The following is a 58,522-nucleotide window of genomic DNA, read 5'->3' on the forward strand; positions in this document are numbered from 1 at the left end:
AAGGACAAAACTTTTTCAGAACTCGCTGGAGAGCAGTACTACTATAGTGGTGGGAGTCTACGTGAGTTTTGTAAGACGCGTGATGAACTTCAATCCCAAGTCGTAGATGATTGTGCAGCAGTAGAGAATGACCAAGCATTCCAACTGATATACAATTATGGCGGTGATAAAGCCAAAAGCCAAATGGACCGACTTCGGCGTCACTGCATTGACGACTGCACCAACGAAGAGCACTATATGCGACGTATTCACTGGAGACTTACTGTCGATTCAGGGTATGCGCTGAGACGTTTGGGAAAGAACATAAGCATGGCCAAACAGCTAGAGATCTACACGTATGCAAGATCTATTGGTGCCGGCTTCCATGGCGTCGCATTCGAACTGTTGCTTCACAGTGCCGTTCAATATCGCAAGTCCGTTGTTTTGAAGATGCGGGAGGGTTCGGTATACGAAAAAATCGAAATTCGAGTGCCTCACATTGCTTGCGGGGGCGAAACTGAGAAAGAGTGCCTCGCCTGCTTGATCACGCTGGAGAAAGACACTTATTGGCACCCCGACTACCCGTTTTTCTATTTTATCGACGCAGTGACCACGTGCGAAGCATTCAGAAGTGGAATCGAAGGCTCCGAGACAGTCGTGGCTTACATTCAAGTGACGATTTCAAGCGATTTTTTTTCAAGAAAACAAGGTTGACCGACCTGAACAAAAAGCTGGATCAAAACAAATCACTAAAGGACATGAAACGCGTATTTGTGGTAGTTTACCCTGACTCCACTGTGTGCGAAAGCCTTGAACTCCATGATGCGCCAAACTCGGACACATTTTTAACGATGGTTGGCTGCTTCGACCCAAAACTGCTGGAGCTGAAGCGATGAAATGGATGTGGAGCATTGAAACTTGACCGACACTAACCCTTGCATGTGCCCTTTTGCAGTCTTTCGGTTGATTTTTTAACTTCGAAAATTCTTATAGCTCAATAAAAATGTAGCTGGCCGATATTATCCTTTATAAGAAGTACCACATACTGTACTACATAGTGTCGCGGTCTTCCTGTAATCGGGGTCGTGAGTATCTTGGGGCCGACGTAGGAGGTAGTAGTATTAGTGACACTACTGTGATAGTAATGTAAAAGTTGATGTATTCTTATGTTGCTTGTTAGAAGGAAATCCACGACTTACTTCCTCATTTCACCATGCTAAGAGTTTTTAGAGCTTCTTACCTTTTAGCAGATCCCTCGTGCGTGGCAGTCCAGCTCCAATTCCCGCCACGACCAGCTGCTCCACGACTTCACACTTGGAACGTCACTGTCTTGGCCGCAGGTCCCGCTTGCTTGGACGTGGTCCTGAGAGTCTGGAGTGTGTAGACCTTCTGCAGGCAGTCAGCCAGCGTCGTCAATCCACCATCTAACTGTACACCGTGACACTTGCCGTTCTGATTCTTCTTAACTGTACCGCGGACTATCTTGCCCGCCTTTCTGACCTTCTTATCGTTTTCTGCTTGCTGATCCAGCTTCCTCCGAGCAATCACGTCACTTTTCTTCTCGTTGAACAACTTGATCCACTCACCTTGAACTTCTTCCCAATTGTTTACCGCATAGTTGTAGATGGCTTCCAAACGAGAAGTAATCAGCTCGACGGTAGAAGACTCCGGGATTAGCCAGTAGCGGAGATTTTTGGTCGCCTCTGGATACCCTGTCGATTCGTGGAAGCGAGAGCAGGTATACAGGACTTTCATCTGAGAGCTCGGAGCTTTTGCTCTGCGCGCCAACTCGAACAGCATTCGACTCTTCCCGAAGCCCGAGCTTTGAGCGACCGTCACGTACATAGCCCTGAATGGCTTAGAGTCATAAACTTTCCAGCAACGCCAGAGGTAGTCGGCAAACTTTACGTGCGCATCGCCGTGGTATTGGGTCTTGGAAAATGCGAGCTTAAGTCGTTGCATGAGCCCTTGAGACAAAACTGGAGGAGAATCCAAGTCCTTTTCCCCAAACTCATCTATCCAGGCATTCACCGCAGCTGCCGCTATACTATCCGCAACATCTATGACGATTTCCCTTGGGTAGACAAAGAGTATTGCTCCGTATAACCCTGCGAAAACGATGTCCTTCTTCTCTTGAAGTTCTTTCGGAGTAGCCTACTTCGCAAAATCGCGCGGATAGGCGACGACCAAAATTTCCTCACCGGCCTGCAGTTTGTTGATTACACCTTTTTCTGACAAGAAAGTGTAGATGAAATTCTTCATGAACGCGGCCACGGCGTCGGGGTTTAACTGGTTCGTAAACGCAGCATAACGAACAGCAATGTAAGCACACGGGGTAAGGGGCCGGAGGTTTCAGCAGCGCGCGTACCCGTGGCGAATTTATAGGGCCGCTTTCGGCGCTCTTCATCGGGACGTCAAGGCTCGACATCTGAGCTCCGCGACAGAAAACGAAAACTGAAAGATCTAGTGATGGACCTCTTGATTGACAGGCAGCTCACAGCAAAAATCTAGTCAAATTGATCATATCGTACACATCGGTCCAAATGATAGTTTTAAGCGCCGGCACACGTGCTGTTACTGCCTGTTGGCATGCTCTGGTGCAACTACGGCTACAGCTGCGTAGCCGACAGCCTATTCCGCCTCGTTGTGGTCAACGCTTTCGCCGTCTGCACAAGTCTCAATTTCTCCGACATTGACGTGCGCTGGGGATCCACAGAGCACCGGATCTACGTGCGCCGGCTCTGGGTCGGTGCTGTCACGGCCATGCTAGCCATCAAACCGAGCCGTTTTCGGGGTGGATGGTGCCACCTACAAGCACCCGGCTGAGGTCGCAGCCACGCTCGGCTCCGTGTGCGTCATCTGCAGCGTCTGCCTGTCCGACCATGGGCAAGTTCCTACCGAATCTGACTTCCCTGACGCCACTGGTGGCTCCGTCACGCAAAGGGGTAGCCTGGCTACCCCTTTGCGTGACGGGGTCTGAATAAAAAAATTTAGTATCACTAAAATCAGTTTTATGAAATATAAAAACGGACTACTGCAACCTTCTTAAAAATATGAATATAATATTGCTCCAATATTTCCAGTATAATTTACAAAAGTAGGCTCATAGAAACTTTAGATGCCTTGCGAAGTCTCAGCACCGTATCTTGATGTCTGTATTGCCCATACTAGCTCTTAGTTATGAATCTGATAGCCAATCATTATCTCAGAGTCCACAAACAAGCAGCTTGCAATGATCAACGGAGGTGTTCTTTCAGCTGCAGAAGCTGCAGCGGTCAAGTGATTCGAGATCTGAACAAGAGGAAGACATGCAAGGAAGATTACGCGACGCATATTCTTTGTGCTGGTCCAAGCAAGCGCGCTAATCATGGAGGAGACAGTGGTGATATTATCTACAGCGAGTTGTTGAAGCAGCTATTATCCCGGCCACCAAACCTTGGACAAACTTTGGTCCAAAAAAGGTAACCCTTCCCTTCACAAAACCCATAACGATAGTTAGATATAAGGGGTAAAATCGGGCGTAGATTCCGATTTTGAGGTCTATTTTTGCGTATCTGCAACCATTGATCTCCCAATCGGCCGTTTAAAAAAGGCTCTATATCTTGCAGAATTGTTTGCAATTGTGGGCTTGGCACGTACTAACATGCATGCATATTCATTGGCAGAGCCGGGATAACAGGTGGGGATTTTCAGAACCGGATGGACAAATTCCAAATATTACCGCAATTTGACGATTGTTAGAAAATTATAAACTTGTTAAAAAGAACCCGTCAAAAGAATATCTAGAGTGTAAAGAACATACAACAGGTCACCCGTTCATATTCCTAATCGGCTACAGCTTCATTGTCATCGACGGCGTCATCCTCTTCCGTGTCCTCGTTGCTGCCCTCTGGTTCCGATGCAATTTCGCATTCATCACCTTGCTGCAGATATTTTGTCTCGTATTTCTGTGCGTGTGTGTATGCATTTACCCACGTATCTGACGTGAGCGATGCAAAACCTTCGTAGATTTTACAGCGTAGCTCAGGCATCAACCCACGATAAATTGGCGACATGGTGCAGGTTACAAAAAGTCTCGTCGAGATAAACCTCGGGGCGCACTGGAAAATTGCGTCTGTTCAGGTTTCAAACTTTTTTTTCTCAAATATTGCGCCCTGAACGCAACATTTGCCGTCGTTTCTGCCATAATATTGCGAGACCTTCCTTTTATAAATCGCATTCCCATCCTCCTAAGCACGCGACGTAGTGAGCGCACTGATACCACAATATTGTGCTCTTCTTTAAGACGCTGTGCTAACTGTGGTGCTGCAACAGGTTTTCCGCTCTTGTTCATTCTTGACACCGACTCACGCACATGCTTTCTCCATGTTTCGGAGGCCTCCCAGATGGTTTTGGACCTTCCATCTGTCATAATTAATTTGTCGACCACTGAAATGATAAATATCAATAATAACTGAAATGATATGAAGTACAGCCTACCGAGGTGAAATTCTTGTCGTGGTGCTGCTCCCAGTGCGCCCATATAGCTGAAATGGTGCCCGTAGCAAAGCCTAAACACTCTTTGACATGATAACGAACTCCTCCTTTCCATAGATGCGGTGCAGAGGCCTTCTTTTGGCGGAGGAACTCGTAGGTCTTCACAACCAAGTACTTCTCAGCAGCAGTCAATTTCTTACCGGCGACCATTTGAAAAGTAGTGAACATTATTAGATGCTGTGAAGTTCTTACGAGAATAAATAGACACCAAGCTATCTATTAAGGGGACACACAACGAAATCGGCTCTACGGTTGCGGAGTTACATTCCTCTAATTTAAGATAAAATATATTACCATTTTTGTCCAAGCCTTTTTGGCCGGGATAATACCCCCAACATCAAATGCATGCGAGCGATTATTCTCGCAGTGCAAGCTGGTGCTTACACCTTAGCAGACATGCATGTTGCCTGCCAATTTTGAGCTGATTATGTTTTGCATGCAAACAGGGATTTATTGGATGTGAAGAGGTTAGCTTCAGCTGGAAGTGACGGAGAGCTGTAGGCAATACTGCAATACTTACTGCAGTTTTTTTTATTGGTAATTGTGGAATTTCCCTTTTTATTATTGCGCGGACCCACCGTCAATTCCGTGTAATACTGTATTGGAGAACCTCTGGGTAGCCAGACCATTGTTGCCGGCTGACTACGGATCGAAGAGCGTATTAAATAGAGGTGGATGCCGCATGAGGAAGAGCGGATAACTGGCTGAAACGTTTCGTGTATGCTAGACTTTTTGACATGTTACCGAGCTTTGTATTGAATTTGCTCCTTCGCGTTTGCCTCCGTGTTTCAAGTAAAACATATTATATTTCGAGATCAGCATGGGCATCTGTCGGCTACAGCTGAAGAGCTGGTTTTCGAAGCACGAGGAATGGGGCTTAACCCAGATGTACACTATCCAGAGGAAAGGGAGCTCTGCCACCAACCACAACGGACAGACGTCCTCGCAACCGCAGTCGACACGCGGGGCCCTTCCGTAGCTTTAGCAAAGTAGTCATTTCCGATTTTACTTCGTCGAAAACACCCACCACTCCACACCCGCAACACGAGCACAAGCGCTCGAGGGTTCTATTAATACCAGCTTACGATTTGCATCCCCAAGAAACATGTCGACGTGCTGAAGAAAAATTTGCAAATACATACCCCACCTACCTCAAGTTTAAGTGATCACGCAGACCGATCGACCGCGTCAACAGGAAGCTCATCATCATCACTACAGCCGCATCCAGTCCGTAATGCAATTGTGAGAAGGTAAAGTGGAAGGCCAAATCATCTGTCGGCGCTGTGCAAGACGGACGTCATCCATCTCTTGTCCAGCACCCAGGAGAAGATCCTCGGTAACATCACTGTGCTCATCAATGTCGCTCTGTACGCGTCGTCTCTCGAGATAATGAAGCTCGTGCTACAGACTAAATTGGTGGCTTCGCTTTTTGCCACAATGTACTTCGTGAACCTCGTGAGCAGATTCATCTACGGTATCTTGGTCGACGACACTTTCGTTAGGCGTGCCCCTCAGTATCATCCAAGTGGCGCTGTGTATCGAATTCCGTAACACTGGACGTGTCGTGGAAGTGCACGACGTTGTCGTCATGGCGACCCGGTGGCGGTCGTGGGTATCCCCGTTAGTGTAGTCAAGTCGCCAGTCTACGAGGCCGAGCAGTCTCCAGTCTGAAGTAAGGAGGGTACTGCAGGCATCACCGATTATGATTGGTATCTAACGCTCTAATCCAAGACTCGAGGATTAAGAGTCATGTCCTTTTTGAGCGCTATCGCCATACACATTGCCGTCCCCGACACAGATAAAAGGATGTCTTCATCATCTCGTCTACTGCTTTAGGCATGTGGCTGTTGTGCGAAAAGTTGTCTCACACGATGCAAAGAGCTCGTTGTTGTCCTCGCTCGTGGGGCCTGGCAAGTACAAAAAGTCCATCGGTCAACCACCTAAATATATTGATTGACGAACATTTAACGGCACTCCAATATGCTTTAAAAGTAAAGCAAAGCCATTGAGCTCGAGGGACGTGAAATAATCAGCGCGTAGATGGCACCATTGACGAAGTGCAACACTGTCGTGTCCTTGGACTCGCGTGCCATGTTACAAATATCGGTGTGTGGTTATTGTGACCAACTCGGAGGTGGTTACACTCTCACGATGCAAAGAGCGCAACAGCAACGGTTGTTGTCTTTCCTGGTACAGTTCGATCCAAAAGAGCACGTATTGATTGACGAGCTTAACGCCAATAAAACCTGCTGTTAGTTTAAATATAAAGCAAAAAAAGCATCACTTTTTGCCCCTGCCACGTTTGGCAGCCCTCTTTTTACCTCCCGAGTGACTCCTCTTCTTCTTCGCCTTTTTATCTTGATCTTTCAGATCGTGACCGGGAATACAGGCAAGCCCACGGCGCGCCGTCTGTCTTAGCTCACAATCCGCCGTTGCTAGAGCCCCCTCTATTGTGTTGGTCTTAGTACATACACAAATGACACGACGACGCTCCAGATCGCCGTCTACAAGTGCCATGGGATCCCATTGAGACGCCACAATACTCGCGAGACATTGAGCCACATCTTCCTTTAAGAAGGGGTACGTCTCCCAACCCAGCGAGCGAAAATAAAGCGTGTAAACGTCCGTATCTTCTCCTCGCGCTTCTGGTGTGCTGCTGTCCTTCGTCAACGCCGTGGAAGAGATGAACCGGAAAGAATCGTTCAGCGACTCAGGACCGGAAGTTTCTTCTTTGCTCAGATTCATGCATATACGAATAACATCGCTAACAGGCGTCTCGCTCAAGGGGTTTTCATTCACCGTGCGTTTCTCGAGTGCTGGCTTCACTGCAGGTTTCTTAGGTGCTGGACCCTCCTCAGGTTTCTTGCCTTTCGGATGCGGACTTTCAAACACGAACCCAGGAGACAGCTTCTTTGATGCTGCTTGGGAGAAACCATCGTCTTTTGGGAAACGGCTTTTCACTTGGATGAGCACGAATGACACTCGCTCCTTCTCGCCACCTTTGTTCCAAAATACTGGAATCATCAGATCTGCTCCAAGCTGGTTGCGCGGGAAAATACCCGCAGCCCGACGTCCCAGCAAATACCACAGCGTATCTTCATTCGGTTCAGCTTGCAGCTGTATGAAGTGAGTGAACCCCATGCGCCAGTCCTTCCACTCTGACTTCCACTCGTTAAACGTTTCTATGTTTCCAGGGAGCATTCCCTCGATATAAACTTCAATTTCATCGCACCCCATCACATTCAAAAACGACTCCACCGACACGAATTGGCCATGTGACTTGCTTCGATCCCCCATCACACACTTGTCCATCGCGAGAAGGAGCACAATGCGAGCGACCATTTCACCAATCCCACCTGTCTCCAGTGCTTCGTCCAGGATCAACTTCTTCAGCTGCGGAAGAATATACTTGGACAAGCCGTCCTCCAGGAAATGCCACACGCTAATCGCACCCAACGCAAGCACCGGGTCCGACGCGTAGCTACTCAAGTAGCCCTCTCTCTCGAATTTCACGTAGGCGAGGACAGCCATGAAATCCGCGACTACCTGCGACGCCAACGTCGACGTTGAGTACGGACGTACACCCAGTCGACAGAGCATCGACGCAACACCAAACATGGTCTTCTCGCTGTATGAGGCTTCTTGTTTAAAATCGTTTCCCAGCAGCAGCTTATTTGCTGCTTCGGTGACTAGAACCCCAGAGGAAGCTTGTGATAATCCATCTCGATCGGTGAAAGTGCTCCACCACATTGGACGACCCATGCGCAGCAACGCATTCCAAGCATCGTCCTCGCTCCCGGTCACAATCGCCTTGTACGCAGCTATTTCAGCCTTCAGCTCTGCCTCCTCACTTAGAGTCTCCACCTGTCCACCTCCGGTCATGTCATCATCATCGGACTTTCTTCCCTCCCTTTGATTACTCTCATTTAATTTCAGATAATACTCCCGCCAGTGGGTATCCATAGTGTGAGTCAGCACAAAAGGAGGAAACGTCGCATCACCAGTGCTGTTTGTGTAATTTCGAGAGGACGGATCGGACGCAAACGACGGCCTTACCTCCGACTCGGAGTCCGAGATCTTTGGGCTCGTATCTACAAACACCCCGAAAATGCCTCCTTCTGCTCCGATTCTGTTGTTGACCAAAGCAAGCGCTCGTCGTAATAGACGGAAATCATTGACTTTGACTGTTAGCGCGCCTGGGTCCGCCTTCTCATTAAGTAGGGACCTTGCTTCGTCAACCACCAACACCACCATCTTGCCGTCCTGATTCTTCTTTACTGAACCGCGGACTATCTTGCCCGCCTTTCTGACCTTCTTATCGTTTTCTGCTTGCTGGTCCAGCTTCCTCCGAACAATCACGTCACTTTTCTTCTCGTTGAACAACTTGATCCACTCACGTTGAACTTCTTCCCAATTCTTTACCGCATAGTTGTAGATGGCTTCCAAACGAGAAGTAATCTGCTCGACGGTAGAAGACTCTGGGATTAGCCAGTAGCGGAGATTTTTGGTCGCCTCTGGATACCCTGTCGATTCGTGGAAGCGAGAGCAGGTATACAGGACTTTCATCTGAGAGCTCGGAGCTTTTGCTCTGCGCGCCAGCTCGAACAGCATTCGACTCTTCCCGAAGCCTGAGCTTTGAACGACCGTCACGTACAGGGCCCTGAAGATCTCAGAGTCATAAACCTCCCAGCAACGCCAGAGATAGTCTGCAAACTTTACGTGCGCATTGCCGTGGTATTCTGTCTCGAAAAACGTGAGCTTGAGCTGTTGCATGAGCCCTTGGGACAAAACTGGGGGAGAATTCAAGTCCTTTTCTCCAAACTTATCTATCCAGGCATTCACCGCAGCAGCCGCTACACTCCTCGCAAGGTCTTCGCTTATAGTATCCATTCCGTAGACAAAGGGGGTTATTCCGCGTAAAAATCCGCAAACGTTGTCCTTCTTTTGCTGAAGTTCCCTCGGAGTAGCAAATATTTCAAAATTACGCGCATACGTGACCACTTTCTTCTCCAAAACTTCCTCACCGGCCTGCAGTTTGTTGATTACACCTTTTTCTGACAAGAAAGTGTAGATGAAATTGTTCATGAACGCGGCCACCGCGTCGGTATTCAACTGGTTCGTAAACGCAGCAAAACGTACAGCAATGTAAGCACGCGGGGTAAGGGGCAGGAGGTTCTACAGCACGTACCTGTGGTGGCCTTTCGGGGTCGTTTTCGGACATCTGACAGAAAATGAAAACTGACAAAAGTCGCCTATCCTACTTACCGTCATCCGAGAAATCTGATCCCTGTCGTATATTATACTGTTCTCTGTATATTTTTATTCAGTGGTTGTGACACATGAATGACGCATAAGGTTACAGTATAAGCTGCTATAATGTATCCTGTATCGGGTGAGTGTTGACCCAGTGGTAAAAGGCACTAGACTAGGGAAAAAAGGGTAATAATAGAATAGATTTCAAGAATTCCCGAAAATGAAGAGATTGCAGCGAGTGGTTGTGGTGGATTGATTGGTGGGACGTAACGGGGATGTTGTATGGTTTGTGTGCCACCTTACTAATGTTGATCGTATGTACAGATGTCTTGGTGAATTTTCAGGCAAGAAGGCAAGGTGAAACCGCTTGGTCGACCTCAAGGCTGCACGCTTCGAGCATCCAAGTCACAATTGAATCGGAGCTGAGACGCCTGGGCGACCGCGTTGTCGCGCTCGAGAAGCTGGCTCATGCCACTTCGTCGTCCTCGTGGCATCGAGACTAGATGCTACGACATGCCCAATACAAAGTCAAACTTATCGTCCAACTTCAGGACGATTAGAGCTTCTGCAATCACCCGGTGTTTGTACGAGAAGCGCACGTGTACTAAGCTCTTCGCCGCCCTTACGGTGGCACCTGTTGCCAGCCGTACCTCCAAAACACTTCGGGGGACTTTCCAGTCAAATAAAGTTGTTTGAGGCGCCTGAGTCAGGCATAGCACGAAGAGAGCCTGCTCTCTTCGTGCTTTGCTTTTAGGATAAAAAGATTTGGCCCGTCATCTTGCTTCTTGCAGCGAGACTCCCTCTCGCTAGGGGCTGCAGTCCTCCGTGTCGCATGTCCGTTGTGGACACGTGCAACTGCAATATCAGTAGGGCGTCGCGCCTACTAATTCAGCACGTTTTGTATTGTACGCGGGTTACCCAATACGCTGTTGGCGTCCAACACCGGAAGCGTACACAGTTTCCGAGAGTACCCAAGTACTCTCGAAGAGAAAGGTCGTCTCTGACCCATTCTTCAAGCCCTTCTTGAACGTGTCGACTTTGGTCGCCTCGTCGATCGGGTTGGTCACGATGTTCGAGACCAAGTACCGTGCGCGTTGGGCGTAAGCATGGACGTCATGCTTACCTTGCTGCAGGTCGAGAAATTGTGCTCTCGACCGGAACTCATTCTGAGGGGCTCAAAGGCTTGTCTGAGCTCCTCCTTAAACATCGCATACATTCAAAAGCACGTATGATCGGTGAGACGGTGGCCATGCACCCAGCGCCTTGCTCGTCCGCCAAGGCATGACATGGCGGATGCAACCTTCGACGGCTCATCAGTGATATGAGCCGCTATGGCAGGGTCGACTTCGACAGGCATCGGAGAAGAGGCTCGCCCTCTTTCCCCACGTAATTGTTCACGTGCAGTTTAAACGACTGAACGCGCTGTGTCGTCCCGGACAACACTTGCACAGTGGCAGCATGGCGCTGCTCGCTCACAATGAATCCCGAGCAACACCGTCTTGCTCTATCGGCGACAGCGTACGTAGCATTGTCGCTACGGGCTGCCTCTCCAATGACGGTTGACAGTCTTTGGAGAGCTTCCTGCTCTGAATCCGCCAGATGGGGACATTGTGCACGCACAAGATACGTGACGGAAGTACTTGGGCTGCGCATGGACGGATTATCGTCCATGGGTTGGTCCTCCGCCTTGTGTTCGTATTCGATACGAACTCACTAGCTAGCCGGGCGTTGGACGGACAACAAAGGGCTACCAGGTGTAATGGGCCTACTGAAAGCCCACTACTTCGGCTTACACGTTAGCGCACCTGTATGAGCAAGCATAAGCTTCGTTCACTTAGACTAACTATAGTTTCGCCCAAAGTGTAGATTTACTTAAATAGGAAATCAAAGCTTATTTCCGGTATGAAAATAAAACTGCTTATTTGTTTGTTTGGGCTTGCCTCCTAATTTTATACTCTAAATTAAAGGTATTTATCAACGAATGGTTGACATAATCCTCTTATTCTAATTGGTTAAGGATATTGACTTTCAACCATGAATGCCTTGAATTCATGCAGCCCAACAGTCTGCCAAATGTATCTCTTGGCGTATCTCACATTAAGGTTAAAAACCTATTTCGTAACCAAATGGATAAGTGTAGCCTCTTGCGCGTAGCCCCGTTACAGACTCAACCGTCCACCTCGCTCCAGGAGACGGAGACGCAACACCGAACATGCCCTCGCCTTCCACGTGGACCGTTCGTGCCTCGTACCCTTCAGTCTCGGAATCAGCTCGGTGCGGCGAGGCAAGTGCCTTGCCATCTCTCTGGTGTTCTACTGTCTGAGACCTCTACTGCGTGTCGCCGCCAGCATCTCTCTCAGCACACATTTCTTCTTCCTCATCGAGAATCTCCACGTGCTCCGTTTCTAATAATGAAGCTCATATCACTACCCTTTCACTGGCTCCAAGTCTTCCACCGAACCACCCATGAGCGCTTATCTTTTTGTCACTTCTTTCTCCTTCTCCCTTGGCCCTCCGCTGCCAAGGCTTCTTTCCACACTTGTACTCCTACGATATTCGGCTAGCCAATACCCGGCTTCTCCATTAAACTGTCGCGGGCTTTCTCTAATCGGGGTCGTGTAGCTTGGGCCGACGTAGGAGGTAGTAGTAGTAGCGACGCTCAAAAGTAATACAAACGCTGATATACCCTTGTGTTCTTTGCTTGAAGGAAAATCCACGACTGAACTTCTCACTCAACCTCGCAGAGAGTGAATAGCTCCTACACGTTCTGCAGATCCCTCGGAGATGGTGGTCCAGCGCGAATTCCCGACGCAACCAGTTGCTTGCCGATCCCCTTATACAAGAAACGTCACTGATTTGGAAGGTTCTACTGGCTTGGGCGTGGTGTGGAGAGTCTGGAGCGAATATACTTTCTGCAGGTAGTCAGCCAGCATAGTGTGCCCACCTTCTGACTGTACACTGTGACAGAATGCCTGTGTTTAGCTTTCAGCAAAATGCCGTACTCTGTCAGGCCCTGCAGGTCAGATTTAATATTAAAATATAACTTAAGATATACCACTGATACCACCCTGCCAGAGCAGCTAACATTCTGCAGTCTAATGTTGTGGGGCTTAGTCCAGTTATCGCCGGAGGCCCCCGACAATTTCTTGATAAAAAGTCCATCTCTAGTAACGCTGAAGCAAATAGCGGAAATACATTTTTCCGATAAATCGAAAGCCGACGTTTTGGCGTAAAATGCTAGGGTTTACTTTCGAAAGCTCAGGAATCCTTTCTGGGTCCTACCAATCTGATATTTTACCCTTAAAGCTTTCTTTAGGACACTTAAGTACAGTAACTAAACGTATTTGACCAGAGATTGACAGTACCTTCACATGATAATTTAGTAGCAGTAGAACTACCGTTGTAGCCATTTCATTAAAACCGCTACTACTACAGCTGTCATTATCCGTATGATGTCCTCCTTACTACTGGTTTGTGGATCCAATGAATAACGTCGATTTGGGGCTGTTAGCTTTGACTATACATCGTCTTCCAGCCTACGCTCTTGCTGTTTACGTCACCTTCAGCTCGCGTCTTCTCCTATGCATGTCTTAAAATATGCTGCATTTATTAGCATGCCTCCTTAATTACTGCTCTACTATCTCAGCAGCTCTCCGAGCTCCGTACAGCAGTGCCCTAAGCTTCGTGGTGTGCGCTATTCAGTGTTCGCGCTTTCGAAAGTGGAGATATAGCACCCTGGTCGTGGCCTACAGAAATGACCTGCGCTATTTGACTAATGTTTTGTAAGGTACGTTAAATTTCCGCTATACCTGGCGGGGTGACGCTTGTGATGCATCTTCGGACGTATATACTGCAACCGCCTAGGCTCACACCTACCGGCTTAAACCTCGCGGTTTAAAGGCATTGCCGGCTATAAATAGTTTCGCTGCTCCTGAATAGGGAACGGACAGGGGTTCAGTCGCCCTCGTTGCCGAAATTTTACTGAAACTATAGTAATATTAGCTCTGGCAATAGTCCGTCAAGGTATTTCTGTAATAATAGTAGCCATCGAGCTCTATCAATTTCTGAGTGTTCATTCTTCCTTTTCCGTATGAACCGCCGATGTCGAGCCTTGATGTCCCGATGGAGTAAAAGATTACCAAGACCGTATCTTATTATTCCATGCTAATGTATTCAAATGAGCAAACACCTGCTTTAAACACTCTATTTTTTTACAGTAAACGATGCAAGCCCACGAACCCGCCACCTTAATGACAGAAAGGCACCTTCACAAAAGTTGCTTTGAAAACTCATAAGTAGACATGCGTAACATGGAAAAGTTCTTGGTGCCACACAAAGAAGCATTGTGGCGCAGTAAGCATTTGGATGGCATAATAGATTCTGGGTCTGCTGTATCATGTTCACTAAGTGTTCGAGGACAGAGTTCTCGTGGGAGGCCTAGGGGAAGATATATTATCGACTCGGAGTCGTCTTCGACTGGACGGTGCATGTTCCTGAGGAGTAACATGGCCACTGTCACAGGGATTGAGTCAATCATGGTCGTGCCGAGAGCGTTTCTCCAGTCCCAGTTCCGGAGTCCCGACAAGAAATACTAGTATGTTAATGCCGAAAGCGTCCCCAAAAGCCCACCACAGGTACGCGTGCTGCTAATCCTCCTGCTCTGACCCCCTGTGCTTAGATTGCTGCACGCTTTGCTGCCGTTTACAAATCAGTTGGATCCCGACGCGGAGGTCGCTTTTTATGAGCGATTTCATCTTCACTTTTTTGTTGAAGGAGACGGATGTATCAAGAAACTCAAGACTTCGTTTTGGGAATTTAAAGAACGTGAAAAATTAATTGAATTTTATGAAAGAGTTATAAGTGCACTTATGCATGCAGCTTATTTTAGTCCAGGGGGGGGGTAATCAAGGTTTACCTAAAGGATTATTGAATGACAACAAATCTTCGGAACGGGCTGATATTTTAAGTACCAAGGCCTTTTACCGCCAAGTCGGTTGCTATTTATATGGAAGCCATCTAGAACCACGCATAAACAACTGGGCGGATGTTCAAGGTGAGTGGAGTAAGTTGCTCAGCGAGATAAACGACTGGGCGGATGTTTAAGGTGAGTGGATTAAGTTATTCAACGAGATAAAACTGATAAAGTTGTTCGGAGAAAACTGGGCGAACGTGACGGGAAGGTCGTCAAAATGCAAATGGATATGGCCGTCAAATTCGGAGACTTCGACAGCCCTGAACAGTTTACTCTTCTCGACATGAAACCCTACGATTTGATCCTAGGTGTGCCCTGGCTCGAGGAACACGCGATTTGAATCGGCTGGCGAGGCAAGGCAATCGGTGCCAGCCGCCCTGCGAGGTCCGACAGAACATTAGTGAGCCATTACCCACCTCTGTCAGGACCCGGGGCTCCCGCAAGGGTTGGCAGGGTACCGAGCCATCCAGTATATGCTTGGGGTCATCGACGTATATGACGACTCCGAGAACGCTTCGATGGTGGCGGCGCAAGGCGGCGTTGGCCAGGCTGTGTTGTTAAACAACATGACCGGAAGCGTACTGTACAGTGCGCTGGATTTGGTAGACGGATACTACCAGAACCTGATCCGCGAGAGCGACATCCCGCTCACCTCGGTGAGTACTCCGAGCGGATTGCTTTGGGGGTGGCTATTCATGTCACAAGATTTGGCTAACGCCCCAGCGACATTCATCCGCTTGGTGCAGCAGCTGTTCAGGCCATTCAGCGCCTTCGTACAAACGTACTTCGACGCCATATTCGTCCATAGCCGTTCCGAGGGAGGCAAGACGGTCATAGAGGTGCATTTGGGTCACCTCCATCAAGTGCTGAGCGCGATACGAGCGAACAAACTCTACGTCAACATCGACAAGTGCGTCTTCGCGTCACTAGAGATCAAGGCTCTCGGTTGCTGCGTCAGCAACGTGGTCGTTCGAGCTGACAAAGACAGGTCTAGGCCTTTGCAGCATGGCCCACTCCCCGATTCCAGAAGGATATTCGAAAGTGGTTGGTTTGGCCAACCACCTTCACAAACACAGCGCAGGGTACGCGGGCCTCGCTAAGCCTTCGTCGAGCCTCCTTCAGAAGTACGCTAACTGGCGCTGGGAGCAAGAGCGCCAGGATAACTTTGTCAGCATCAAGGCCAGCCTCCAAGAGGCTCCTGTCCTGGTCTTGCCGGACGAGACAAAGCCGTTCAGCGTCGTCTGCGATGCCGCCGACTATGCAATCGGCTGTGCATTGCTGCAGGCCGATGCGGCTCGACACGAACGAGTCCTCTCGTTTCAGTCCTGGCAGCTCAATGCCGCCGAACGGAACTACCCTGTCCACGACAAGGAGCACCTGGCAATGAAGAATGCCCTTGTGAAGTTTCGGGTCCACCTTCTGGGCTCACGGCCCTTCGTGATCTACACAGACCACGTGTCCTTGAGGACGGCAACTAACTCGCCTCACCTCTCCCAAGGAATGGCGAGGTGGCTGTCCTTCTTCGCGGAATACAACTTCCGCGTCGAATACAAGCCGGGCAAGCTCAACGTGCTTGCGGACGCCCTCTCTCGGCGTCCTGACCAGGAGTTGGCCCACATCACGCGGGTGACAACGGATCTATATGATCGGATACGCATGGCGTATCGAGACGATGAGGCTGTCGCGCATATCGTCAGGTTCCTTATGGCAGGAACGGGCGCAAAGTCCGACTGGCTTTCGTCGCGACAGCGCTCCCGGCTCCACCGATATGAGCTGAAGGATGAACTCCTCTATTACCGGGTGGAGTCCAACGAACCTTCACGGGTGGTCGTACCCAACGACGAGGGTCTGAAGCTCGACATTCTCGCAGATGTTCACAATGGATCAGCCGCACACAGACAGCCAGACGGAGCGTGTCAATGGAGTGATCGAGTACACTCTGCGCAGTGTGTGCACGGAAGCCCACGTACGTGGTAGACGCAGCTTCCAGTTGCTGCGTTTGCGTTTATTAACGCGGTGCACGCGTCCGCGGGGCTCACGCCGTTCTACTTGAAGAATTCCGTCACCCCAGAGTGTCTCTCAATCTTCGAGGAGACACTGCGTCCTCTGTTTTTAGTGGGGGATGCGCTGAAAGCTCTTTCCTCCCATGCCTCAGACGTACATCCAATTGCACTGCTAAAACAAATGGAATCCTTTGTGGTCACCAAGCTATGCGTGATCAGCAGGATCCGCGATGGCATGGCAGCGGCCCAGGACAGACAAAAGAAGTACTCTGACAAACATGGAAGAAGAAATTTAAGTGTATTTAAGGTATGTGAATTAGTGTTATTAGACACGAGGAGCCTACCACTAGACACTGTAAGCTCTGTCGGCAGCAACAAGCTGAAGCACCGCTTCATTGGACCATACGCAGGCCTGGCCAGGTATTGTGCGTCGTACACCATCAACATCTCCAAGTCAATGACGACGCACCCGACGTTCTACGTTGGGCGTCTTCAGCGGTATCATGATCCGCAGGGGGTTGCTGACTCGCAGACCACCTCCGAGCGGGGGTCGGCCACAGACGTCGGCGAGGGCGTCGGAGCAGTCACTAAAGCCTCAGGATGAACAGTAAGGCTGCGGACTAGACCATACGCCGGGGGGGGGGTCGAACGGACCCTAGATGAATGCGCCGAGTATGACGAGCACGTCGGGTACACACCACACGCGTACGGCTGGGAGTGAGTCTAATTCGGCTCCGGACGTGACAGCAGAGCTTGAACACGTCGGACCATGCGGTCGGCTTCGTCAAGATCGGACAAAGAGGCCCGCCGGTCCACCCGCAGATGCAGGCTCTAGACCTCCCGCTCCAACTGGCCCAGGCGGCCCGCAAAACGAGCGCACACGCTCTGATTCCCGGACTGGGAGGCTGCATCACCGCCAGTCCCAAGGCCAAGTGCAATTTCAAGCACGAGGCCTCGTTGGCGGAGACGGTCAAACTTAGGGCTCTGCGCCGGATTCGCCGGAGAAGCACTCGGACGAGGGTTGCGTTCCGGAGGCGCCGATTACTCGTACTCGTACTCGTACGAGGGCACCTCCGCCCCTGCTTGACCGGAACGAAGAAGTCCACTACCACGTGGAGCGGATTCTCCAGGTGCTACGGCGTCGCGGTAAGCGACAGCTCCTCGTGAAGTGGAGGGTTCATGCCCACTCCGAGAACTTGTGGGGGTCTATTAAATGGCTCCTGATAGACTGCCCGAAGGCTGTCACGATCTGAGAACAGGAACGGCGGCAGCTTCGTAAGTAGTCCGGGGCTTCTTGCCCGAACGGGGTACGGACGCTGACGACACTTCGTAGACGCGCTCAGCATGAGCGATAGAAACCGCGCGCTTCAAAATGACCCTCGGTAGCAAGCGCTTGCTGACCAAGTGGGCGAATCGGACACGGAAATATTGCTCGTTCAGGATGCAGGACAGCAACTGATCTTCATGGAGTTCCCTTAACGTTGAGGGTGAGTACTTGCGAGACTCAACCCACGCCCAGAACATATCCTCACACGAGTTCCAGTTGGGACAGTTCTCAGAAGAACCTAAGGGTAGCTCCAGAGAAGGTAAAGAGCACCCGGGCTCTCGGGCTTCTTACGACAAGTCGTGCAGTCCTTCAGAGGGATTCGGTGCGGCGCGAGAAACACGCACCGGGCCACCTCCAAGTGTTTTGGCGAACAACTGCTCCTTCTAGACCAGGGCATGATAGCCCAGAAGTGAATGCTCTCACCCTCCTTCCCTTCATACGGCTTTACCTTAAGACGTATTGGCTTCGGGTGCGGAGGACTTTCTTCCGCAGCCGGAGCATGCAGGTTTTCCTGCACATGTCTGATGAGCCCTCGCTCGTAGGCGTCAAACGCATTGACACGCTCGAGCTGCTCGGCCCCACCAGGCTCTGCAGGGCCTTCATCCCGAAGAGGCCAGCCATCTTCCGAACCGACTCGATCTGTGAGTCGCTCAGATGGGAAAATCATTCCTATCCATGGCGACAAACATCGGAGAGGTTCCGGTAGTTTACCCGCGTTGGCGTGGATTGACTACTACATGTAGTGCTACCAAGTGTGACGGGGTCACACACCACCTTGCGCTAGAGGAAGTTGGCTTCCGAAAGAATTCAAAATCTCGATGAGCATTAGTTCACAGGTCCCTATTATCTAAGGAAGCGAAGTGACCAATTGAGGTGAGTTGTAAACTGAATATATTTATAGGTAGGCGAAGCTTGAGTTTAATAAACAAACTTTAAGTCAACTATAGTAAAGTAATGTCCTCAGTCAATGGTTGGACTCGGACGACCCGGGCACCATATACCAGATATCCCAAAGTGTCACGTGTCACACTTAATATAACTAGGGGTACGCTTGGGGTTACGTACGCTCAGATGCCGCAACAGCGAAAAAAAGAACCTGGTTTGTTTGCCTTAGGCTCTTAAATCAAATTAGCATTTATGCAATCTGACAGCTTGGAGCGCTGCAATGGCGATCTAACTATAAGTGAAGAGATCAATAGTATTGGCAGCTCACCGACTTTGCTGCGGCCATGATATTCGAGCTCAGGGCAGGTACTCCAATCATGTGAGTCACAAGTCAGATTATCCGTTCAACAGCGTACCTTCGGTAGTGGTACGCTTTTATCTATCTAAGTATAGTATATAAATATGTGTTGTTCACTTGGACACCACCGGGGGCACTACTAAACCAAAACAGCCATTAAGCATATATTTTTTTGGGGGGGGGTCGCATGGTCACTTCCTAATTGTGTTCGCATGGTCACTTCCTAAATTGATTGTATTTTCTTTACTAAGTTTTGGATTGATTTAGTACTTTTTATTTTGATTCCCGCTTTACACCAATCCTTTGGATACATTTACGAAGGTTCTCGTTCACCCTTCCGATTCATCTGATGGATCTCCTCGTTCGAGAACTTTCGTCGATACAGCACAACGGAACGTGACACGTTGATTACAACAATGTGGTGTAGTGATTTCTCCGTGGTTGCGGATTATCACCCGTCGACAAAGACGTGACACCGCCCAAGTTGTTCAAGCGACGAACCCTCGGTCGGGTGATGTACGGAGACGCCAAGGTGCAAGGGACTCGACGGCGTCACCTCCGAGTTTTCAACAAGTATCGGATACGGCCCCATGTCACTGGATCCAGGCTGCCCTTATTATTAATAATGGACTGGCCGGATTCGCATTCAGCGGACCATCTACGGTACGAACCCTCAGTGGCGGTTGGGATGAGCTCGCGGAATACTCAGCGACCTTTGGAGGACACGTTCACCGTCTGGGACAGGGCGCGGACCGTTAAAGATGCTCATGCGACGGTGCAGACGACGCTCGGCAAGCAAGAAGATCCATAACGGATCATTGTTCACTTGATATTTGTATACTTGATTAGGACTTCTTATTAGGAAAAGACCCGAAAGGGTAAGCTTAAATACAGAACAGAATTTCCACTCAAGCACACAGAGCGACGTCCGGCTTCAAGGTAAGCGTCAGGTCAAGCTTGTTTGAGTGTGTTATGCCTGTCGGTGAACTCGAAGCTCTGTAGCGAGGGTTCATCCGGCAAGGCCAAGAGACTTTGTGTATTGGCCGATTATTATCGGGAGGTTTTACGTGACGGCTTATTGTTGCCTATTTGCACGACTGGGAGTGCTTGAATTGCCTCCCTTTTATTTCTTCCAGCCGAGTGTTGAACACTCGGTGATCTCGTAAAAGGCTTACCCGTGCCTGGTACCCTTCCGCTGTTGGGACCACGAGGATTCAAAACACCTGCTAGCTTTGCTCGTGCTAGTAGCGTGTTCTTATATTACTGGTTGGCCTATATAAGTAGTTTACAAGGTCCAGTTTGTCCCGGTGCAAGGGCAGAACTGGGGTCTTCAGGTCCGCCTGAACGATCGTTTACTATCCTAGTAGACGTATTGTTGTGGGAACATCCTAACTACATCTGTAGCTAGAGCTCACGTGGGATTTCCAACACCACAACTGGTGCCGCGACCCGGGAACAGATTGTGACCATTGTGAACTGTTTGTATGGCCTTCCAGTTTACGAGCTACCAAGAGAAGAAGAACAAGAAAAAGACAAGAAACATGGCGAAAGGACAACCGACGGTACCATTACGCCTGCCAAGTCTGGCGGGGCTCGCAACGAGAGTTCAAGCCCGGCTGCGCGCTTTGCAGCCGCCACCGAGCTTTCAGTGAGCTTCGACGACGAAGCGGACATCGGTCCTGACGCTTACGATTATGAAGATTACGAAGATAAGACGCCGGCTCCAGAGCCAGGCGCTGCGACGCCGGAGACGGCACGCTATCATCGGGGCTGAGCGGGACGACCAAGTCCCTTTCGAGGAACCTCGCCGACGAGCTCGATGACGTTGCGGGACCGGAACCGGCCTATGATGATTATGACGATGGGACCGAGGGTTTTAAGCCTTCGGTGGTGAGTGCAAAGCATTCAGCACTGCTGAAGGCACCTCGCCCACCTATCAACGGTGATACACCAGCCGCCAAGCGCGTTTTCGACCGCGTACAAGCGCTGATGCAGAATGATGAGTGGATGCATCTGTTCAAGCCCATCCCCAAGAAAAAGGCCGACTGGCCTGCGCTTGCGCCGGAACTTCAATACCCAGTCAACTCGGTTTCGACTAGTCAAGTTGCCGAGGATTCAGTTTCGCTACTGTTGTCGCTGGGGTTCGAGAACGAGACGTACCCATCGACGATGTCGCTCCAGGATTGGAGTCCGCATGAAGCCGGAGCTGCTCTCCAGAAATGGAAGAAGAAGCTTCGGAAGGCGTTTGGCGCTGTTGGCATCAATGCCGGAAAGCAGACTGTGAGTCGACCGATGATTCAAGATGAAGATCCGTCTAAGATTCCACAGCCGCCGACACCCCAGCGACTTGTTCGTACTCCTCCGACCAAGCGTGGAGCTGAGCGTGGTGCCTTTGGCACTACCGAAGCCTCACCGTACTTTCAAGACTCGCACATGGTTACGCCACGTTCGGAGAGCCGTATGCAACGCATTTACGCAAGTAACGAGAGTTTGTTCGGTCGCCGAGGCGGTGCGCGAGCCCCCAAAGGTGGTGCCGGACGTCGTCAAGTCGACAGCGATGGTTCGTCCAGTGACGATGACATTTTGGTGCGTACATTCGACGAAGAGGATCCTCAACTCGAGTTGATGCGTCAGATGAATGAGCTAGCGACGCTGAACGACGTGGACCCAACACCGAGGATTGAAATGGCTTTGCATCGACCGCTGGATCGCATCACGCCGTTCTCAGGCCCTCGCAACAAAAGCGAGAGCTGTATGCAGTGGCTCCGTGGGTTCGTCTATGAAATGACTGGAACCCACACAGATGCCGATAAATGGTGCATTCCATTTGAGCTAAGTCTCCGAGACGGAGCCATTCATTGGTTCCGTCAACTTCCGAAGAAGACGAAGCGCAAGTGGAAGCTGCTGAGCGATGCGTTCATCCGCTACTACTGCTCGCAGTTCACGCAGACGGCACTGTCGCGTTACTACTCCGCCAAGCGGGAACTAAATGAACATCTGTGCGACTACATAAACAGGCTGAACGGCTACGCTCGGACCGCCCGTCTACACTTTGAGAAGAGAGGTCGCGACGCGAAAGAACACGTACAGCAGTTCCTGGCAACATGCGACGATGACAAGCTAGCGGAGAGTCTCTACCACGCTCGAGTCGCCGACATTCACGAGCTCGAAGAGATCATCGAAGATGTTCTCAAGGGCAAGGAGAGAATGGCCAAGCGTGACAGTGAGTACCGATACTCTAGGAGTCGTGATACGTGACGCGACGATGGGTACGCCCGCAACAACCGGCGTGATGACCGTCGCCGCGATTACAGCCGCAACAAACCAAGAGTGACACTCATTGAAGCTACGGTGGACGACCTACTAGCTATATTAGAAGGTCGTGAAGCTGCTCAAGGAGGCAACGAGTATTCAAGCGAAGATCCGAACGCTTACGACAATGTCCAAGATGAGTACAACGACTTTCAGCCCGATAATACGGATGGTGAATTCTCATTGGATGAAAACGACCGATACCTCGCCGCTGCTAACGAAAACGAGCGCCGTGCAGCTGCTGAAGGCACCTACGCACGTTCGGACAACCGTCAACCGCGTGGAAACACGCCTGATCGCGAGAATGGCTTCAATCAAGATCGCCGAAGTAGTGACCGTGGGTTCAATCAGGACCAACGCGGTCGACGTGACTTCAACCGCGACAACCGACGCCCACAGTACGGACCATGCGCGGTGTGCGGTGGCATGAGTCACTCCGCCCACTACTGTAACAAGCGATGCAAGTTCTGCAAGCAGCTCCACGATGCTGGACAATGCGAACTTTTCCGCAACTTCCAAGACCTTGCCAAATTCGTGCGCACTAAAGGCACGAAGGAGGAACTCCCGCCAGAGCTCAAGGCCGTCGTTCAAGAACGTCATTTAAACTAGGCAGCCCGCCAACTACAACTGGGTTGGTCCCTATCGGGCTGCCACAGTTAACCGAGCCTTCAATGGAAGCAGAGTGTATCTTTGCTTTCATGGGGCAGAGTGAATGGCCTGATAATTACGTAACAAGTGTGAACGCGACGGAAAATAAAAAGGAGAGGAGTAGAATCCTCGGTGGAGGTGTTGGAGAGAGAGTGGGGTGTGCTGATGCTGATGAGGGCACCAGCGAGGATTCGCTCGGCTTGGTTTCGAGTGCAGCGCGAGACGAGCCCAAGGGTCACTCCAAGATGATGAAGTTGAACCCTGGCGAGAGACAGGGGTGGTGGTCGGCCAAGAAATTCGACCGACGGATCAGAATGAGAGCTCTGGTGCAAGGCGCTGTGAATGACCAGCGAACGAGGATCCTCCTCGACACAGGAGCAAACTTTAGTGTGATCACTGACGCCTTTGCCAAGAAGTTGCGACTCCGAGATGTACCTGATCACGGACGCCGCATTGACATTCAAGGAATCAACGAAGGCAAGGTGTCTACGACGCGACGAGCGTGCGTCAAGATTACGCTTGGATGGGAGATGGTGTACGAGTTCGAGATGTGGGTAATGGCGCATAGTGCAGGCGTCGACGTAGTACTCGGGACCGACTTTATGATCCCAGCTGGGATCCGGTTGGACCTGTTTCACGGCGCGGCGCAATTACCGCACGAAGTTCAAATCCCGCTGATTAAGACCAAGAACATGATCGACAGCGAAGAATACGGCTCCCATGTTAACGCCGGGCCACCCGAGCGTTTGGACATTCAAGCACACGAGTGGCGAGAATACCGACTAGCGAAGCGCCACGTCGGTCTGGAAGAACACGTACTGTGGGTTCGTCGAACGAACAAGCTAATCCCGTCAGTGACGAAGTTTCGACGTGGACGGCCTCAGAGCATTCGACTGACCAACGTGTCTGATCGAACTGTGTACCTACCAGCGCACGACTCGATCGCAATGTGGATTCCAGATGGGGATTTGCCACGAGGTGACGGCTATGTGCGTCTGGAGTCCAAGAAGTACCAAGACTGGCAAGTATTGGCCTACGAAGGTTGTAGAGACCGCGAGCTCTTTCAGCGTGAATGTGAAATCTACGAACAATGGCTTGCAACTCAGCCTTCGGCAGTTGATCGACCGAACTATCCAGAACCCAGTGGGGTGCTAGCACGACCTCTAGAAGACTCGCTATTGGATTCCAGTGATCGTCTGACGTGTGCAGAGCGCTGGGCACTGATCCTGGAAGAACGTGAACGAGTGGAAGCCTGTCTGGCGTCTGGGGTGACAGCCGGGGATTCGACCGACGGTCAGCCTTCCGCAGAACCTTTGGACACGTACACGACAACCCATGGCGGAGGCAATAACGCGAACGAAGCCTCGGTAGTGCGTACACACGAGCTACTGAGGCCGGTAAACGTGGTACATACGCCAACGAGTGTTAGTGTCCAGTCAGGGGTGATCACGGAAGCGAGAAGCAACGGCACTGGATTGAATGGAGTCACCCGTTTTGACGAAGCTGTCCCGGCCTTGTGTGTCACCAAATCTGCGAACGGGCCATCGGTGGTTGATCCAGAGGATACAGTCATCGCGCAGAAGGTGTTGAGTACGGCACCGAGTATTCATTGCAAGATTGGTGCGGATTCCGAAATGTCAAGACAGCGGCAGAACGAGGAGCGGAACAAAAGTCAACAACCCAATATGTCGGCGGCCCACGCATTCAATATTGCGAACGACGACTCGGCAGATGGCCCAGAGATGGGAAACCAGGATGGGAAGGTAATGGACCAAGTACCGACTGTTGAAATCAAAGCGGATGCCAATGTTGAGTCAAGGGAAGAATCCGTAGCGGCGTTGGACGGAACATACATCTCGGTTGCTCGAAAGGTTAACAACCGAGGGAAATGAAGCAACGGAGGATACGAGAAATGAATTCTACGAACACCCAGCTAACAACATTGGCTTGGACGACTACGCGAAGAAGCTGGCATTCCTGCCGGATCTGACCGAAGAGATCAACACGACAATTGACTACACTGCGCCTAATGTTGCTGATCCTGAGCTGTCGGCTGAACGCCGAGAACGTCTGGTCGCGACGCTAAAGAACCACGAGCACATCCTGATTGCTAGTGGTAACGCACTACCGCCGCCAGCCTACGGTGCGGTATGCGATATCGACACACAGGGGCACGCCCCAATTAAACAGCGTGTCCGGCGCGTGCCGCTACGATTTCTCGGCAAGCTGTACGAGCTGCTGCGCGCTTTATTGCGTGCGGGACTGATCGTCTTTTCAGACAGTCCATGGGCATCACCGATCGTGATTGTGATGAAAAAGAACAGGCTGGACATCCGGCTCTGCATTGATTACAAGATGGTGAATGCTATCACTGCGATCATGGAGTATGCAATGCCGCTAGTCGACGACCTGTTAACAGATCTCGAGCGCTACCTATGGTTCTGCTCGCTGGATGCAGCAAGCGGCTGCTGGGCGGTCATGATGACCTTGCGAGCGCGTAAAGTATCGGCGTTCGTCTGCGCACTCGGACATTTCGAGTGGTTACGCATGCCCTTCGGGCTAAAGAACGCGCCGATGATCTATCAGCGTATGATTGACAGCGCACTCTGGGGGTTCGTTCAACCTAAAGGAGGTTGGTTTGAATACTCGGAGAAGATGCGTTTAGCTGAAGAACAGGCCAAGGAACGTCGTGGGCCAAGCGCCGAGGGTTCGTTTCAAACGAAGTTCGCGGCAAACCGCGAAGCACCGGTAGAGACCGACCCTGTACTACAACTCGTCAACAGCCCCGTCGCTGACATGTTTACGAACGGGGAGCCAGACGAATCATCGCTGGTACCTGTATTTGGTCGACGGTCGTTTGTGGATGACATTTGCTTCGGTGGCGAGGATTTCGACAGCTGCCTGGCGACGCTGGACCGATTGCTAGCAAGATTTGCACAGTGTCGGATCAGCATTAGCTTCACCAAGAGCATCTTTTGCCAACCCAAGGTGGACTTTCTGTCGCATAAAATTTCGCCAGAAGGTATCAGAGCGGACCCCAAGAAGCTTGCGGCCATCACCGAGCTTTCGTTTCCAACGAGCAAGAAGGGCATGCAGTCGTTTCTTGGAGCGGTTAATTACTACAGCCGCTTCATTCAAGACTTCGCGGTCTACGGTGCGGCGCTGTACCAGCTCAAGGATGAAGACTTTGTCGTTGAAGGTGGCCTTTCTGTGGCACGTCGTTCCTTCAAAAAATTGAAGACGAGTGTTTCACATTCACCCATCCTCAGGCACTTCGATCGGTCGAAAGAAGTTCACGTCAAGGCCTTTGCGAATGAATGGGCGTTGAGCACTACGCTAATGCAAGAACATGAAGGCAAGTTACACCCCGTACGGTTCCTCGGTCGGGTGCTCAAGGAGGCCGAGATGAACTACCATCCTGCTGAGAAGGAAGTTTTGGCGTTACTTCTGCTGTTGAAGATCTGTTACGTCCAGCTGGCAGGAAAGACGCTACATGTCTATACACGATTCTCGACGTTAGAGTGGGTGCATAAGTCGAAGTCTCTCTTCGGACGTGCGGTCCAGTTCGCAGTGCTGCTATCGCAGTGGCACCTTAAGGTGCAGCGCGTGAAGGAGAAGGATGTCGCCTTTGCGCAGCTACTGCAGTCAAGCATCACGAGCTTCGTTGACCTGGAAGACTCGCTCGCGCCGGTGGCGCCTCCAAACAAGGGTTCCCCGACTATTCGAATGAACCCCGCGTTTCTGTACGCCAGGCTTTCCCGTAATTACAGCGGATTCGTCATGTCTTTTGACGGATCAGCGAAGACAGAGAAGTACGGTGGCTACGGGAGTTGTTCATGGGTGCTGTGGAGCCTTCCTGAGTGGAAGGTAGTGATTGCTGCAAACGCTTACCTCTCGGCTACCACGGTGAATGAGGCAGAGTATACAGGTATGATAAACGGTGTCAAGGCTGCTATTGCGCACGGTGCCGAGGATTTAGTCATCGTTGGGGACTCAAGGCTCGCGATTCAACAATCACTAGGGGTGATCGCATGCAGGAAGGAAACTTTGCTAGCGCTGCTGAATATTCACAAGGAGCTCACGGCCAAGCTTCGATCAGTTAAATATCTTCACGTTGTACGAGAATACAACGCGGCCGCGGATTCGTTAGCCACTGAAGCGCTGGAATCAAAGGTCAGTCGGGTAATCTTGGCTGAAACTCGCAAGTCGGAATTGGCATCGCTGAACCGCATCCAGCAAATGATCTACGAGCCGGATGAAGACTCGGTAGATGTTTCGTCACAAGGAGCAGAGCGTCAAGTACATGTACTGTCAGGCAGCGAGTCTTCAAAGTGGAAAACGTTCGAAAATTTCGTGGTCGAAGTTTCCACGCTTGGTCGGTGGTGGCACGTAGATCTGCGCTGCTGCTGAAGTGCAGGTTGCGTGAGACGTGTGCAAACCGATCACTCGACATGGATTTCTCGAAGCACCCGCGCGGAATTGCGCCTTGCTCTGCCATCTCCAATTATGTTGCAATTTTTCCTTGTTAGGAGAGATGGTTCATGCAATTAAATAGTCAAATGAAGACGCATAGATATCTCGCAGTAATGGCAGGTAGTTTCTCGACCCTCTTTCGAATTTCTTCTTTCGTCTCTCTTTTGTATCCAGGTTTTTTCGATTCTCGGGTATTTTGTTTTTGGAGTTAACCTTCTACACGTTCATCCAACTTCTCCACGACGTAGCTATTACTGGTTAACGCAATATCGTCCCAAAGTTATGGCATCATGAAGACAAAAAGCGCTCCAGACGGTATTTAGCAGCAGTCAACGCTTCCTTGGTAGGTCCAAAGGGTCCTTTGTACAATCGAGGGTAGTCCTTGTAGATTTCGTTGGGTGCACGCGACTCGTAAGGACCTTCCATGTATGGAAAGTGGTCACAGGTAGTAGGTTCCGTCCAACCGCTGTCCGACATTTCAAAGAAAATGGTTTTGCCAATTGTGTCCATACTAACACATTTCAGCCACCATCCCCCCTTCCCCGTAGCTAGAATAATATCGTCGAATAGTATCTCCGGAAGGATCACGACTTTTTCGTCTTGACCGGCAAGATCAGTCGGGACATCGAGATCGACACTGGCTGTGTCATCAAGCCCGTCGTCGTTCTCACCCTCGGAATCGATGGTGACCAGCTAGCTCGACACACTCTTCGACCGCGTCCGTGATATTGATATCTAGCAGAATAACATTGTAATATACATGATAAGCAATCATTTTGGGTTTCGTATCATGTATATTCACGATAATATCAACCATGCTCGTTTTCATCCTGTCTCACTTCTCCATCATGGTTACACAGCCCAGACGGGTCCAGCGCGGACTCTCCAGTAGCATCGTCTTCTGCTTCCGAATCAGCAGCATCAAACGTGGCCGCCAAATTACGCTTGGTGTCTCCAATGTCAATATCTAGCAGAAGTGCATAATACACAGCATAATCCCGCCTCATTCCTCACAATTGCCTTGGGATGTCGCCATTCGAAGGTTGAGCGCCAGGCATGCTAAACTTGGACACGCTCTCAGGCACACTAACTGCATTTCCGACTCTCGCAGCAGTTGCCGTCTCTACCATGGCAGCGTGAACGGTCGCAAAATCACTCACGTTGGTATGGATTCGCTGGGCCGTTATCCCCAGCGCATGCGTCCTCAGCCGCATCTGACGCACTCCCGGCAGGCGCAGTCCCTTCCGGTTCAGCCCCTGAGGTTACAGGCTCGCCAACAGTCTCCGTCGCAGCTACGACCATGGGAGCTGCAGATGTTTGGTCTGCTGAGCCAGATTCGCATAAGCAGATATAATAAGTAGTATAAGACATGATTTTTGATCAGTACATGATTACAAACACATGATAGGGAATTACCAACCGTCTTCGTCCGGCGTGCTCGCACGTGGTACGCTTAGGGCCAGTCGGTCCTTGCGCCTCTCCTGTTGGCGACGTAGCTCCACGAGGGAAATCACAGTGGGAGGAGAGATCAATAGAACGCAGCACATCGCAAGCGCATCGAAACCTTGACGATCAAGATACTTCATAAGATCCTCCTCGCCGACAAAGCAATCCTCGTCTCGCACGCCATTCTTCGTATTGCCGGGCTGGGTGTAGATGTGGAGATTAAATAGTCCGGTTGGACGCTTTGACATCCAGCCAACCTTCGCTTGTTCAGTTTAAAGGGCGCGGAAATCCATTTTCACTGCTTCTGGCAAATCTCAAATGAGGGAGAATCTGTGGACTGGATTTTGCAGCGAGCCCCAATTGCTTTTAGTCGCTCGAATTATATTTGGAAAAATTCAAGCTAACCCCGGCTTTAATTCACGAAGCTGGTTACCCCCCCCCCCCTTCGCACGTACGACTATTTTTAGCCACCCCACATGTTGTATATACAACATGTTAAAAATAGGCTAAATTAGATTTTTTATTGACCTCCGTAAGTACGAATACGTTTTCTGCACTGCGGGAAGATCAGACGCTCGGTGATACATTGATTGCGAGCTTCTTCGCAGCGCTATGTATCTACATGCTGTCTAAGACACCCACGCTGCGCCAACAAACCTGAAGAAGACGTATATCCAACATATTAGAAGTGTCCCTTTTACAGGGCTTGAACATGTCATGTACGAAGTGCAATGGCTATGTGTACAGTCATCAATGGTTGCAACACATTTATATTGAATCAGGTTAGGTATTCATCGACAAGCCCACACTTACTCGCTATCGTCCTCTCCAGCACATCCCTCCCCACCACCAATCTCTTCAGCGCCGCCATCAGTGTCGGAACCAGCGCCCCCCCCCCTCCACAGTACCGCTGCCAGCGCCTCCCTCCCCCGCACCGCCGCCTTCTTCGCTATCACTAGCGGCGCGTCGGCGCTTCTTTGCCGGGCTGCGCATCTGGATTCCACGACCAACACGAGGGTGAGGCCGCTCCTCTCCGTTCTTTCACAGGACATGCCAGATTTGGTGGCATGTAATGGTGTTGCCTGGGTAGTGGCCCGGCCGGACTCGATCACAGAGGTAGACACTGTGCATGAAGAAGCCCAATTAGTCAAAGTACGATTGCATAAGCCACTGTCACACTTGCTACTTGTTGACGTCGCTGCATGCCTCGCAATAGAACCGCGTTACACTGCGCTGGCCGATTTTCTGCTTGCGAATCGAGCAGACATTGCACTGGTGCTGTGGCCTCTTCCGAACACCTTCCCGGATCTGGGTCCACTCCGGAAACTCGGTCAATTTGTGGGCAGCCGATATCGAGGCCACATTTTCGTCGGAAGGTGCCGGTGAAAATGTTTGCAGAATAATAAACGAGTCAGATACGATACAACATCTACCACATGATCGCCGGCAAACATGTAGTATATACCTCAACAATGAAGTCAGCCGAAGTGACCTGCAAAAGCTGCGCCTGTAACTCTGCTAAAATCTCGGCATGATCAGCACCTTCACCAGCCATTTTCCGATCCTCACGGAAAATGATATAGACATTCACGAGTGCCATGTCGACTAGGCCTAAGAAGACCGTCTTGTAGTACTTTCGAAAGCGCACCGAGAGCTGCAGCGAATAGCGCTGTAGCCTTAGCTGGTCGTGGATATCAACCCCGACCATCCAGCGATGATAGTCGCGCATCGCTGATGGGCAGGGTATGATTTCCATTCTGCCGCCACATAGATGCCGCCCTTCGATGGTACAACAACAACAGCATAGTTAGGAAGCCGTCATCACTAAAACACGACCCAAACGTAACTTACCGCAGGTGTTAATAGATGTACTGCTGCCAGTCGAGAGAAGGTAGACAGGAAGGCGGTCCCACCAAAGCATTACCTGTAGAAGATCGCAGCCCTTCGCGACGGCGATCGTTCTGGTCCCGCGGGGAATATGAGTTGGACGAGCTGCTGCTTTGGTCACTAGGGCTGGCGGAAACCCTTTCTTGTTTGGCTGTATAGTGCCAACCGTGTATACATTCCGAGCCAGGGGTTACAAAGCTAGCTGGATCGACGTATAGAAGCGATCCGTCACCACAGCGTGGTAGACACCTTCTTCTAAGGCCGGAAGAACTACATGCAGATTACGGATAACCGCTGCAGGGCCCGAGTTCGGGTCTGCTGAAAATCGGGTCGCTGATTGACCTCCGAGCTCGTCTGAGTGCTGTTTAGTTCCACAAAATAATTTCAGACTTTGATGCAGCACAATACAACATTCCAAGGTAGACAAATACAACATGTGAGACTTAGCCAAAAAACAAAATACTCCACGATGGAGGCCGTCGAACTACGCACCGTAGACAATTCGCTGTGTCAGCACAGCATGTCATAAACCGTTTTGTGCCCCATTTGTGGGGCTTGGGCTTCATACCGGAATTAACGGTATTTTTGCAACCGATCAATTTTTTGTAACCAGTGGCCCGTAAAAAGTCTGCAGCACCAACAAAATTACTCAGTTTGGCATCAAAACAGTGTCCCAGTTAAAGCGCGCTATTGCTTACAATATTGTGAGAAAAGCGACGGTTTCAAATGGACAGGAGTATCTTGTGCGAGATTTTACGCCTTCCGCCGTTCTTACGGTTTTGACTTGAAATGTACTTTTTACACGGTTGCAGAAAACACGTAAATTCCAATAAATTGACTGGTCACGTTGTGACGACTTCTTGACGGAATCATGGCCTCGTCGAACGACACGACGGGAGTAACGTTATATCCCCTTGCAAACGTCTGCTGTAGCGTGTCCACTACGGAGCAGACTTTCCAGGCGCGGTCCGTTTCAGCTCTCAGGCCCGTGTTGTCGGTAAATGCAGGTTTTGCATGATGCGCTCAAAGCGCGACTATCCCACAAAGTCGCCAAATGTGCCTTTTGGTACCCGGGTCGCTCCCCAGTGATCCGCAAAACGGCGCTTGTGAGGGACCAACATCCTCGCGATAAGGAGCTCGATACAATGTACAATGTCCTTTGGCTTTATGTCCTTGTGTTTTTCGGTCTCTCGCAACATCACAGCTTCCCTAGTCAACTCTGCATCATCGGCCACTCGCTTCGCATGTATTCTGTCGACCCGTCCGTTGAGATGCTGATGATAGTATCGATTACTCTCAGTAGCTATCCGGCGCCAAAGCCGACGAGGCATGAAGAAGAAGAAGAGTTGTAACGGGGACTCAGCTACTTCAATCGCTGCCTCCGTTGGTCCATTGTCACCACTGTATAGACTCGGGTATGGTTCTACTCGTTCTGGGTGCGATGCGGTATCTAAACATCATACAACATATACCACATTAGTTGCATGTTGTATATACATCATCTCACAAACCTTAGCAAACTCCCAGCCGTCCACTCGCATCTTCTTCAGAGCTTCATTATCCTGCGCGAGCGCTTGCATCTCGTCTTATGTCAGCGTGTTCCTATTGTTTGAGGTTGTGTTTCAGTCACGTCGCAGCTTGCCGATACCTGCCTGCAGACGTCGCTTCTCCAGCTCTCTTTGGACTTTCCTCTTGTCCCGATTAAGGAGTGCTGCACCGTCCAAACTACCATCACTATCACTTGAAAGAATTTAATCTGCATCTTCGCTGAGCAGGTCGTTGTCAGAATCTGATCCTCTCTGGGCATCGTCCATGTGCTTTACAGACAAGTCAATATACCAGTCATCTGAATCTTCGCCTTCGCCATCCAAGTCCGAGTTGAAAGCTTCATTATCATAATCTTTAACAGATGCATTCATAGCTGGAGCGGAAGACGTGAGTGAATCAGTCGTATCCATATTCAAAACCCTGTCCCAAAGTAGTTCACATCACGCGTCAATATACATCTTCTATACGTTCACACAGGCAGTATATATATCATCGCAGAGCTACCTGGCCGTTTGATGTCTGGTTGGATGGCTTCGACTGGTATTGGTGGTGATCTGAAACAACATAACATCAGATACAACATGAATACAATTAGTGAATGTAGTATATTCAGCATGTCGAGAATCACGTACTTTGATGCAGACAGCATAGTCTCGTCGTCTGCATCTGAATCCTCAACTAGTTCAGCAAGGTGCGGACTGGCGGTTTTCTTCTGCCTCTTCGCTGCAGGAGACTTTGACGATTCCTTCCTCCTTGCTGCTGCTAGTGCTTTCAGCACTGCTTGGCGCGCTTTAGCCCGCTGCGTTTTTCGTCGACCACGTGCACACGTTCCCTTTCTTTCTCGGCATCACGTCGTGCGGATATAGACTCCACACGGGCTACAGCTTCCATTTCTTTGAGCGCGTTCCTTTCCTTCGCCAAAGCTTCGCGCTGGGCCTTGGTCATCTTCTTCTTCCCCTTTCCAGGTATTTTTCTTCGCTTTGGCCTTAATTGCAATACGCGCTGCCCGCAGCTTCTTTGTCGTTGCAATGTACGACGCCGTCTTTCCAACAGGTGGTCGGCTCGGAAGCGCCGGAATGGATCGTCCACGAGTCATAGCCGTCGTCGTCTGCCTTACCTTCGTCGTTGGCGCGGCCACCGTAGTCGTCTGCGTTGCCCCCGCGGCCTCGTTCCCGAAGTCAGCATCCGTCTCCCTCTCTCCGTTCAGGTATGCTGTGTGTTGGGCAGTCAAGCGCACCCGATCCTCCGAGCTTTTGCCTTCCAGGCGGGCGAGGAAGGCTTCTGACTCGCGACGCGTTTTGCGTCGGCCATCTCTGGTCCCCGTTGCTTTTACTCGAATTTATGAAATCGGTGGGTTACACGAGGCGAGGGTGAGCAACCTTTGTGACAAATCTGAGGAGTTTTGCGTGCGTGTTCTGTGCATTTTTCAGCCTAACCCTGTGCATTTCAGTGTCTTTAACATGTTGTAAATACAATATGTGGAAAAAAAAGGACATGGCGCACCTTTTGGTCACATGCCGTCAGCGGGGGGGGTTAAGGAATTGTACTCTAACCTTCTCCTTAGTTGACTTGAAAATTGTAAATTTTTATACTGAATTTATGTCCAAGCTTCACCTGCCAGGCCATATGTTCAAATTCTGTCAGACTACCGTAGGAGCTTGCCGACCTTACGCGACTGGTTTTGCTCACAGCTTCCAGCGCGGCTGGATCTGTTCCTCCTCCAGACGAGACTCGTCCGTGTTGCAATAAGTAAAGTAAAGCGCCACCTGCGCGGCGCTGCGCACTGAGCCGATGGTGTTAGGTGTGAGCACAAAGTAGTCGCCGTCGACGAGGCCGAAGGCCACCCAGAGCAGCCCGTTCAACAGATTTACGGAACACAGTGAAATGGGTAGCGACGCCGCCGACTTGGTCTGTACCACGCGCTTCATGGTGTCCAGCGGTGACGCGTAGAGACAGATATTGACGGAGATGCACAATAGACCAAGTGTAGTGATCACCTGTTCACGAGACTGGTTGGTGAACTCGTTCGCGCCAAGGATCACGTACGACATGCATAGCGCCATAACGGAGCCAGCCTTGGCAACGAGCCGACGCACCGCCGGCCGATCCGGACTCCAACGATAGTAGATGGCGATGAAGCCCGCGCATGTGCACTGGCCCAAGGAGCAAGTGGCGAAGAGTGGGAAGAGCTGCCCTATCATGAAGCCGTACATGGTCCACAGGAACGAGTTGCAGTAGAGCATGACGACGGGCAGCACAGTCAGCGGACCGGGTGTGCGTTGACGATTGATGCGCGCGAACTCTGGCCACGGCGACACGTTGAGCAGCACCGACGAGCAGGTGGTGAGCACACGCAAAGACTCGAGCAGGATCGTCATGATTGGCTTTGAGTTGTTGCTTTTGTTGCGGTGAGATCGAAAGTGAGCAAAGCGAGCCGTCGACGTCCAGACGAGGCCGATGCGATGGCTCACTTTGTTTAACAAAGACGGGCTACTACATAGTACTTCACATACAAACCTTGAGTGCTCCTGCTCCTTCTTGCTGCTATCGGTAGAACAAGTGTTGCAGTTCTTTTTTGAAGGAACAATTATCCAAGAACAAGTTTAAATTGTCACGCGACGGATACCTTTTCCACTAGTCGCCACTCGGTCACATGGCCGTCGTAACGGATATGAAACTGATTCATTTTCTCCAAGCACCATGAAGATGTTGAGAATGATCATCGCAAGATTGATCCGCTTCGCTTGTCGTCGAAGTTGCTGCCGTGGCTGCAGTTTCAACCGCTTCCACTCAACTATGGCGACCAGTGCAGCACCAGGCTATACAACTAAAATGTCATAATATTTGTGACTAACGGTAGGCTATCATTTAAATTTAATTCACAAAACGCCCTCGCTTTAGAAAACAAAACAGTGCTTTACAAACAACTTTTATTAGGTAATATCTACTGTAGGCTGCTCGCTTAGGAAGCAAGGCTATCGACATGGGCGAACTCAGTCCCTCGTACTCGACATTTTTGTCCACGTGGATGGCAATGTCACGCTCGATTGGGTGGTTTTCTTTGACGGCATCGACCGAGCTCTTCGGTACATCAATGCGTCCTGGACGGTATATGATGTAGAGCACAACTTGGATGGAGCACAGGAACGTCCCGATGGCGTTTGGCACCAGCACGAACATGTCGCTCACTGCCACGGCGAAGACGACCCACAGCACGGCGTTCAGGAGAAAAGTAGCGCTAATGGAAATGGGCAAGGACGACGCGTTCTTGGTCTGTACGACCGTCTTCATTGTTTCCAGAGGGGAAGCATACAGCACCAGGTCGAACGCGATGGCGATGAAGCCGAGGGTTTTCTCCACTGCTGCCTCTGACTGGTTCGTGACATCATTCGTTGCGAGGATATAGTAAAGCGTTCCAACGGCCAGTAGTGTCAAAGCGATACCGCAGACCTTGACGACATACAGACGGTCCTTCGTCCAGCGGTAGTAGATACAAATGAAGACGGTGGACGTTGCGATACCAAACAGCGTCACGGCGAAGAGTGGGAAAATGTTGTTCACCAGATACGCATACAGGACCCACATGTAGCAGTTGGCTAAGAGAGTGACGACCGGAAGGATTGAGACTTCGCCGGTTGCGCGGTTCTTGTGAATGTGCCAGAAATCAGGAAGCGGGGCAATACTCACAAGAATGGCGGTGGCGGTGGTGAGTACACGAAGTATCAGAACGAATGTCGACATGGTTCCTATAGGATACTCCTTACGACTGCAAGTGGAAGCGGGTGCGTTTGTGAGTGAGTTGATGCCGGACACTGTCAAAGGACGGAATCGTAAAGGTCTCGCACGCTTTGGGTTGCGCTCCAGTCATTTGATCGTCGGTAGGCCACGCTGGATCCGGCTTCAGTTGCCAGCGGGAAGCGCGTACCGCTGGGAGCATCGTTTCGGTCACGTGGCCCGACAAGGCGATGAGTGCCGGCTTCAACTCTACACTGTTTTATGTGCTGAGCGCTCCAAGTCACTCGCTGAATGAGGAAAGCTTGGCTGGAAAGCGTCGACAATTACCTCGACTAAACGATTAATGCGATGGCGTACGCATATTCCGTTTGCTTGCAACGGAAGGACTGGGCGCAGTTCAGTTGAACGATAAAACCAGCTCATAACCCAAAGCACGCGAGTGGCTCAGACAGTCGACGACGTGGCGTACATGTCGTTTCCCTGCACGATTTTAAATTAATCTCTAATATCGTCCCGTTTTCCAGGATCACGAGAGTGTGGGGTGGTAATGTAGTACATGTAGATTGGATCGATATCGGGTATGGAGTGGTGGAAGAAAAAGAAGAACTGAGCTCGACTGTTCTCTCAGCCTCCCTCTAAGCAAATTATAAAGCCTACCATGCTGGTGGGCACTCTCGCGATCCGAAAAAGGTGCCTCCTCTTGCTGACCGCAACGTCTCCAACATCTTGTCCGAGGAAGCTGGTCACCATCCAGCGCATGAAATCCACCGGCTCATCCTTCAGTGACCCAGTTCTGCGTGGTTGAAGTACGTGTTGAGCACGAAAGACAAGTAGTACACATTGCAAGAGGAGCCAACTCAATCCTTTCAATACTGCGTGCCTGTTTAAGATAGAGAGCATTGCGCTATCCGTGCATCCCTACCAACGCTTATCTCGGAAGGGGGGCCACTGGGGACCTGAGCAGCTCGTAGCCAAGCGGGTTCTTAAGCCAGCGAACCAAGTGGTCCCAGAGTCCTTGAGGACCCTCCAGCAGCTTGCTCTTGTTAAAGCTGGTAGCTCCATCCGTAGCCTCGCCACCGGTTGGACGATACTTAACGTAGAGCGCCACTTGAGCCGCACAGAGGATCATACCGAGCATGTTAGGCACCATGACGAACACGTCACCAGCAGCGAGAGCGTAGACTACCCACAACGCTGCATTCCCCAGGAAGACGACACTGATGGTGATAGGCAATGAGGACGCATCCTTGGTCTCAATCACCTTCTTCATACCAGCTAGCGGTGACGCATACAGCGCGATATTGATGGCCACAGCGATGAATCCGAAAGATGAAGCCACTTGATCGTGTGTTTGGTTGGTCACTCCACAGCTCCCGAGGATCAGGTAGAACGTACCAGCTGCCAAAACATACGCCGCATGACTCCAGATCTTGTGAACGGAGGCGCGATCAGCGCTCCAGCGGTAGTAGATCGAGCTGAAGACGATGGACGTGGTCATGCCATAGACGTTACAAGCCACTACAGGGAAAATGTTGTTCGTCCAGCAGCCATAGATGGCCCACATGACGCAGTTGCAGAATAGCAGAGTGATCGGTAGAATTGAAACCTCACCAGTCGTCTGTGTCTTGTGAATACGATAAAAGTCCGGCAGCGGCGACAGACCCACTAGGAGAGCAGCGACGGTCGTGAGCACCCGGAGCATACCGAGGATAGCTGCCATTTTTTCTCTAGTGAAGACGAGAGTCAATTTGCTGACAACGTCAAGCCGAAAACGACGTGCTTGATTACCAGCAAAACTGGAAATGGTCGGCATGGGTGGCACGCCTCAAATTGAGACGAAGGTGGAAATTGGCGTTGGCTCAGACACCGAAGAAAAAGGTTTATTTTTACGCAAAACTACGCAGAACGAATTCTTGAATCCGCTGCATGCCTACGACTTAAAAAAAAATTCTTAACCAACGACGGGAAAGATAATCAGGATGCTGAGAACGGGAGACCCCACTTGATATCGAATACAGCAGTAATTGCGTAGCGCGAAATATTCAGGCATTCTGGATGTAATTAACTTTGAAGTTAATAAAATTTATTAACATTTAATGTCGGATAGATCACCGATGCAGTCTTCGACCTTTTGTTTCTTTTATATTAATAAAGAGATTTTTACTGAGCTCCAAAACTAAGAGCTACATGCACTCTACTTCTAAAACATTTTTTTTTAAATTAGCACAGATTATACAAGGGCTCGAAGTTCTAAAGCTTCGTCTACTTTTTAACTTATTGATTTAGAAACAGTCTCCTATGTCTAGTTTTAATAAACTAAATTTCAAAGCGAGACATTTCGAAAAGGGTTGTCAGGCAGCAAGAAATTGGCTTTGCTGAAAGTCCCATAAACCTCTTTGGGATCGTAAAGTGACGATCAGACATAACCTATCCGAGTCGGGTTCCGACTGCCATCTGCAGAGATCTCACGCTCAAACTTCTCATTCCCTAATCGCCAGCAAGCTCTCTAAAGCTTTTTTACTGATACTGATAAATCAGTTTGACCTGACCTTCGATCATGCGTACAGGACTGCGCCATTTCCTGGTGACAATCGCCGTCATTGCAAGTTTCTTAACTGCACAAATGCTAGAGGCCGTCCATCAGTCTCTCCACTTTATCAAGGTGGCAGCACCCTCCACCGTCTCGATTCTGCACCGGAGCACTGAATTTCAGTGAGGAGAGAGCGGCAGTTCGTAGCACTTTCAGTTGGTTCAAATCTCTCTTTCACAAAGATCCAAGCAAGGCAACAAATGCGAAGCTCTGTAGTCGACGTGCACACCGCGCTCTTACCAAGTTGAAATCAATCATGGGTTTCACTGGTAATGGCCGTTCCAAGATCACGCCGGAGAAGCTGAAATCGCTGGAGACGTATGCTCGAGGAAACCTGGACAAATGGTACACTATGTCGTACTATTTGCAGTACGTTGAAGAAATGGTTGCTGCGGCAACTGTGGGAGGTGTTCTATGCCTCGCATTTCGGCACGCCGGAGCTTGTCAATGATTTGAGCATATCTGGTCCTCAAATTGGAGACGAGGTAATTTAGGCAAAGTGAAAACCTCTCGAAAAAGTCGATTTGTGAAATAGTCTAAGCTGTTTGAGGTATTTGAGGTGTTGCGACGGCTCGGCACGACTTGGAGCGTGCAAACTCGATGGCTACAGCTTCGGCGCAGGTAGTGACAGCAAGCACCATTTCACTCCTGGCTCGATTCAAAGGCTCAATCTTGACAACATCTTCGGTCGTCTCGGATGAGGCTTTTACCTGAGCTACCACCTTCACTAGTCCAGACTCGTGCTTCTTTGGTAAATACATGACCGCCAAACTCACTTGGACGATGCACATGACCACACCCAGAGAATTTGGGGTGAGGACAAACATGTCGTTGCTGAGGATCGCGTACATACACCACAGCGTTCCGTTGAACAAGTTGACAACGCACATGGTGATCGGTAGCGAAGCAGACGACTTGGTGGTTATCACGAGCTTCATGGTCTGCAGGGGGGCAGCGTAGAGGCAAATATTGATAGAAACAGCACAGTAGCCGATAATTTCTTGGAGTTGAGCAGTCGACACAGGGACGACTCCAGTCATTGCGAGCACTGTGAAAAGTATAACTGTGCAAAGTCCGAGACCGGTACACCCTGCCATCTTGTTTAGTGTGGTCCGATGGGCTGACCAACGATAGAAAATCGCAGAGAAGGTGACTGTTGTAACGATGCCGAATATGTTGATGGACATGACGGGAAAGTAGTTGCCGCTGCTGAGGCCATAGAGAGCCCACAACACGCAGTTGCAGCACAGCATCACCACTGGAAGAATGCGAACCTCGCCGGTGCTCTTTTGTGTGTGAATGCGTCGGAAATCTGGATACGGCGACAAACAGAGAGCCACGGACGTGATCGTCGCTACGACGTTGACTATGGAGAGAGCGAGCATATCGTTGTCCAGAGAGGGGGGGGGGTCTGTACTTGTTGTGTAGAGGTGAAGTGTGGCCGTGACGGTGGCAGACAAACACTAGCTGTGTTCTTCAGTCCTGGTAGTGTGTTGAGGAATGTCTGAATCACCTCCCCTGATGCCTATTTGTTGCACGATTCACGGCATTCTCAACAGCGAATCTTATCGGTTTTTTATAACGATATGCCTGGACAATCGCACTCTCGGCCTTCCTGCAAATAGAAAAACTTCGATTACAAGGGACTGAACGCAAATAAAACCCCCATAAATCGTCGAGGCCATCACACGTACACGTACGCAAAGCGATCATCCTATCAACGCAGCAACGACAAGGCCATGGACGTGATTTTGTGGCCATGACGAACGTTATCGGAATTACTTCCATCTCGATGCTTGCAAGGGCCTTAATTACACTGCACTTCAGCTTGTACCGTTTAAGTGGTACCATTTGGTTGACCCTGCGTTTTGATGACGGCTGGAGTCAAACTTTGACAGGCTCCACTGTGGCGCCGTTCCCATCGTTGGCAGTGACGCTGGCCTTTAATTTGCTGCGTGTCCTGGCCACGTGCTCCTCTGTGGCGCTCTACGTGTCTCCATGGCCGGAGTTCCGCCGCATCCAGCGCCGGCGCTCGCCTGGAAACGTGTCGCTGCTGCCTGTGGTCATGCTCTTTTGCAACGCCTTCATGTGGTGTGTCTACGGCTGCGTGGCCGACAGCATCTTTCCCCTGGTCGTGGTCAACGCTTTCGGCGTCTGCACCAGTCTCATTTTCTCCGCCATTTACGTGCGCTGGGGCTCCACAGAGCAGCAAATCTACGCGCGCCGACTCTGGGTCGGTGCTGGCACGGCCATGCTGCTGGTCACCAGCTACGCCGTCCTCGGGGTGTGCGGTGCCATCTACCAGCACCCGGATGAGGTCGTAGCCACGCTCGGCTCTGTGTGCGTCATTTGCAACATCTTCCTGTTCGCGTCGCCTTTGGAGACCTTGGGCAAGGTTATCCGCACCAAGTCGGCGGCGTCGCTGCCCATCGAGCTGTGCGTAGCCAACCTCGTAGCTGGCGCACTCTGGTCTGCGTTGGCCATCGGCCAGAACGATATGTTCGTTCTCACGCCCAACGCGCTAGGCACGATGCTGGGCGCTCTTCAGGTGGCTCTGTACCTCGTATACCCGCCGCGATTCCAGGCGGTGCTACGCCCGGAGCGCTCTCGGCCGCTGCCGATCATCACGTCTACTTCAAAGCCGGACGAGTTGAGTATCAAGGTCGCAGTACAAGGACCCGTGTTCTGCCGGAACCGAGTTCCCTGACTTCGCTTGTGGCGCCGTCACACAGAGGAGTCGTAATTTCGTTGTTGCCCGGTAGTTACGGATCGCAGAGCGTGGAGGTGGCTGCTGGGTATGGAAGACCGTGCAGTTTAAGCTCTGAGTGTGCTTAGGCGTGGGAGCAAGCTTTGAGTCGTGTATTGAATTTTTCTGCTTCATTTCGCCGGTGTGCGTTCATGCCTGACACGTAGCTTAGGTTGTACACGCTCGTGCGGGGCACTACATGTACATGAAGTTATTGGCCGCCGTCGAGTCAACTCTCAAGTTCAAGTGATATTACGTACATGCTTGGCCACGTCAACATAGAGGTGAACATCACCATTCGGTACCGTACAAGCTTTTAATACTGACTGTCTTGAACGGGCACCGCTACGTCGACAAGCAAGAGAACCGTTCAGCGCCATTACTTCCCTCAACGCATCAAAAATAGCCCAACCAACTCGAAGCCGTTTCCTTCGTCGCGGATCCGAATAGTTCACTTAAAGGAGGCTCAGCCTGAGGGCTGCAGAGTCATCTTCACTTCGAGGACCTGTGCCTGCACGAGCTTCGCGCTGTCGCGACTCAACTTCAAGCGATACGCTGTGTATTACAAAGGCACTGCGACTGTCCTCATCTGCCTCGAGAACGTCCCCGAGGCCAACGTCACCCACGCGCCAAAGTTTGCCGACAGCAGCTCCAAGCCAAATATCCCAAAGCCACTGGAGATGCGAGGCTCGCGTCAGACGTCAGCACGTGCCACCGTGCTGTTAATATCCAGTCTCCAGCCAGGACGACCGGGAAGCAGCAACGCCGAGCGCGACATCTTACTCGCGCTAAGGTAACGCTCTGCCAAGTCGCGGCAGTCCAGCGTATCGACCGGCAATGTAAACGAAAAGTGTCGCCAGAGAGGATGAGCGTGCAAGCGAAACGAATGGCCCTGGGTCCAGCTTGATACACCGCTTCGCTGTGGTTGCCTGTCTGCACTATAGCCGATCACCTGAACCAGGTGATCTACGCGGACGGAGCCTCATTTTTCATCCTCCCCCCTGACTCCGAGATGCTTGCGCTTAACATCGTCAACGCCGCGGGCACCGTGACGACCATTATCCTGCTCTTCTCGTCCTTCCCGGATTTCCGACGAATCCACTCGGAGAAACGCACAGGTGAAGTACGCGTACTGCCCGTGCTCATGCTGGGCGTCAACTGCTTCACCTGGTCCGTGTACGGCTACCTGAGTGAAACCTACTTCCCCGTCATGTCCCTCAACGCCTTCGGGGCGCTCACGTCGCTGGCGTTCTCGCTCGTCTTCTACCGCTGGAGCGCCGACCGTCCCACTCTTCACAAAATGGGTGCCGTCACAGGTTCTTGGGTCATGCTGGGGCTGCTCTTCGCGGTGCTCTGCAAGACGGACGTCATCCACCTCTCGTCCAGCGTCCAGGAAAAGATCACGGGCTACATTGCTGTGGTCATCAATATCGCCCTCTACGCGTCGCCCTTGCAGACGATGAAGCTCGTGCTACAGACCAAGTCGGCGGCTTCTCTTCCAGCCACCATGTGCTGTGTGAACCTCGTCAACGGGTCCATCTGGGTGCTCAACGGTATCTTGGCCGACGACATGTTCGTACTCACTCCCAACGCTTTAGGCGTAGTGCTCAGCGTCATCCAAGTGGCTCTGATCATCAAATTTCGACACTCTGGACGCGTCATTGAAGCGCACGACGTCGTCGTCATGGAAGCAAAGTGCGATGCTGTGGCTCTGTCACCTGTCGTGGATATCCCTGTCAAGCCTCCCGTCTATGAAGCTGTTCAGTCTCCGGTTTGAATTAAGGAGTGCTCACCATGCCCTTACCGATGCCTCCCTCAGAACTGCGTTCGATCGTCTACGACCGACATACAACGCACGAGACCCCGTGTTTAAAATCTGGTGTCAACAGCGGAACGCCACACGACACGGTGCCGACCATGACACACAATCTCGAAGAAAACAGATAAATAGAGATTGATTCTTTCCTTTCCACGCCTACTTCTTTTCCTAGAACGGCTTATGAGGGTTAGTGAACGACGTCACAAGCTGCGCGCGTCTGTGACCAGTTTCTGGGTCACGAGAGTTGACTTGACCTCGCAGCATCCACCGTTTGAACACTAAACAATTGTGAATCAAACACAGATTATCTGAACTGAAGCAAGCCATCGCGGAACTACATTTGTACAACACCTGCCCCACGTCCACAGCTTGTGGCGTGAAGAGAATGGTCAGCGTAAATAGAAGCGCGTCGTACGTGTGTCGTCGCACAGTGAGCGACTGGATGACACGGCGGAGCTGCTACAGGTACAAACACGTATAAGCTTATAATAAAGAGGATGCTGAAAACAGCAAAAGAGTCTCACCATGTGGCGAATGGCCTTAGAGCTTGCAAGATCCAAGAGCAGATTCGACACTTTTCCAGCTGCCACACGCATCAACCAGGACGCCAGAAGCGGTACACTCCAACCAACGATGAACGAGCTCTTCTTTCCAATATCACAGTAAGAGATTGTTCGTACCGTGTCTCAGCTTTGACGAGTGGGGAAATGAAGCTTAGCGCTATGACGAATGAGCACTTCCATGACCTCCAGATGTGCGGGCATTTTCGCTGCGACGAAAAACGGAAAGGACTGCCGAATACTTAATGTACTCATCATTAGTAAGCAGTCAATATCATGACACATGATTACTTCGTTACGTACGTTATCGTCACGTAGGAAGCTGAAACTGTTTTCGCAGTTTTGAAGAACATCCATCTTCATGGAAGGGTGGTTGAGCACAGCTGTCAATGTCAGGAGTACCAGCATCTCGAGAATCTCTGGACGGCCACGAGCACATGCAACTTGAATTGCATTTTCACCCTTGGCATTGGTCCAGTCCATCGGAGTGCCACGCTGCAGTAGAAACAGAGCACATGATGAAGCATTGTATCCGGTCGCGATGTTTTAAAGACGCCCTCCTAGCTGTAGACTCAAACAAGGGCAGGAGCGTCGGGTTAATGGTTGGGTAAAGCACATTTAATCAGCCTCAGTTCGTGCACCTCTGCGCCGTCTACATTGGACATTTTATCGTGTACACGATCGTAGAGCGTCTTCAGGTTCTCCGCATATTCGTGGCGAACTGCCATCACGAGCGTCAGCATCCAGATCAACAGACAGCACACGTGTGTTAGTTTCGAGTCCTGCATACACCATAACTCTTTTCTATAATTGTGGAAGGAGATTGAGCAATACTCCGACAGATTTCACCAAACCGGGGCAATTTTTGGCCAGCACGTTGATGATGTCCACGAATCCATGCTCCCCGGCGATGTCCATGGCGCTTCGGCCGTTGGTGTCTAACGCGTTGGCATCTGCACCATGGGCGAGCAGCTTCTCTACGTGCTTGGTGAGGCCGTACTCGACGGCGTTGAGTAGAGCTGTATCTCCGCACTGGAAGACCATCGCACATGATAGTAGGGTGTCAAAAGGAGAAGAGGGTGTGTACGTTAATTACGGAGGTTGCACCTCGTCTGGCTGGTCCACACAAGCGTCTTATTTCAGTAGCATATCCAGCACGCTTGTGTCAATGCCTCGGTCCGCAGATCGATTGCGCACTTGTTGGCGCTTGGAGATGGCCATCTGAAGGGAAACAGTACATGTAACGATTGAGACTTCAAAGATAAGTTAGCCGAAGTGATCAAGCCTACCGCTACAAGCGACTGAACGTCAATGCAACGCGAACACAGCAGCACCCTGGGTCTAATTTTCTGTATACAGATTCGCATGACATCGATCTGCAGTGCTGTTATGCCCGTCTAGGTATTTTTGAAAAGTGCAGAAGAAGTTAGGAACTTGAAATGGTGAAATAAATTTGGTGCTGGGCATCTCTCGATATTTATCAATAGGAGACTACGCAAAACAAAATGATACTTTCGAACCATATAGAGTTATCGAGATGACTATTGATTTTCGCACTTAACCTGAACTGAGACATTTGGCTTAGATTTCCTGCGAAAAAACGTACTTATTCAGTTGCTTTTAACAAGGGCCTTAAAAAAACACTTGAATGTTAAAAAATTGAAAAAATATTGAGCTCACAACACTCCAAACTGTATCGTCATTTCGAGGGCCCGTAAATGGAGATAAATTTTTTGAATGACCACAACTTATCAGGATGATACATTATTAGGATGATACAACGAACGAGCAATTTATCAGAGACCATGCAAAACAGACACACACGCATTGATTGGTCTAAAATAAATAACAGTGGTAAGTTGAAAATCTTTAAGGTTTAAGCCTTATAAAAAAATAGTTTAGGGATCAAAGATGACTTCTCGACAAGATGTAAGGTGACTTCTCGACAAGACAATTTAAAACGATCTCGCGATGAGTTCCTTGCAGCAGAAATCCCACCAGCTCGATTTCAAAGCATGATTCGGCTATGCTGAGCCTGAAAAATATTTACACTTTGCGGACTTGGAGACGGCGGGCTCATTTGTCAAGTACTACGCGTTTAACAGTAATAAAAGTGCTGAATGGAAGAAGGGAGGTGGCGGAACTCATATCAAGTGGTTGTGTTCCGAGCATTAAACTGGTTGCATTGCTTTGTTGCGCAAACGACCATCAAAAAGTACAGAAACAGTGATCAAGAAACAGCGTAAGCCGCCAACAACAAACATTCGCATGCTCCAATTGGATCGTGGTAAATTCCAAAATGAAGATAAACCACGATCAACTCTGTCCCGGTGTGGCGGTATTGACAACCAAATTTTTATTAGAGCATCCAGGCTTTCGTGGAGAAATTCTAGATGGACACAGTACACCACTGGCACGGGTAGTGAACAACATGAGTGGAATTCATGGTATTGACATTTCGAAGTAGCCCGCGATGGCTTATCGTACTATTGACAAGCTAAAAACAACGTCAGAATTGATCCTGTAGCTGAGTATGGTCACTTTCCTTTTTTTTTAGCGACTTCGCCAGTAAACACCCTGGTTCCCGGGTATGTTGTCAGCTGGACTCACAAGGTAGATTTTATCGGGCTTTCCTCGCTAACCGCCAGTTTTGTGAGCATTCCGGACACATTGCTACCTGTTTTTGAGTGCGACGGTGCGCATATGAAAAACCCGTTATACAATGACATTTGCTTGATTATCATTGGTAAAGACGGTAACAAACAACACATCCCGATTGCAGTAGCCTACATTAACATATAGACCGTCGACAATTTGGCATGTTTTGTTTTGCAACTGCGTTGTCGCTGACATGAATATGCACATCTGTCCTTCCTTTTGCGACTGAGGTAAACAATTATCTGCTCAAGCGCTATTGCTACGCCTCGGTATAAAAGATCTGAAATTCTGTACAGTGCACATTAGATTTAACATGATGGACAAGTTCAAGTCTCTGAAGTTAAACTTACAGCCCGTAAAGAATGATATTTTGGCGCTTCAAGGTGCTTCGACGTCTGAAGGATATGATCACATCAAAACAAGAATTGCGGTGAAGTACTTTAAAGGAATTTCAAAAATTGTTGCAGATGAAGTCGTTGATGAACATCTCTGGAGTTACCTTTGTGGTATACATCCCATAGATTGGTGTGTCGTCGGAAATATGAGAACAACACTTGAAGAAACCAAATGGCTTACGGAGAACTGGTCTGCTGTCCCCAAACATGGTGACAGGCTGCCGTTGTTTGGTATTCGCACCACTAGCGCGAGTGAAGGAGAGAACAACGGTCTCTTGTGGGGTCGAGTGCGAAATCAACTTATGCTAGGATCGTTAATGTATTACTGTACACGAGCTCTCAAAGTTATTTTTGAAGCGTAAAGAGCTTGTCAATAGCCGGAAGGCTGTAAATTGTGACGTCACTCCTCACGTTTTTAAAGGAGTTCAATCAGGAAAAGGTTCTGGTTGCTCACCAGACCGTTGTGTTGCAGGGAGAACAATCAATTTTCTACGTCTTCGATGCTTTCGATAGCCGCAGTGTTGGTGGAGACGCTCATCTCTATGAACTCAACATTGACAACGGAACATGCACGCGTTGTACTGTTTCAGAGCAGTTGCAAATTGCTTGTCGTCATAGGTTGCAGGGAGAACAATCAATTTTCTACGTCTTCGATGCTTTCGATAGCCGCAGTGCTGGTGGAGACGCTCATCTCTATGAACTCAACATTGACTACGGAACATGCACGCGTTGTACTGTTTCAGAGCAGTTGCAATTTCCTTGTCGTCATATGCAGGCAGTAGCTGTTTGGCGATCTAAGCAGAAGAACAGTGAACTTCCAACCTATGACATCAAATGATACTTCCACCATGCGTACACAGTTTCGAAATACTGGGAGGCGGTAGAGAAAATTACGATCCGGCTTCCTCTTTATGATGATCTCAAACAGACACACCAAATCAAACCTCCACCCCTGTATCACCAAGCTGGGGGTTCAATCAAGCGATCGAAAGAAGTCGCAGAGCTCTCAACATGACTCGAAAGAACACAGAACCGTGGTGAATGTGCAGGTTCTTTTATTCCGACTATGCGTACACATTTAAATTAAGAGCTGCCTTCGGATGCTGACTGCCATGGCGAGAGTAAGGCAATATCATAGTTTTTCAGCGCAGGTGAAGGGAGCTAGCGCGCTCAAACGGGAACCGTACCCATGCAGCCGTTGCAACCAGACTGGCCACAACGCTCAAAGATGCACGACACCGCTAGCAGAAGGAGAATAAGTGAGTGTAGGAATTGTACCAGGCATGTACGTCGCTGGTGAATGCCCTTTTACTGCCTGCGAAAACGAGCTGAGTACGAGAAAGAGAGCATAAACTAAGCTGAAGATAGTAGATAATCCTTAATGCATAATAAGAATATTATCTCACTGTTGAAGCAGTAGGTAGTGATTCTGCTAATGATAAGAAAGGTTGAGGATCAATGAGCTCAGATCATCATAACATTTTTCGAATTACAATACTGACCATAATTACGCGACCCGAGTGACCTTCAAGATCAGCCCAATCGCTTCATCATGAGCACATCTCTGGGGTAGGGAGCAAATAATTTGTGGTTAGTATTTGTTAATGATCAAGAATAGTAAATTCTAGTGCGCGGAATTGTACAGAGATGTCAGTGATAGGTAATTGAGACAAATATATAGCGAAATTGTTGGAAAACATTCGTGTGCGAGTGAGTTTAGAACTCAATTGGGATAAGCTCACCATGCCTATGCTCTGCTCGACTACGTAGCCAGCACTTTCATCGTTTACATACACTGCATCATCACAACAATTGAACAAGCGTCATCATCGAAAATGTCAGCAATATTCACTAAATAGACAATACCTGCACTCTTGCATTGACCGAGTAGCAGGTACTAAGCGCGTCTTGACCGGATAAACGCCTGTTACCACAAAAGCAATCGACGCCGTCAGAACATGCAAATTATAATCTGTCTACGCGTGACAACCTCCAAGATCTCACTTCTATCTCCCCAGCAGAAGCTACCGTCGTGTGCTCTACCAAAAGAGTCGGGGCGCGCTTGTGGCAGGGCACGCGTCGGTGTTTGCTAGGTGCATAGCTTATTGGTTCTGCAAACTAGAAAGTGAGTTATTTATTTTAGACAATCACTGCGTTTGTATCTGCTTTTGTTAAATTGCTCGCTCGTTGTATCATTCCCCGCTTGATAAATATTCGCCAGCGCCGTGGTTGATGATAAACTGGACCGCGGCGCTATGGCCTATCCACACGGCAAAATGCAGAGCTGTGCATCACTTATAGGTATTTCAAAGTCGGAGAAGTGTACATGTATCTGTTAGTTGAGTCACGATAGTATCATACTTGAGGCCGATGGAGTCGAGCATTGAACAAATGCGGATTGATGGCCAGCAGATTGTGGCATGTGGTTACGTCCCCAGAGTCGGCTGCGCCCATCCACTGCTGTTCGACGTCAGCATATGCAGATGGACGAGCTGACATGGTGCTTGTTGTGGTGTTGGAAATCCCACGTGAACTCTAGCTACAGATGTAGTTAGGATATTCCCACAACAATACGTCTACTAGGATAGTAAACGATCGTTCGGGCGGACCTGAAGACCCCAGTTCTGCCCTTGCACCGGGACAAACTGGACCTTGTAAACTACTTATATAGGCCAACCAGTAAAATAAGAACACGCTACTAGCACGAGCAAAGCTAGCAGGTGTTTTGAATCCTCGTGGTCCCAACAGCGGAAGGGTACCAGGCACGGGTAAGCCTTTTACGAGATCACCGAGTGTTCAACACTCGGCTGGAAGAAATAAAAGGGAGGCAATTCAAGCACTCCCAGTCGTGCAAATAGGCAACAATAAGCCGTCACGTAAAACCTCCCGATAATAATCGGCCAATACACAAAGTCTCTTGGCCTTGCCGGATGAACCCTCGCTACAGAGCTTCGAGTTCACCGACAGGCATAACACACTCAAACAAGCTTGACCTGACGCTTACCTTGAAGCCGGACGTCGCTCTGTGTGCTTGAGTGGAAATTCTGTTCTGTATTTAAGCTTACCCTTTCGGGTCTATTCCTAATAAGAAGTCCTAATCAAGTATACAAATATCAAGTGAACAGTGATCCGTTATGGATCTTCTTGCTTGCCAAGCGTCGTCTGCACCGTCGCATGAGCATCTTTAACGGTCCGCGCCCTGCCCCAGACGGTGAACGTGTCTTCCAAAGGTCGCTGAGTATTCCGCGAACTCATCCCAACCGCCACTGAGGGCTCGTACCGTAGATGGTCCGCTGAATGCGAATCCGGCCAGTCCATTATTAATAATAAGGACAGCCTGGATTCAGTGACATAGGGCCGTATCCGATACTTGTTGAAAACTCGGAGGTGACGCCGTCGAGTCCCTTGCACCTTGGCGTCTCCGTACATCACCCGACCGAGGGTTCGTCGCTTGAACAACTTGGGCGGTGTCACGTCTTTGTCGACGGGTGATAATCCGCAACCACGGAGAAATCACTACACCACAACTGCCCCTGTCGCAATGGAAGCCACGGTACTGGTGCCCGTTGTGACATTTCTTCATTCTTCAATTCACCATCTCGCCACCGTATGTCCAAGCGTCTGAATCGAGCCGTGTCCGACGCTTTTCAGCGTCTCAATCCTCGTAGACGTCGCGAACGTGAACAGCTGGAGGTACGTCAGCTCATCCTTCTCTTGAATCATCGGCACCTTGCTCATCATCTCGCATTACTCGACTTGTTTCTCAGGAGGGCAAGGCCGAGGGTTCGAACGTCCCTCAGTCTGCTACACTTCCTCCGACAGCGGCGTCATCAACTGGTCCTTCGGCGCTTCCTGCCCCAGACTTTTCACTCCCTGCGGTAGCTCCTGCAGCACTCCCCGTCGTCGCTGAATCCGCGGAGATGGCTCCTGCTGCTCCTCCTGCCCCAGCTGGTGGTCCACCACCACTCACCGAAGATTCGCTGCGCGCCATGCTGGCTGAAAGTACGGAGGCATCGGTCGATCACATGATGACCTCGATAATCCCGTACTTGACTGCAATGGCTCGTCACCAAGTGCAGATCAGCGTTGTGCCTCCTCTCCACGGCGATATACACACTCAGCGTCGCCTCGAGACTGCCGTTGGTTTCGATGATGTCCTCGCTGCGATACAACCTGTTCCTGACGCGCTGTCGGCATTACCCGAACGAGTTGCTCTTGGAGCCGTCGAAGCCGTGGTACCCCATTGAAAATTTGTCGTTCGCACTTCGGACATCTGACTGGCTTTCCGAAGTTCTAGCTCTCGACGCTCGGCAGCCATGGCGTACTGGATGGATGAATGCGCCGCATCGGCACCCGTACAACACTACGTACTTCCCGTGCCAGCGTAATCCGGAGCTTTTCAATCCTCGTGGTACGCGTTTCGTGGATGTGTACCGAAGCGTGATCGTTGACCCGTCTCTCGATTCAACCGAACTTATTCCGACCTGGCGTTCGTTGTTTGACTCGCCACCGGGTACTCCACGTTCCGCTCTGGCTGCTGTTCCTGTTGAAGCTGGTACCGAGGATTCGCAGGGTCCGGCTTCAGCTCCAGCTGCCGAGGCTCAGATTCTTGATGAAGCGGAGAAGGAGAGTGGTGACTCGGCTTCGTTGACACTCTTGGCCACCGCGGCCAGACACTTGGAATCGATTTGAATTCTCGCTGCACGTTCTACGACGTTCTCCAGCATCTCAGCTAACTGTTGAGGTGTCCCGCGTGACTTCGTTTTCAGTGATCGCTCCGCGGTCGGCATTCATGTTTTCTTATTCTTAATCCACTTCCACAGCGTAATCATGTTCATGTTGTTCTTCAAATGCATATACAATTTGTTGTTGCAGTAACGTTCTTCGTCTGTTACCACAGGCTGCATCGCCCTGTGGACAGTTCATACGTGATCCAGTCACGCTAGTCTTCGTCCGCCACTTGCGCCATCTGCAGCCGATTCTCGCTCTTCTTGGCTCGCAAATAGTCGTACAGCAGACCTCCACATGACAAGTTTGATGATGGTTCCCAAGTTGTATCTTCATAGCCAACCCACTTGACTTTGAACTCGCGTACAGCACGCTCCGTGCTCGTCGTTAGTGGTGTTCTGTCGTCGAGGATGGCCTCGACTTCATATTCACCGGCAACTTGGTCTGGTTCCCAGCTGTCCTCAGGCAGTAGTTCCTCATCGAAGTCGAGTCTTGCTTCATTAGTCGCGTCAAGTACCAACCGAGTGTTCGGTCGACTGTTGAATTCGCTGACAGCTTTGAGTCTTGACACATGCACTACTGGGTAAACGCGATACCCACTTCGATCAGGCAGTTCCAGCTCGTACGCAAACTCTTCCACCTTGCGCTTGATCCTAAAAGGTCCATGCCATCGGTGAGCTAATTTCTTCGTCAAGCCCGGTTTGACGCGTTCCATGTACAGCCACGCCCGGCTCCCAATCTCGAAAAGAGATCTCGGTGGGGCTCTTGCAGGATCTTCCATCTCTTCCGAAGCTTCTGGAGGGTCCGCCGAGTCTTCGTTTCCACCTGGTTGAGGTACAGCAGCTTTTTCCAGTCGACTCAGGGCCTCATTATGCTTTTTAGCCCTTCGCTCTTTTTCTACAGCCTGATAATCTTTGGCCATAGTGAGGGCGACCTCATGTTGTCGATTGATCTCGCGCCGCCACGCCAGTGCGTCAGACTGCTTGCCGAGTCCTCGTTTGAGTGATGACGACATTGCCCGCAACGTCGACTGCGCATCCCAACCATGAACGAGGTAGAACGGCGTTTCCTTCCTCGTAGTGTCTTGAGAAGTATTAATAGCAAATACTAGCTTCTCCGCGATTTCATCCCAATCTTGCTGTAGAGGGTCTTCCGCGTACACCCGTACGGATCCCATCACCGACTTCACCGAGCGTTCCTGCTGTCCATTAGCCTGTGGCCGATAGCTCAAAGTCGCTCTTGATCTTGACTGCATCATCTCTGCGAACGCTTGGAACACCTCGCTTATGAAGCGTGGGTCGCGGTCATGCCTTATTAATGATGGGGCTCCGAACCGTCGGTACACACATTCTTCGAACACTTGGGCAACACTCAGTGCAGTCGTATCTGACATAGCCTTGGCAATAACGAATCCCGTGAACGAGCACTGAAATAGGAGCAACGCCGTGTTGCCCCTACGAGATTTCGGTAGTGGGATCACAAAATCCATCGAGACGATCTGGAAAGGTCGTTCGGCTAGCACGTTACCAGGTGAGTATCCACGAAGCTGTGGACGGCTTTTACCCGAGCTGCAATCTGGACATGACTTCACATGCTTCTCCACGTCAGCGTACAAGCCGATCCAATAAAAACGGACTTAACGCGTTGGAACGTTCTCACCACACCTTGATGTCCTCCTTCCAGCGAGTCGTGACAATTCTGCAAGACCTCTTGAGTCATCGTTGTTGGTACCAGAAGCCGCATCTTGGTCTCCTCTTGCCAACCGTGGTCGTACCGACGATTCAATCCAAGATAGTGAAGCACGCCGTCTTCAGACAATACGAACCGGTCAGCATACTTCCAGGCATCTCGAGCTTCTTTGTAACTCAGCTCTTCTGCTTGGCCCTGAAGCAACTTCTTGATGTTAAACCACTTCTGCTCCTCGTCTTGTGCCACCAGTATCCGTCTGCGTCGTTCCCGCTGTATCGCTACCGGATCAACATCTTCCGCATCGGAGAAATGCCGATGGTACAGTCTTGTGAGGATGGTCTGGCAAATCTTTCGCCGAATGAATCTTCAGTGGACGTCTCTCGTCGTTCTTCATGCTCCTCTTGAGCGTTTGAGACATCCTCCGAGTGTTCATCTGCAAAACCTGACGCATTTCTTGGCTTTCGTCTGTCGCCGAGTCATCACTGCTATATAACCATAATCGCACTTTGGTGAGCTGTAATCAACCACGAAATTTTCGAAAGTTTACCACTTTGAAGACTCGCTGCCTGACAGTACATGTACTTGACGCTCTGCTCCTTGTGACGAAACATCTACCGAGTCTTCATCCGGCTCGTAGATCATTTCCTGGATGCGGTTCAGCGATGCCAATTCCGACTTGCGAGTTTCAGCCAAGATTACCCGACTGACCTTTGATTCCAGCGCTTCAGTGGCTAACGAATCCGCGGCCGCGTTGTATTCTCGTACAACGTGAAGATATTTAACTGATCGAAGCTTGGCCGTGAGTTCCTTGTGAGTATTCAGCAGCGCTAGCAAAGTTTCCTTCCTGCATGCGATCACCCCTAGTGATTGTTGAATCGCGAGCCTTGAGTCCCCAACGATGACTAAATCTTCGGCACCGTGCGCAATAGCAGCCTTGACACCGTTTATCATACCTGTATACTCTGCCTCATTCACCGTGGTAGCCGAGAGGTAAGCGTTTGCAGCAATCACTACCTTCCACTCAGGAAGGCTCCACAGCACCCATGAACAACTCCCGTAGCCACCGTACTTCTCTGTATTCGCTGATCCGTCAAAAGACATGACGAATCCGCTGTAATTACGGGAAAGCCTGGCGTACAGCAACGCGGGGTTCATTCGAATAGTCGGGGAACCCTTGTTTGGAGGCGCCACCGGCGCGAGCGAGTCTTCCAGGTCAACGAAGCTCGTGATGCTTGACTGCAGTAGCTGCGCAAAGGTGACATCCTTCTCCTTCACGTGCTGCACCTTAAGGTGCCACTGCGATAGCAGCACTGCGAACTGGACCGCGCGTCCGAAGAGAGACTTCGACTTATGCACCCACTCTAACGTCGAGAATCGTGTATAGACATGTAGCGTCTTTCCTGCCAGCTGGACGTAACAGATCTTCAACAGCAGAAGTAACGCCAAAACTTCCTTCTCAGCAGGATGGTAGTTCATCTCGGCCTCCTTGAGCACCCGACCGAGGAACCGTACGGGGTGTAACTTGCCTTCATGTTCTTGCATTAGCGTAGTGCTCAACGCCCATTCATTCGCAAAGAGCATGACGTGAACTTCTTTCGACCGATCGAAGTGCCTGAGGATGGGTGAATGTGAAACACTCGTCTTCAATTTTTTGAAGGAACGACGTGCCACAGAAAGGCCACCTTCAACGACAAAGTCTTCATCCTTGAGCTGGTACAGCGCCGCACCGTAGACCGCGAAGTCTTGAATGAAGCGGCTGTAGTAATTAACCGCTCCAAGAAACGACTGCATGCCCTTCTTGCTCGTTGGAAACGAAAGCTCGGTGATGGCCGCAAGCTTCTTGGGGTCCGCTCTGATACCTTCTGGCGAAATTTTATGCGACAGAAAGTCCACCTTGGGTTGGCAAAAGATGCTCTTGGTGAAGCTAATGCTGATCCGACACTGTGCAAATCTTGCTAGCAATCGGTCCAGCGTCGCCAGGCAGCTGTCGAAATCCTCGCCACCGAAGCAAATGTCATCCACAAACGACCGTCGACCAAATACAGGTACCAGCGATGATTCGTCTGGCTCCCCGTTCGTAAACATGTCAGCGACGGGGCTGTTGACGAGTTGTAGTACAGGGTCGGTCTCTACCGGTGCTTCGCGGTCTGCCGCGAACTTCGTTTTGAAACGAACCCTCGGCGCTTGGCCCACGACGTTCCTTGGCCTGTTCTTCAGCTAAACGCATCTTCTCCGAGTATTCAAACCAACCTCCTTTAGGTTGAACGAACCCCCAGAGTGCGTTGTCAATCATACGCTGATAGATCATCGGCGCGTTCTTTAGCCCGAAGGGCATGCGTAACCACTCGAAATGTCCGAGTGCGCAGACGAACGCCGATACTTTACGCGCTCGCAAGGTCATCATGACCGCCCAGCAGCCGCTTGCTGCATCCAGCGAGCAGAACCATAGGTAGCGCTCGAGATCTGTTAACAGGTCGTCGACTAGCGGCATTGCATACTCCATGATCGCAGTGATAGCATTCACCATCTTGTAATCAATGCAGAGCCGGATGTCCAGCCCGTTCTCTTTCATTACAATCACGATCGGTGATGCCCATGGACTGTCTGAAAAGACGATAAGTCCCGCACGCAATAAAGCGCGCAGCAGCTCGTACAGCTTGCCGAGAAATCGTAGCGGCACGCGCCGGGCACGCTGTTTAATTGGGGCGTGCCCCTGTGTGTCGATATCGCATACCGCACCGTAGGCTGGCGGCGGTAGTGCGTTACCACTAGCAATCAGGATGTGCTCGTGGTTCTTTAGCGTCGCGACCAGACGTTTTCGGCGTTCAGCCGACAGCTCAGGATCAGCAACATTAGGCGCAGTGTAGTCAATTGTCGTGTTGATCTCTTCGGTCAGATCCGGCAGGAATGCCAGCTCCTTCGCGTAGTCGTCCAAGCCAATGTTGTTAGCTGGGTGTTCGTAGAATTCATTTCTCGTATCCTCCGTTGCTTCATTTCCCTCGGTTGTTAACACTCGAGCAACCGAGATGTATGTTCCGTCCAACGCCACTATGGATTCTTCCCTTGACTCAACATTGCCATCCGTTTCGATTTCAACAGTCGGTACTTGGTCCATCTCCTTCCCATCCTGGTTTCCCATCTCTGGGCCACCTGCCGAGTCGTCGTTCGCAATATTGAATGCGTGGGCCGTCGACATATTGGGCTGTTGACTTTTGTTCCGCTCCTCGTTCTGCCGCTGTCTTGACATTTCGGAATCCGCACCAATCTTGCAATGAATACTCGGTGCCGTACTCATCACCTTCTGCGCGATGTCTGTATCCTCTGGATCAACCACCGATGGCCCGTTCGCAGATTTGGTGACACACAAGGCCGGGACAGCTTCGTCAAAACGGGTGACTCCATTCAATCCAGTGCCGTTGCTTCTCGCTTCCGTGGTCACCCCTGACTGGACACTAACACTCGTTGGCGTATGTACCACGTTTACCGGCCTCAGTAGTTCGTGTGTACGCACTACCGAGGCTTCGTTCGCGTTATTGCTTCCGCCATGGGTTGTCGTGTACGTGTCCAAAGGTTCTTCGGAAGGCTGACCGTCAGCCGAATCCCCGGCTGTCACCCCAGACGCCAGACAGGCTTCCACTCGTTCACGTTCTTCCAGGATCAGTGCCCAGCGCTCTGCACACGTCAGACGATCAATAGCGAGTCTTCTAGAGGTCGTGCTAGCACCCCACTGGGTTCTGGATAGTTCGGTCGATCAACTGCCGAAGGCTGAGTTGCAAGCCATTGTTCGTAGATTTCACATTCACGCTGAAAGAGCTCGCGGTCTCTACAACCTTCGTAGGCCAATACTTGCCAGTCTTGGTACTTCTTGGACTCCAGACGCACATAGCCGTCACCTCGTGGCAAATCCCCATCTGGAATCCACATTGCAATCGAGTCGTGTGCTGGTAGGTACACAGTTCGATCAGACACGTTGGTCAGTCGAATGCTCTGAGGCCGTCCACGTCGAAACCTCGTCACTGACGGGATTATCTTGCTCGTTCGACGAACCCACAGTACGTGTTCTTCCAGACCGACGTGGCGCTTCGCTAGTCGGTATTCTCGCCACTCGTGCGCTTGAATGTCCAAACGCTCGGGTGGCCCGGCGTTAACATGGGAGCCGTATTCTTTGCTGTCGATCATGTTCTTGGTCTTAATCAGCGGGATTTGAACTTCGTGCGGTAATTGCGCCGCGCCGTGAAACAGGTCCAACCGGATCCCAGCTGGGATCATAAAGTCGGTCCCGAGTACTACGTCGACGCCTGCACTATGCGCCATTACCCACATCTCGAACTCGTACACCATCTCCCATCCAAGCGTAATCTTGACGCACGCTCGTCGCGTCGTAGACACCTTGCCTTCGTTGATTCCTTGAATGTCAATGCGGCGTCCGTGATCAGGTACATCTCGGAGTCGCAACTTCTTGGCAAAGGCGTCAGTGATCACACTAAAGTTTGCTCCTGTGTCGAGGAGGATCCTCGTTCGCTGGTCATTCACAGCGCCTTGCACCAGAGCTCTCATTCTGATCCGTCGGTCGAATTTCTTGGCCGACCACCACCCCTGTCTCTCGCCAGGGTTCAACTTCATCATCTTGGAGTGACCCTTGGGCTCGTCTCGCGCTGCACTCGAAACCAAGCCGAGCGAATCCTCGCTGGTGCCCTCATCAGCATCAGCACACTCCACTCTCTCTCCAACACCTCCACCGAGGATTCTACTCCTCTCCTTTTCATTTTCCGTCGCGTTCACACTTGTTACGTAATTATCAGGCCATTCACTCTGCCCCATGAAAGCAAAGATACACTCTGCTTCCATTGGAGGCTCGGTTAACTGTGGCAGCCCGATAGGGACCAACCCAGTTATAGTTGGCGGGCTGCCTAGTTTAAATGACGTTCTTGAACGACGGCCTTGAGCTCTGGCGGGAGTTCCTCCTTCGTGCCTT

The 58,522-nt window shown here is 50.5% G+C and overlaps 6 protein-coding genes and 1 non-coding gene across 7 annotated transcripts; 2 read left to right on the forward strand and 5 right to left on the reverse strand.

The window, feature by feature from the left end:
- Positions 1 to 13,905: 13,905 nt before the first annotated feature.
- PITG_33006 lies at positions 13,906 to 14,043 on the reverse strand (the record flags this gene model as incomplete). Its single annotated transcript, XR_009934400.1, has 1 exon — positions 13,906 to 14,043. It is a non-coding gene; the product is annotated as an 18S ribosomal RNA (ribosomal RNA).
- A 20,269-nt stretch (positions 14,044 to 34,312) lies between these two features.
- Positions 34,313 to 35,005, reverse strand: PITG_04998 (MtN3-like protein; the record flags this gene model as incomplete). Its single annotated transcript, XM_002905635.1, has 1 exon — positions 34,313 to 35,005. The coding sequence occupies one exon, from the start codon at positions 35,003 to 35,005 to the stop codon at positions 34,313 to 34,315; it is 693 nt and encodes a 230-aa protein (XP_002905681.1).
- A 1,895-nt stretch (positions 35,006 to 36,900) lies between these two features.
- Positions 36,901 to 38,152, reverse strand: PITG_04999 (MtN3-like protein; the record flags this gene model as incomplete). The annotated part of the gene is made up of 1 exon (XM_002905636.1): positions 36,901 to 38,152. One exon carries the CDS (start codon positions 38,080 to 38,082, stop codon positions 37,291 to 37,293), a length of 792 nt encoding a protein of 263 aa, XP_002905682.1.
- Positions 38,153 to 39,488: 1,336 nt separating this feature from the next.
- PITG_05000 (MtN3-like protein) lies at positions 39,489 to 40,337 on the reverse strand (the record flags this gene model as incomplete). Its single annotated transcript, XM_002905637.1, has 2 exons — positions 39,489 to 39,623; positions 39,729 to 40,337. The coding sequence occupies 2 exons, from the start codon at positions 40,335 to 40,337 to the stop codon at positions 39,489 to 39,491; spliced, it is 744 nt and encodes a 247-aa protein (XP_002905683.1).
- Positions 40,338 to 40,711: 374 nt separating this feature from the next.
- Positions 40,712 to 41,659, forward strand: PITG_05001 (MtN3-like protein; the record flags this gene model as incomplete). Its single annotated transcript, XM_002905638.1, has 1 exon — positions 40,712 to 41,659. One exon carries the CDS (start codon positions 40,712 to 40,714, stop codon positions 41,657 to 41,659), a length of 948 nt encoding a protein of 315 aa, XP_002905684.1.
- Positions 41,660 to 41,958: 299 nt separating this feature from the next.
- Positions 41,959 to 43,475, forward strand: PITG_05002 (MtN3-like protein; the record flags this gene model as incomplete). The annotated part of the gene is made up of 4 exons (XM_002905639.1): positions 41,959 to 41,999; positions 42,183 to 42,491; positions 42,522 to 42,550; positions 42,643 to 43,475. 4 exons carry the CDS (start codon positions 41,959 to 41,961, stop codon positions 43,473 to 43,475), a joined length of 1,212 nt encoding a protein of 403 aa, XP_002905685.1.
- Positions 43,476 to 43,752: 277 nt separating this feature from the next.
- On the reverse strand, positions 43,753 to 45,121 carry PITG_05003 (uncharacterized protein; the record flags this gene model as incomplete). Its single annotated transcript, XM_002905640.1, has 6 exons — positions 43,753 to 43,795; positions 43,933 to 43,976; positions 44,042 to 44,164; positions 44,381 to 44,572; positions 44,719 to 44,798; positions 44,932 to 45,121. The coding sequence occupies 6 exons, from the start codon at positions 45,119 to 45,121 to the stop codon at positions 43,753 to 43,755; spliced, it is 672 nt and encodes a 223-aa protein (XP_002905686.1).
- Positions 45,122 to 58,522: the final 13,401 nt, after the last annotated feature.

The sequence above is a fragment of the Phytophthora infestans genome, genomic scaffold (genome assembly GCF_000142945.1).
Source record: "Phytophthora infestans T30-4 supercont1.6 genomic scaffold, whole genome shotgun sequence".
In the NCBI taxonomy this organism is placed as follows: domain Eukaryota; phylum Oomycota; class Peronosporomycetes; order Peronosporales; family Peronosporaceae; genus Phytophthora; species Phytophthora infestans.